We start from the raw sequence: 61,192 nt of genomic DNA, 5'->3' as shown, positions 1-61,192 counted from the left end.
ATTTGATCCATTAAAATTCCAAAATCTGTAGTTAGATGATACTTCTTACTGGGACCAACCAAAACGACACAAACTATTGCAAGCTTTCAAGTTCTCCAGAACTCATCAGGTAAGAGTTTCTAAAAGGTAGGAACTGGAGGGAAGTGCAAAACCTAGGCTGTTTGTTGTAGCCATACAGCCAGCATTTACCGGTAGATTGCCCCATTTTCAAAAAGAGGGTGCAGCTATTGCTTCTTTATCCTTGCTTTGTAACCTTATGTGTGTAACACCTAGCACAAACTTACTCAGTCTGCAACTTCCACCTTGGAATGAAGTCTAAAAACCAACCTTATTTGCGTAACATCTTTCCTGATTAAAGTGTTCTGGATGGCTGAAGCATTTGCATATTTTGGTTGCTCAACAATGGATTTTGGAGTTCCTGTATAGATAGAAATCAGTTCACATTAAGATCCGATCACTAGGCAGTCAGCAAGCCCCTAGCTGTTGACAGGATAAGGTACAAGTGTAAGCCCTTCTGCAAACGAAAGGAGAAGCACAGTCTGGCAAGTCTTCATGTGAGAGAATTGGTCTCAGGCATTCCAGAGGGGCACCTAGCTAAGGCCTTTGCCATTTGAAAGGTTAAGGCAGAAACCATGCACAACCACCAGAATATAGCTTATTGAACATTGTGCTACCTACTTCAGAATAATCACCTACCTAATAGCTGACATAAGATTTAGCTTCCCACCTCACAAAAGGAGAGAGGGGAAATGTTATTAGGAAGTAGCATCTGCTACAGGGCCGGCCCACCCATCGCCTCAGGCAGCAGGATCCACAGGGCCAGCAGATCCTGATCTTCCCTTGTTCTTGACGTAGATTTTCACTCACCCCTCAATACCAGGAAAGATTCTAGAGCAGATCATTAAGCAAACGGCCTGTGAGCACCTAGAAAGGAACGCTGTGATCACTAAAAGTCAGCATGGGTTTCTGAAAAATAAGTCATGTCAGACCAATCTGATCTCATTTTTTGACAGAATTACAAGCCTGGTAGATGAAGGGAATGCTGTGGATGTAGCCTATCTTGATTTCAGCAAGGCCTTTGACAAAGTGCCCCATGATATTCTTGTAAAGAAGCTGGTAAAATGCGGGCTAGACAATGTTACCATTCAGTGGATTTGTAACTGGCTGACTGACCGAACCCAAAGGGTGCTCATGAATGGCTCCTCTTCATCCTGGAGAGAAGAGACTAGTGGGGTGCCACAGGGTTCTGTCTTGGGCCCAGTCTTATTCAACATCTTTATCAATGACTTGGATGATGGGCTTGTGGTCTCTTCTAACTCTATGATTCTTCTCTGGTGTGGGAGGCACCATTTCGCAGTTTGCTTCAGGTGCCAAAATGTCTTGGGCTGGCCTTGTTCTGCCATTATTGCGTAAATATAAACAAGGTCAGGGTGAAAAAATCAAATCGGGGTGGCTGCAATCTTTTCCATCTGGAAAAGAAGTGGCAAAGACTCAACAGTGTGCATGGACACCCAAGAGAGAAAGGAGCACTGGCGTCCGTTCTGAACTAGCTGCTCCCAGTCTCTATTCAGCCGAACTCCAATAGGACCGAATTTCCATATAAATTCTGACCCAGCAGCTTGACATGTCATGCTCTGCCTGCCCACGAGAGCTATCTCCACAATAAATGTGCTAGTTTCTAAGGTATCTTGGGATTCCTTGTTGCTTCTGCTGCAGCAGAATAATGACTGGAATGTGTTTGCTTTAAAACTGCTCCAGAACCAACATGGCTATAACCGAAAAACATTAAGTGCCCTTCATTCACTGCGTCACCAATTAATTTAAAGCTATCGTTGATGGATCTAATGCTTAAAGTAGCAGCAGCTTTATTGTCTGTAGCGACTTTAGCAACCACAATTTATTTTAAAGTCAACAGATGCCCTGCCTCCACTCATGTGCATATGGTATCTGCAAGAGATGGGAAACCACTAGCTCCAAGGGAGCAGGGCCTGCTGGCTAGTCCCAACAATGAATACTGAGCACCTGTCTTTGAAAACAACAAAATAAACCTAAGTGAAACATTTTGCTTCTGAGCCAAAGAGAAATAATATGTTTGTGCATATATGCTTGTTTCTGTTTTAACGGGGCTTGGCCTGGGCGTCCTATGGAATGTTTTCTGGTGCTGTATACTTCCCCTCATGCTGCAAGTTTAGCCCTGAAACATCTTCTCTTATGAGACCTGCTGGATCAGGCCAATGGCCCATCTAGTCCAGCATCCTGTTTTCACAGTGGCCAACCAGATGCCTGTGGGAAACCCTTCTCTCTCACTGTAGTTTCCAGCAACTGGTATTCAGAAGCATTGCTGCCTCCAACCACGGAAGTATAGAATCATAGAGTTGGAAGGGACCCCAAGGGTCATCTATTCCAACCCCCTGCAATGCAGGAATATGCAGCTGTCCCGTACAGGGATAGAACCTGCAACCTTGGCGTTATCAGCACCACACTCTAACCAACTGAGCGGGATAGCCCTCTCCTCCATGGATTGTGAAATTTTGTTTCTGTCCTTAACCTTATACTGTACCCCATATACACTTTGCACACACCAGAGGAATGATCAGTTTATTACACAAAATTGAATTTATATATTGCCTTTCCTGCTAGGAGATCAACAGAATACTGTGCAGGGCGGTCTTGTTTCAGTTTGTTATTATGGCCTGCATTTTTTGTATTGCAAACTGCCCTGTGATCTTCGGTTGAAAGGTGGGGCAGAAATTCAATAAAGAGGAACAGCAAATTTGTCCAATGTCCAAGTCGGTGGCGGTCCCTGCCTTCTGCGGGAGGGAGTTCCAGTTAATCCTGAATCTTCCAATATTCAGCCTCGCTGGATGTCCATGACGTCCAGTTTTATGGAAGAGAAGCTTCTTTTTTTCAACTTCTCTGCATGCTGTGCACGCCATGTGCATAAAAAATATTGAAAAGCATTGGAAGTACTCAATTGAGGTTTTGTCGTCCCCCCATGTCCTGTTTTTGGTGGTGGGTGTGTAAATATACATATACACAGCCATGATCCCCCCCAAAAGCTCAACATCTTTGGCTGCCTCCCCCCCTCCAAACGATGTTATGCATTTCTATCATGGCAATATTTTAATGCCTGTTTTCTACTTCTATGTGGCGCGCTTAGGAGCCCTTAAAGCGGTCCGGGTACCACCTCCCTCGGGGCAAAATAAATCAATAACCCACCAATACGCGGCCTTCCCCTGGCGGCCCTCCCCCTGCGAAGAAGCCTCTCCTTGAGGCGCGGCTGCCCCTGGACGTGGAGGCTCCATTCTGCTGATACTCTCCCCGATATTCCCCGAAGGGGAGCCCAGAGGACGAGGCGAGGGGCGCTGCTGCGGTGGGGACGGAGCCGAGGCCGGCGTCCGCGTGAGGCGGGGCGCTCGAGAGGCGGCGGCGAGGCCCGGCGGCCGAGGAGGGGAGGAGCCGCCGCCGCCGCCACAGGAGGCGCTGAGGCGGAGGAGGAGGCGGGCGGCGGAGGCGGGAGTTTGCGCGGTGAGGCGGCGGCTGAGGGGACCCGGCCGGGAGGCGCGGAGAGCGCGAGGCCTGCGTGGCCCGCCCAAGCCGCCTCCCCCCCTCCGGCTTCTTGAGAGGCCGCCGCGGCCGGCGGGACGGTGGGCTTGGGCTACTACTAGGCCGCGCCTGGCTTTGCTCCAGGGGTCCCGGCGAGGAGGAGTGGCGGCGGCGGCCATGGCGGCGGCGGAGACCAAGATCATCTACCACCTGGACGACCAGGAGACGCCGTACCTGGTGAAGCTGCCCATCCCGGCCGAGCGGGTGACGCTGGGCGACTTCAAGGCGCTGCTCAACCGGCCCAACTACAAGTTCTACTTCAAGTCTATGGACGATGATTTCGGGTGAGACGGAGGCCCCGCTCCCCTCCTCTCCCTCCCTCCTTCCTTTATCTTCTCTCCCCCCTTTCAAAACCATCGCCTCGCCGCGGACACGTCTGCAGCAGCAGCAGCGGCGGCCAAAGCCCTCGGGATCCTGCCGCAATGAATAGCCCCCTTGGCCCGTCCTGTGTTGCTGACCTCCTCTCCCTCTCCTCCTCCTCGCGAGTAGTGCGGGGCGAGCACAGCCCCCTGCCCTGGCTCGTCTCTAGTGGGACCCCTAACCAACAGGCAGGCGAGAGCTTCTCCTTTCATAGGAAGGGACCTCATCCCCAGCGCCCCAGGGTCATGTACTCCAACCCCCTGCAATGCAGGAATCTCAACTCAAGCACCCACGGCAGATGGCCACCCGTGTTTTGCTTAAAAACCTCCAAGGAAGGGGGAGCCCCCCACCTCCCGAGGTTGTCCCCTTCCCTTCCCAAGCTGATAGATTCTCAAGCCATTGCAGAATAGCGGAGGGAAGGGGAAAGAAGGGGCTTGGGGAGACATAAACCCACCTGAGCAAAGCCCCTTTCACCCCAAAGAGGTTAAATGTGGAGTTAAATGCTCTTCTCTGCTATGAGGATCTTGGGAAGGCCAGCCAAGTGCCATAATCGAGGTCTGTCACTTTCTGGCTGCCTCTCACACACAATTCTACCCAGCGCTCCAGGAGAATCCCCATGTCATGTTGGGGGTTCTTTGCATTGGGGACGGAGGACTCCAGATGTTGTTGGAAACGCCTCCATCACACCCAGCTAACGTAGCCAGGGAGGCTGGGAGCTGGGTTCCAGCGTTGCCTGATTCCCCGAACCTCCCTTGCAGGCACTCTTCCCTCAAATGCATTAGAGCAAGGCACTTCGTAAGTTCCCACTCCTCATAAATTTCATTCTTCCTTGTGGGAACGGAGAGGTCTTCCAGAACCTGCGGACACACAGCCCCAAGCAAGGAGAGATTAGGGCCACTGGTGACTTAAAGTGCGGTTGTAAGAGATGTGCCCCAAAAATCCCTTGCCAGGTCAAGAGGATGGGTTCAGTAGTTGCCCTTTCTTTCTCCAGCATCCTCTGCAGTGCACTTCTTAGCTTGTGCGGTGCAGACCCCTGAAAGGCCTTTTGTATGCAGTTACTATCTAAAACTGTCCAGAAGAAGCAGCTACTGTAGAGTCCTGCTCCTTCATCCTGCAGCGCTCCCCAACACCCAAATCCTCGGTGTGTTGGGGACACTGACACCCCAAGGGAAATTAACCATGATCTCTCTCCTGTCACTGTGCCCCCCCTCCCTATTTTGATGCTTCCTTTTGCAGGACAAGGTGGTGTCTCTGAGTATAATGCAGGAGAGGTTGTTTTCTTTTGGGCTGGTTTAGCTTCCCAAAACCTATTCCTTGTAAAACCCTGCCCTCTGCTCTGATTGTGTTCTGCTCTGGTTTGTGAGCCTCTCCCACAATCCTCTGAAGGCCGTGTAATTTTCCAGACTCTGATTGTATGTCCTAAGACACAAAGAAATTCCTCTTTAAGGAACTGGCTATGTATAACTGCTGCTCCTTCCCCCCCCTCCTTATATTTCTGTGACATTCTCTTTCCTTCTTCCTAGGATCTTTCTGTCTCTTGCAAATACATGCATACACACTTCACACCTTGCTGTCTTTAACATCCTCTGTGAATCTTTCCTGGTTTCCTGCTGCTCCTAGGGCTCCAGTAGCATTCACAAGATTGAAGTGTTCCTTTGGTGTTTGCATGTGAGAACTGGGCAGCAAGTTTTGTTAGAGCCTTGTACAGGAGTCCTACAAAGGCATTCTGCTTGTGGCCACCTACCCTGGGGTTGTATCCTGCTCAGAGCTCTTGCTATAAAAGCTGATCTACAAGTGCAGCACAAGTACATGGACCAGCCTTTTTTGGTACTGTAGCAACTCACAGTAGAAATCGGTATTTGTGTGCATGCTCCCCCATACACAAAACATTTCAGCAAGAAAGCTAAGGTAGAATCTCTCTTTCCATGGGTAGGAAGCATTTAATGTGTGGCACATTTGATTCTGTGACTTTCCCCAACTGCATTCTGATATGGTACAGTCCTATAACTGCCCACCCCTGTCCTCCTGAATTTGCAGATGACTGCAAAGGCTGGTTTTGACCTAACAATGCATGTTTGGCTCAGAAGCCTGCACAGAGCTTGTGGAAAATGTAGGGAGTAAATCAGTAGGAGGCATTTCCCCCCATATAAAGCACAGGCCATGATTTGCTGGTTTTCCTGGCATATGAAAAGTTCCAGGGATGTTGAGTTTTTTTGGCTCACATATTTGCTGGCGCTGTGTTTGTCATTCTTGATTTCAGTATATTGTATCTTGGTCCCTAAGCCCTAATATTTTAGCTGAGTCTGCTGTGTGTTGCTAAACAGCTGTTGCCTCCCAGGCAGAGAGGGCCTGCCCTTTCCTTGGTGGAGGAAATGCTATGGATATAATGTTTATAAACCAGCACATTAGGACCTTTGAAATCTTACACTGGAAAATAATTGGTGCAGCTCTGTTGCAATCTTGCCATATGGGCTGAAAATGTATAGTGGTAAATGAAACATATGGGAAAAGTCAGGCTATTCATATCCAGCACTATGGTAGGATAGTGACTAGTGGATCAGAACTTGACCATGGAGACTTGGGTATGTAGCTTTGCTTGGCCAGTATCAATATCTCAGTTTAAACTGCTTTGTAGGGTTTTTGTGAGGATAAAAAAGAGTACTCCGCACCCCCTCTCTAAGTTGTCAGAGGATTGGTGGGATAAAAAATGTGACACACAATGATAAAATAATTTATTGGGTGACAAAGATTCAAATTATTCATGCAGAAGAAACTCTTTAAATAAATAGGGTGAACACCACAGTGCCTGCCCACCAGTCAAATGCACATCACTGGCAAAATAGATTCTGCCTGCATCCCACTTGATTTTCCCCCCCAGAGGGTTGAAAGTGGCAGGGAGGAGACATCAGATGGGAAGGTCATCTCTCACAAGCATTGTTAGAAACTAAGATATGAAAGCTAGGAACTAAATGGCGCCTTAAACCTAGGTTATAGGTGCCACAACAGAGTGTCTAGGCGCTTTTTATATCAAGAATACAAAGCTGAAAATGAATGAACTGCAGCTACAATCTTATGTTAATTTTTTACATGGTCTAGTTTTCATCTTGGTATGAGCTTTCGTGTGCATGTACACTTCTTCAGATAAGATATCTGAAGAAGTGTGCATGCACACAAAAGCTCATACCAAGAACAAACTTACTGGTAGTTGGTCTCTAAGGTGCTACTGGACAATTTTAGTATTATTATTTACATATTTCTACTGCGTCAGACCAACACGGCTACCTACCTGAATCTAATTTTCATCTGAAGACTGAAAACAAACAAACAAACAAACAAACAAACAAACACATACTTCCCCTGCTCTCCCTTCATAATATTCTTATGAGGGCTCCTTCTCCAGTCTTCAGAGAGTGGCTGGAAGTGGGGAGGCAGAAAAAGGTCTTCCTTTCTTTCCAGCAGTGGCAATTTTAATCTGAAATTTTAGGCACCATACTGCACCCAGAGCTCAGAAACTGCTCGCATTAATGAAATTCCCTGTCACAAATTGTGCCTAGAACAATGGGAGTTTTGAACACTGGTTTTCGGCAAGAGTATGTAAAGGTTTATATCAGCTCAGTTTGCGTACGTGGTTGTGAGAGATTTGCACATTTGCAAAATGTCTTTTTTTTGTTTTGTTTTGTTTATAGATAAACAGTGTGGATAACAGAGAGCCAGCATTTTGGGCCAGACCTTAAATATGCATTTAAGTACTACCTTTGCAAGGATACGTTGTGAGTAAAAGAGGAAAAAGGGACTTCTAGCAAAATATTACTCAGTGGCCTGGTTTGCATGTTACACTAAAGTTTAAACATTGTTGTTGTTCAGTCGTTCAGTCGTGTCCGACTCTTCGTGACCCCATGGACCAGAGTACGCCAGGCACGCCTATCCTTCACTGCCTCTCGCAGTTTGGCCAAACTCATGTTAGTAGCTTCAAGAACACTGTCCAACCATCTCATCCTCTGTCGTCCCCTTCTCCTTGTGCCCTCCATCTTTCCCAACATCAGGGTCTTTTCTAGGGATTCTTCTCTTCTCATGAGGTGGCCAAAGTACTGGAGCCTCAACTTCAGGATCTGTCCTTCTAGTGAGTACTCAGGGCTGATTTCTTTGAGAATGGATAGGTTTGATCTTCTTGCAGTCCACGGGACTCTCAAGAGTCTCCTCCAGCACCATAATTCAAAAGCATCAATTCTACGGCGATCAGCCTTCTTTATGGTCCAGCTCTCACTTCCGTACATTACTACTGGGAAAACCATAGCTTTAACTATACGGACTTTTGTCGGCAAGGTGATGTCTTTGCTTTTTAAGATGCTGTCTAGGTTTGTCATTGCTTTTCTCCCAAGAAGCAGGCGTCTTCTGATTTCGTGACTGCTGTCACCATCTGCAGTGATCATGGAACCCAAGAAAGTGAAATCTCTCACTGCCTCCATTTCTTCCCCTTCTATTTGCCAGGAGGTGATGGGACCAGTGGCCATGATCTTAGTTTTTTTGATGTTGAGCTTCAGACCATATTTTGCGCTCTCTTCTTTCACCCTCATTAAAAGGTTCTTCAATTCTTCCTCACTTTCTGCCATCAAGGTAGTATCATCAGCATATCTGAGGTTGTTGATATTTTTTCCGGCAATCTTAATTCCAGTTGGGGATTCATCCAGTCCAGCCTTTCGCATGATGTATTCTGCATATAAGTTAAATAAGCAGGGAGACAATATACAGCCTTGTCGTACTCCTTTCCCAATTTTGAACCAATCAGTTGTTCCATATCCAGTTCTAACTGTAGCTTCTTGTCCCACATAGAGATTTCTCAGGAGGCAAATGAGGTGATCCGGCACTCCCATTTCTTTAAGAACTTGCCATAGTTTGCTGTGGTCGACACAGTCAAATGCTTTTGCATAATCAATGAAGCAGAAGTAGATGTTTTTCTGGAACTCTCTGGCTTTCTCCATAATCCAGCGCATGTTTGCAATTTGGTCTCTGGTTCCTCTGCCTCTTCGAAATCCAGCTTGCACTTCTGGGAGTTCTCGGTCCACATACTGCTTAAGCCTGCCTTGTAGAATTTTAAGCATAACCTTGCTAGCGTGTGAAATGAGTGCAATTGTGCGGTAGTTGGAGCATTCTTTGGCACTGCCCTTCTTTGGGATTGGGATGTAGACTGATCTTCTCCAATCCTCTGGCCACTGCTGAGTTTTCCAAACTTGCTGGCATATTGAGTGCAGCACCTTAACAGCATCCTCTTTTAAAATTTTAAATAGTTCAGCTGGAATATCATCACTTCCACTGGCCTTGTTGTTAGCAAGGCTTTCTAAGGCCCATTTGACTTCACTCTCCAGGATGTCTGGCTCAAGGTCAGCAACCACATTTCCTGGGGTGTATGAGACCTCCATATCTTTCTGGTATAATTCCTCTGTGTATTCTTGCCACCTCTTCTTGATGTCTTCTGCTTCTGTTAGGTCCTTTCCACTTTTGTCCTTGATTGTGGTAATCTTTGTATGAAATGTTCCTTTCATATCTCCAATTTTCTTGAATAAATCTCTGGTTTTTCCCATTCTGTTATTTTCCTCTATTTCTTTGCATTGCTCGTTTAGAAAGGCCCTCTTGTCTCTCCTTGCTATTCTTTGGAAATCTGCATTCAATTTCCTGTATCTTTCACGATCTCCTTCGCATTTTGCTTGTCTTCTCTCCCCCGCTATTTGTAAGGCCTCATTGGTCAGCCACTTTGCTTTCTTGCATTTCTTTTTCATTGGGATAGTTTTCGTTGCTGTCTCCTGTATAATGTTACGAGCCTCCATCCACAGTTTTTCAGGTACTCTATCCACCAAATCTAAATCCTTGAACCTGTTCTTCACTTCAACTGTGTATTCATAAGGAATTTGATTTAGATTGAATCTTACTGGCCCAGTGGTTTTTCCTACTTTCTTCAGTTTAAGCTGGAATTTTGCTATAAGAAGCTGATGATCTGAGCCACAGTCAGCTCCAGGTCTTGTTTTTGCTGAGTGTATAGAGCTTCTCCATCTTTGGCTGCAGAGAATATAATCAATCTGATTTCGATGTTGCCCATCTGGTGATGTCCAAGTTTAAACATACTATGGTTAAATGTGACCATGCTGCTCAAAAGTTCCTAAGGTGCTCCTTTCCTGTTCCTGCTGTTGCCATGCCAGAGACAAGAAAGCTGGAGTCTGGCTTGTCACGTTATCTGAACCCGGGCTCCTTAAAACAAACCGCAATCAGGAACCAGGGTTTACTCTTGGCTTAGTGCTAGAGAGCCAACCATGGGCCTGAGTTGGACAAAACACAGTGGAGACTCTGGCTTTTGTCATCTGTAGCATGGCAAAAGCAGGAGTTGGGGAAGTGCTCTGTGGGAAAATCTTGAGCAGTGTTTATGGACACACTGCTCAATCACATTAAATCATAGCTTGCTTTAAGCTATGGGTTAATGCAGGGGTGGGACACCTCTGGACCTCCACCCTTGGTTAACAGGATGTGTGGGCAGGGCCAGTTTTCTTTAATATGCAAAAAGGAGATAGGATGTTCAAGAGTAAATGAAAACAGGACTAGGAGATAAATAAGGACATTTATATCTATATAGCAATGGAACAAAAGATTCCTCAAAATAACTTCAGAAGAGCATTCCTATATATGCGTAGTTAGAATTACATCCTCTTTAGTTCAATGGGCCTTCCTAGTTAAATGGCCCAGGATTGCAACCGTAAGTGGATTACACAGGTCCCAAATCCTTTGCCAGTAAACAAATATATCATTCAATAAATAAAACAGTTGAATGTTGGATATCATTTCCATTAATTTTGTTACTTTACTTGAAAGACTTCCATAGGAGACCATTATAGAAACCATTATTGTATCAACAACTGCTGGAATAGGTATGACAAAGAATTGTGTCACTAAGCTGTGAAGGCTCTAGAAAACAGTGAGGTTAACTTAGTAGACTTAGTTAGTCAGCATGTGGGAACAGAGATGACATCTGAATAGCTTCATTAAGAAGAAGAAGAGTAGAAGAAGAGTTTGGATTTGATATCCCGCTTTATCACTACCCGAAGGAGTCTCAAAGCGCCTAACATTCTCCTTTCCCTTCCCCCCCACAACAAACACTGTGTGAGGTGAGTGGGGCTGAGAGACTTCAGAGAAGTGTGACTAGCCCAAGGTCACCCAGCAGCTGCATGTGGAGGAGCGGAGACACAAACCCGGTTCACCAGATTACGAGTCTACCGCTCTTAACCACTACACCACACTGGTAAAAACATGTACTGTAATTTGTGAAGTACTTCATGCCTTTTTTACCTTTTACTTTTGAAAACTGCTGTGAGGTAAGCCTGTATTGTTCCCAGTTTTACAGACTGAGGAGCTGAAGTGGAGAGGAGATGACTTGCTCAAGGCCTTGCCAGGAATCTGTGACAGATCTGGCTTTGGAGCCCAGTTCCCCCAGTTCCAAGGCCAACTCACTTTCACAGGTTCTTGTTACACCTAACAAAGTGGGCTTGAGTCCACAAAAGCTCATGCTGTAATACATTTGTTAGCCTTTAAGGTGCCACAAGACTCTTTGCTGTTCTTGCCACAGATGTTTTTCTTTTAACGATGGGAATATTGAGTTACATCAGTAAGCAAATCAAGTTGTTTTTGCGAATTTCCATATGTTTTGCTGTTCAGGTATCACTAATGTTATTTAAGCAAAGGTTCTAAGGTTCAAATGGAAAAAGGTCCTATGTAAATGGTAGACAGTAGTGAATTTGGGAGAGTGGTTTGTGTTCGGAGCAGTTGCCTTGGTTTCATAAATGGTTCCACAGAGAGAGAAGGGCAGGGTTTAATATTGCAGGTCACAAATGGGATGTCTTTTAGGCTGAAAGAACAAATGTGGAATGCTCAGGAATGGGCAGTAAACCTTGACTCACTTGGGCCCCAAAGCAGCTAAAACAGCTGTGGAGGAAATTCATCCTACACCATCATCCTCTTGAGAACTGGGTTGCTTGCAAAGCAATGCAAATTTTACAAGATGTCAACTTAATAAAAGCCAGTGTGTGTGTAATAATGGGCAGTTATGTAATGTGGCCCAGTCTGCCTGGGCCTGGGCCCCACTCCTATTCAGAAGAGAATCTCTTTCTCTGCAAGACAATAGGAACACCAGGCCTGGAATGTTGTTGTGCTCAGCCCTGGGCTTCTCAAACAAGAGGAATGAAGAACTGCTAATTTGGAGAAGAGCTTACTGATGTGTCTACTTGAGATTAGCATAAAAACAGAGGCCAGTTTGGCTTGGGGGAAGCTGCAACTCTGTAAATGCATTGAATTTCTCCAAAAGCTCAGGGGTGGGCAGCGTTTTCCCTTCCCTCTTTGATAGTTGCATTAATCCTGTGAGTCAACAATATTCCTGTTTTACAAATGAAGGCTCCTAGTCTTTGCAAGAGTTATTTGCTCCTGTCACCAGAAGTGGAATGTGATGGCGGCGAGAGGCTAGAGCAGGGGTGGTTTGCCTGTGGTGCTCCGGATATTTTTGGACTCCAACTCGCACTCGCCCCAGCCAGCATGGCCGGCAGTCAGGGAAGATGGGAATTGTAGTCCAGCAACATCTGGAGGGCCGCAGGTCAGTCACCTCTAACATATAGAATCCCAAGTTCCACAAGGGAAGGGTGTGACACTGATGTGATGGATGAATGCAGAGATGGCAAGGAAGCCCCTTGGTGGAGAGAATAAAAAACAAACTACCGACTCCAAGGAAAAGCTACAGTTGGAAGCATGCATGCCAGGCTGTGGGCAAGAGTGAACCATTTTGTATTGGATCCCTGAGTGATCTTATGTTATGAGTTTTCCACCTGCTGTTTGTTCTAAGGTCCTGTTTGTTCAGCTACATGCATTTCATAGTGAGCTGAAGTAGGATACTGTGTATAACTGCCTTCTCACCGTTCCAGACAATTTGCCTTTTGCTTCAGGTTGTGCGGTGTCTTGTAACTGCTGTGTGCTTGGATTAAAGTGAATGGCAGTCACTTTTTGAATGTTTTTTTAAAGCCCTTCCCACTACATTACTCACACAGGGACATGAATGGCATGTTGGCATCTTGTTATCTTGTTATGATGACAAAGGTCCGTATAGTTAAAGCTATGGTTTTCCCAGTAGTGATGTATGGAATTGAGAGCTGGACCATAAAGAAGGCTAATCGCCGAAGAATTGATGCTTTTGAATTATGGTGCTGGAGGAAACTCTTGAGAGTCCCATGGACTGCAAGAAGATCAAACCTATCCATTCTTGAGGAAATCAGCCCTGAGTGCTCACTGGAAGGAGCCACCTCATGAGAAGAGAAGACTCCCTGGAAAAGACCCTGATGTTAGGAAAGATGGAGGGCACAAGGAGAAGGGGACGACAGAGGATGAGATGGTTGGACAGTGTTCTCCAAGCTACCAACACGTGTCTGACCAAACTGCAGGAGGCAGTGGAAGACAGGAGTGCCTGGCGTGCTCTGGTCCATGGGGTCACGAAGAGTTGGACATGACTAAACGACTAAACAACAACACTACTAACCCACTGCTGAACTTGAGGCACAACCCCGCCCCCACTAGCCAATCACCCTAGAGCTGTGATACGTTAACATGCTTCTTGAACTTCTGGATAGCTCAGTCGGTAGAGCATGAGACTCTTAATCTCAGGGTTGTGGGTTCAAGCCCCGTGTTGGGCAAGAGATTCCTGCACTGCAGGGGGTTGGAACAGATGACCCTCGTGGTCCCTTCCAACTATACAGTTCTATGATTCTATGAAAACTGCCACAATTTCCTAGTAATGAAGAGGGAGTGTCATACTAGCCCCAAATGTATATGGTAAAACGCTGTATGCTTGGCACAGGCAACCAGAGTGCCAAACACAGAAATGTTATGTAGGAAAGACCAGAAGGATCAGCCTCTGTTGGTAATCATGCTCTTCATTGATGGCCACAACAGAAACATCTGTTTGATGCAGAGTGAGAATGCTAACCTGACCAGAGAGATTGAGATCAAATCAGCAACACACTGGGAGACTGTCACAGTATGAATCGGCAGACCGGTAAAATATGTATTAGAGTATATTATTTGTAGAGGTTTGCCTAGTACTGTTGTATTTTCTGCACCAGGGGAAGGCTCACTGCCCAGGCATTTAGTATGTTTTACCTTTACTGATAGTTTTATCTGGCTTTTATGAAAAGTGTCAGGGTGCCCATCCCAAACACTGCAACAGAGGCTGTTATGTGCAGTTAGGAAGAAAGCACTTAGGAAGACACCTGCTGGACTTCTTACTCCTAGCAACAGTGCTGTGCAAAACAGGACAGAACCACAAGAACAAGCAGAGTAATAATAGTGTTGTTGTTTAGTCATGTCTGACTCTTCGTGACCCCATGGACCAGAGCACGCCAGGCACTCCTGTCTTCCACTGCCTCCCGCAGTTTGGTCACACACATGTTGGTAGCTTGGAGAACAGTGTCCAACCATCTCGTCCTGTGTCTCCTCCAGCACCATAATTCAAAAGCATCAATTCTTTGGCGATCAGCCTTCTTTATGGTCCAGCTCTCCCTTCCATACATCATTACTGGGAAAACCATAGCTTTAACTATATGGACCTTTGTCAGCAAAGTGATGTCTCTGCTTTTTAAGATGCTGTCCAGGTTTGTCATTGCTTTCCTTCCAAGAAGCAGGCGTCTTTTAATTTCGTGACTGCTGTCACCATCTGCAGTGGTCATGGAACCCAAAAAAGTAAAATCTCTCATTGCCTCCATTTCTTCCCCTTCTATTTGCCAGGAGGGACTAGTGGCCATGATCTTAGTTTTTTTGATGTTGAGCTTCAGACCATATTTTGCGCTCTCCTCTTTCACCCTCATTAAAAGGTTCTTCATGGATCACTGCCTTGTTGTGGTGAAGGGGCTTGAATAACTGAGAGAAGCTATGAGCTATGCCGTGCAAGGCCACCCAAGATGGACAGGTCATAGTGGAGAATTTTGACTAAACGTGATCCATCTGGAGCAGGAACTGGCAAGCCACTCCAGTATCCCTGGACTCCATGGACAAAGACAACAGTGTTAGTAGTAGTGCTGTGCCAAAACGGTTCCTCCAATTTCTCACAAAGTTTTCCCTCTAGGGTGAGAGAGGCTTTATCATTTCAGTTAGTGCAGGGTTGAGCTTAACTTGCCCTTGAGAGATGGCCAAGCGTGGTGTCAATTGGAAGGTATGTTGAGGTCCTGTAGGGTTAAAATATATAACTTTGCATCACAAGGGTGTGAAGACCTGCTTAAAACCTATCAATTTGGTGATTGGAGCAGAAAGTATGTGTTAATAGACAGATAGTGACACTCCCTTAAGCTGTTGAAGGTCTCCAGGCAGGGGAACGTGTTCATTATCATGACAGCTGGCAGGCGGTGCAAGGTTGGGACAGCTGTAGGCTCGTGCTCAGCTGCTGCTAAGCAGGGGTTCTAGCATTGCCCTATCCTGTGAAAGCAAAAGGGTTTTTTCTTCCTAGGTGTTGGACTGCTTCCCCCAAGCCATCAGATTCCTGAATACCAAGTTTGCAATATCTTGCTCTGCTGACAATTGGTTGCATCTATAGTTAAATGCTTCACAGCCACACCAGAATTATGAATTTTGATTGCTTTTGGCCATTTTCCTGGATAAATTTTGGAGTCTGTGGCAAGTGATGGGTGGAGAGTGGACAGATACTTTTGTGTGCAGTGGTGAGGAGACTACAAATGCGAGAGATAGCTATCAGGATAATAAAGGTAGCCATTCAGATACCATCTTGGGTAGGTCAACTCACAGGCAGATTTGGATTCCTTGCTTATCCTGCCTTCTAGCTATGGCAGCCTGACTTGTTGCTGGAAAATATTTTTGATGGGAAGCACATAGCTAGAAGTTAGAATTTCACCACTCCAATGTATGCCACTTCATTTATTTCTTGAATTTATTTACGGTATTAAAATTTATGCAGTATACCACTTGATTGCAAGTAAACACCTCAAAGTGGTTATAAATATAACCTGCCCCTCACTGCGTGGTCCCAGAGAGGGTTACATAAGCAGTCACATTTTAAAACAATGTTCAGTTCATTGAAACCATACATTAAAACCACAATGCTAAAGAAAATCACAGCAACAGAAAAACAGGAGTTGCTTGTTATTATATTATGTACGTTTGTGGTTTTACACTGTAAACCACCCCGTGATCCTCGGATGAAGGGTTGTACAATAAATAACAAATCACCAGCCCAAAGTCTTCCTGTTGACTTACTTGATGTGCTGTTGCACATTCATCTAACCTGGAGAGATCATCTTGGAATTCCAGTTCTCCAGGTAGCTGTGTGTGCTGAATGTGACCCTCACTGATGAACACATTGCCTTGGGGTGCCAGGTAAGGCATTGGGATGGAGACTATTTGCCTTCTCCATGAAAGTAAATGGTGTAGGATTCTTTCCATCCACTTGTATGAGGCGCCATATAGTTGATACCCACTTCACTCAAGACTTGGTTGTTCAGAGTGCATCTCCCTTACTGCCCAGCAGTAGTACTCCATTGGGACCCCACCTCAGTCACCCTTTCTCTCTCTGTCTGTGCTCTACTCACATCATGATGCCCAGATCAAAAGAGATGAGGACTCTGGAGTTTGAAGAGGAACCTTGTGAATTAAGGATAGGAGTAGAGTGAGTTGTAACAGCTAGAGTATGAAATTTCAACCAGGAAGGCTTGGGTTTGTCTCCATTGAGCCCTGAGGCTTGCTGAACTCATTAGGGACCATCACTGTCTCTACCGTAAAATGAGAAAAAAATGTGGGAGCAGAGGGAACAATATGTAGAGGAAGGATGGGAAAAACAAAAGAACAACATTGCACCAATGCTATTTTATAAAATAAACATCAGGCCTGGCAGCTTGCAGGCAGTCTGAAGCCTCTGGGTCACTAGGCCTGGTATAAATGCCAGGACGGAGCCTGGCCTTCTTGCCCATACCTGTTCAACAAAGCAGCACCTTCTAACTGCTGCACACCTGGCTCCAGTTTCAGCAAAGGACAACAGGAACCCTGTGTTGTAAGCTCACCATCTCAGGTCTAAAACAGGTATGGTCCTAACTGCCCCCCCACCCCTATTTGAGGATGCCTGGCTAGGGATTTACTTGCAAAGTAAACACTCCACTACTGGCTGCAACCCTTCCCCAAACAGAGAAGCAAGCGGTCTTTCTGTTAGTGTGACACAGCGATGAGATAGCTGCTTTCCCCTCCTGATTCTTGCATCTCTTTTTGCAGCTGGTGTTTCCAATTTTAAGTTCCGAGAGATTCCCTGGTCTCAGCTGGTGAGTGAAAATTAGTATCCCAAGTAATTGCCGGTCGGTCTGATGACTAAGCCAGGGCTGCTTAATTATCACCCATCTTTCACGGGATGGGTTCAAGGCTGAGCTTTGCGGGACTTCTCAGAGGAGAGAACAAAGGAAGCGCTGCTGGAATTCCCAGTGTGTCAGCCAGACGCTGCTGGTATTTGGCAGCCTCCCCTCGCACACATGTGCATGGGGGAAATGTGTTGACGTGGGCAGAGCAGCAAATTGATTTATTTTTATTGCATGTCCTGTTTGAAATCAGTGCCAGGAACCCCTGTCCTCCTAGCAGAGACATTTTCCAAATAGAGGATGGATCTCCTAATAAATTGCAGTCCTCAAATGATGTTCCACCTTCCCCTGCCTTGTGGCCTGCTAGCCATTCGTATCCCAAGTTGACATTTCTTTCTGTTGTTGACAGTTTGCAGGAGCCCCTTGGCTGTGTAATGCCGCTGGCTGATGATGGCTGCCTCTGTCACTTGAAGTGGGTTTTGTGGAGGGCCAGGAGAGAATGTGAGGACACTATTTGCAAGCTTTGGATGTGCTGTGTGGCTTGTTTGCTTTATTAATTTCCATTGTTGCTCACCTGGTTGAGTGGCAGGGCTGCCTTGCTTCTGAGCTCCAGGCACTGACTTGCTGGCTCCACCCAGATATTGTCGTCTGGCTTCTTAAAAGAGCCGGGAATGTTCTGCCCTTGAATTACCTTGGTTTGTCTATTGTCTACTGAGGCGCATTTTGCCTGTTCTTTTGGTGCAGAACGATGTGATAACATGTTTTTTTTCTCTCTCCTTTCAAAATATTCCAAAAACTCCACTTTCTCCCTAAAACCATTTTGCCCTACAACTGAATTTAAGCCTGAGTATGTGCACATTTGTCCATTGTTACCCTTGCCTCTCCCCTCTGTTGTCTCAACCCCCGCCCCCAACAAAAATAGCGTGTAGCTTCCTTGGAGCAAGGACCTGCTGTTTTGCTTATGAAATGGGGTGGACTTTGGCACTGTGTAAATAACTACTGATCCCCACCCCCGCCCTGTGGGACTTGATGGCAAGTAATACCTGAAAGAATTCACCCACCTTTACTTGGGGGAAAGGAAGCCTATAGTTTTATTTGGGAAATTTGTGCAGCCATTCCAAATAAAAAAAGACACTCCCCAAGTTTCCCTGGACCATTTTGTAGTACACTTCCTAGAGTTCCACTCGTTCTTCTTTTCATACCTATTTCAGCACCATAGGCTTATAACACACCTCTTGTGGTGTAGTGGTTAAGAGTGGTAGTCTCGTAATCTGGTGAACCGGGTTCGCGTCTCCGCTCCTCCACATGCAGCTGCTGGGTGACCTTGGGCTAGTCACACTTCTCTGAAGTCTCTCAGCCCCACTCACCTCACAGAGTGTTTGTTGTGGGGGAGGAAGGGAAAGGAGAATGTTAGCTGCTTTGAGACTCCTTCGGGTAGTGATAAAGCGGGATATCAAATCCAAACTTCTTCTTCTTCTTCTTCCTCTTCTTCTTCTTCTTCTTCTTCTTCTTCTTCTTCTTCTTCTTCTTCTTCTTCTTCTTCTTCTTCTTTAGATAGGTTTATGTAAACTGGTAGATAGTTGGTTGCCATTACTGCTTTTATTATTATTTAAATGCATGGACTGTGCAACACTTGTAAAGCTCTTATGGAAGAGCGTAGTGGAAGGTTGTTTTAATGTTTTTTTTAATGCTGTTTCAGTGCAACACTTAACACCAGGTTAAAAAACGAGTGAGCTGCAAAGTCGCTTAGAGGTCTCTGTGATGCAATGTAATGGCTGTTCCCTGAATAACGGACATTCACATTTAACTTGAGGAGCACAGTGCTTCACTGTGTTTTACTGATGCAGGGCATTTTCCGTTTCTGAAAAGAATGGCCTCAGATTCTGTACATTTTGGTGGTTTTTGAGGGAACCATCTAGACCAGATCTGCACAGTTGGCAGCATCTTAACCTATGAAGAACTGCCAGAAGACCCCGTGCCAGGTCAGGTCTTGTTAAAACAGTGAGTCATCCTCCCCCTCTGGCTACTTGGAGAAGAGGACTTGCGTGGTTTTCTGGTTTAGCCCGAACTCGCCTGTCTTAGGCTAACAATGAAGCTATAGCAGTAATTTGTTTGATCTGCTGATGTATCTTTTAAGATTTATTTCTTAGGACTTTGTTCAGATCTGGTTGCCATTTAGGATGCGAACACCTGCTGCAAATGTAGAGTAAATTTCAGCTTCCCAGAAGGACACATCCGGCACCTCTTTGAGGGCCTCTGTTGTTCACTGCTGAGAGGGCTTCTCTGTCAGCATCGTTCTGTCAAAGAGCTTTATTGAAGTATAATACACAAGGCTTGGAATTTTCTCATAATAAGGCTCTGTTGAAACAGTTGAGTTTAACAGCCATTTGGAAAGGTGTCTCAGTTGATAAGCCTTGCGATTGGCCAACAAACCGAAACTAGGAAGCATGGTTTAAAGTCTTCCTGTAAACTATGGGTTGGTGTGATGTCTGAGTTGACAAACAGTAGTTAGGGCAATTGCCTTGAGTGCTGAACTGATGGAGAAAGAAAGCATGCAAGCATCTCTGACCTATTGGATGTTCAAACCATGGTTTGGGTTGTGAATCCATCCTTTTGAGTTTTCTAATCAAACTTGTACATGGATGTACTCCTTTCTGGCAAGTCTTTCCTCTGCCACCTCTCTTCCTCAACATATCTTACCAAAGGTTTCCTTTTCCTTAAAACTATTACAGTACTCCAGCTTTTTCCTCAGAATATTTCCGGTGCCTGGGCGATTGCTGACCAAAGACTAAAGTCCTGCAGCTGTGCAGCATCAAACTGTTCTCTCCTCAGCCAACAATATGTCTGCTGTGTCTTCCGCACAATGGACCCTGTGATTCAAGGCAGCTTCTGAGCTGCCCCATTTCTGTTCACGGCCTAATTCCCTCGTAATTAAGGAAATAGCTGACAATGCGCAAAATGATGCAGCGCACGGTGCTTCCTTTGTGCTGGGTGAGATCATCAGTTGGACTGGGGTGGGGGCAGAAAAAGCATGTTGAATTGAGTGTTTGTCATTGTGTGTCAACTGACTCATCCTGCCTGTTGCTTACCTCTGATAGCAGCATCTTCTCCCACAAGCAAGGGAAATGCTTGCCTAGGCTAGGTGACACCCCTTAGATTCCAACCCTTAACTCCCACAGTCTTCCATGTCTGACTTTCCATGGCCCTCGGATCTTGCTAGCTGCTTGCAAGTCCTGTGTACCAGATCATCTAGTTGTGAGAAGCATGGTCTGGCTACTTGGCCTCTGGCTCTGTTTGCAAATTGTCTTTTAGGGTAAGCATGCAGAGTGACCCCATATGCACAGAGCACTGTCTGCATGCTAAAGCATTCCCACATTTACCAGTTTCTGCCAACTTCCACTCACTTCTGTTGCTTGGGATGATGCTACTCCAGGTAGTGCTATTTGCCCATCTCTAAAGCGTTCAATGGAGCCTGGACTTGCCTTCATTTTTAGGTATCTGTAGGACGGAGCACTTTACTCTCTACCATGTCAATTTCTGGCCAAATGTTCTTTTCAGATTTGTTTTCCTGAATTTACTCATCTGCTTCCTTCAAAACCCTGTAGTTGGCATATCATATGTTCTCTTTAAACCCCCACAGTCATTACTCACTCCTGCAATTAAGAGTGAATTGGGGGGGTCCCTCACTTGGTGCCCCTGTTGTTGTGCCCCCTGGCAGCTCTACTGCCACACTGTCCACATGATGGCAGCACGCCTGCAGTGCCCCAAATGTGTGTAGGCTCAGTACCAACTGCTGAACAAAAGGGAGGCATTGTAATTAATTAACAAGCAGAAGGCAAGTTTCTCTTGATGTGTGTGAAATTTTAGTTTTTTCATAGATCATGGTTCTACAAGTCCATATACATAAGAGCCTAGATATTAACTTCCATTACTTCATGTATACAGGAGATAGGATGAGTGCATTGCCCTTTTGACAACGATCTGTACAAGCCTTAGCAGAGAAGCAACATGTTGGCCTTGCATTAAGCCACAGCTTTCCCCCTTAAATTGAGTCCAGATGTGTGATGGAGCTGTAGCAACATATGGAAAAACCCCACTGGCTGCTTGTGAGCAGCAAGTCACTTTGGCAATTGCAAGAGCTTGGCTTGAGGTCTTAAGACTAATTGCCAGTTGTCTTAAGCCACACGCCCCAGCCCAGGGAGCTAAGTGGCTGGGCAGGGGAGGGGTGTGCGATGATAACTAGCTTCTCAGAATTTACTTCTGACATTTTATCCTAGCCTTTGCTGCTGTAGGTCCCCTTTGAGCAGTGTAGATGGGGCTCGACATCAAAAGTAAGTGGGTCTGCCTAAAAATTAAATATTCTGTGTAGCTCTGGTGGGTCCTACCCACTTCATAGGCAAGCTTCATCCCCACTGCACTCGGCAATGAAATTTGAATGTCATGTGTGGGGCCTATATTTGGAGTGGCAAAGCCCCAAGCAATGTAGCACACCGGGGCACGCACATTTGGCAAAAGAGTTTTCACTCATAACTTGTCAGTTTTTACTCTCGAGCTGCAGTTACTATTTTGAGACGCCTGCAAATTCATTTCACATTCTTGATCTGGCACTATGCTGTCCTGTGAGGTTGGGAGCCTCCAAACTAGCTGCTGCTTATTGACTTTGTAAGAAGCACCTACCCTTTTGAAAGCTGAAATGTGGCCAACTTCTTGTCCAAAAAAATACTTAGAGGGAAGGAAGAGTCCAAGCGAAAGCTGTGTATGCTATGCTTTTGTCAGCTTGCATTTCTATCATTCGGGGTTGATTTCAGCTTCTAGCCAGTTCAATATTTTGGAGAGGAAGAAGGGCAACACCCTATTTCTTGAGGGTGTGTGTGTGTGTGTGTGTCAGAACAAGAGCTGGGAGTCTCTGACTGTGAAGTTGGATGAGATGTAGTATGGAGCGAGATAATGACGCTGTGTGTGTACTCAGTCCTCAGAGCCCTGTTCAGGAGCAGAAGGGAATGGCCGTATGCAACATGACCCTCTGTTATTAGCAGGCAGGATAAAGCATTCAGATTGGGCCAGAATGCTAGGATCCTTCTGTCCTGGTCTGGTCAACAGAGCAGCACCTTCTGCCAGTTGCACTTCAGGCTTCAGTGAAGCCCCAGTTCAAGTAGAGAGGTAGCCCCTAAGAAAAGGAGAAAATTTAATATATGTTATGTGGAATTTCAGGGCAATTTTTAGCCTGTAGCTGTTGTCACTTTTCTAGTTGTAGCAGGGAGAGGGCTTATGTGGTCCTTGCAGGCTTTGGGATGAGCTTGATGGGCCACAGTGCCACGCAATAAAAATCCCGTTGCAGAAGGAGGGTAGCTGCCAGAAGGCCATATTGCCTGTGCCGGGAAACTTCTCTGTCCTATTTTAGCTTGCCTTTGTTTCTTTGCTGAAACATACCTTGTTCTTCAGAGGAGGATTTCATTGACTCATAGAATCGTAGAGTTGGAAGAGACCCTGAGGGTCATCTAGTGCAGCCCCCTGCAATGCAGGAATCTCAACTAGATCTTACTTGACAAATGACCATCCATCTGTCCAATGAGCTTCTTTGCCTCATTGGCTCCTCCTACCTGTTGCTTCTTTTTGTTGCTTGATAGTTGGCTTAGAAGATCCATTTAGAAGTGGATACTAGCGGTTCTGTACAGGGGCATGCCTGTGTCATTGATTGCTTGCCCTGTCCTGAAAGAATTGAGATTTAGTAGGTGCCTAACAACTTGAGAGATGAGGTTTGATACAGAAGATGTCACGTTCAGTTGATGGAACCTTTCACCTTCAGGTTTGATAACCATGTGCCTGTGAGTAGCAACACCACAGCAGTCTCTCAAGTGCCATTGGTTGGCAACTGGCTAGAATACTTTTAACCAGCTGCCTTGTATTAAAAATCATCAGTTATAAAATCAATTATATTTGCATAGGTTAGCATAATAGCAGAGCTGTTTAAATTCATTTGAAGTAATAATATACATTTCAGCATAACAGCCCTGCATTAGCTTGAATTGTGCTTTATATTGCATATGGTGGTTGGCCTAGGTAGGAACATGCATCTCTTTGAATGGATCAGGGACACCCATCAAGCCAGATGTGTAGTACAGTGTACATTTCCATGCATATCCTCATAGGCTGCAAAGGGAGATCTCCCTTGAAGGGTTGGGACAAATGTCTCTGTGAGTTACATATACAGTATATGGACCTGATTTTTCTGTTTTGTCATTCTGTTGGCACCCTGTAACCAAGATGACCAGTGCACAAGCTTTTGATGTTCTGTGGCCTGGTCCCGTGACAGGAGTGTGATGGGAGCTAAAGGGGAGTGGGGAATAGTTCAAGGATCACATGATGTGGCACACAGCTCTAGCAGCTTTCTGGGGGAAACTGGTGTGGATGTCATTGCAGTTTGTTGTTTCTGTTGATGGAGGCAAGGATGGTGCAGTCTGCCACAGCTGTTACTCATTGACCAGTGAAATAAATGACTTTGTAAGACAAAGAGGAAACAAAGCTGTAGCTGAATGGTCAAGAGGGATCTGGAGTGGAATTCTTAGGCTGGAGCTGAAAACTCTTGATGTCGCTTCACAAGAACACTTGGCAAGATCCAGGAATGTGGCTTTGAAGCTGGTCGCAGCGGATAGCCAAGGCCAGCCTACATCTTAGTGGCAAGTTGATACCTGCTAGAATCATAGAATTGTAGAGTTGGAAGGGACCACAATGGTCACCCATCTAGTCCAACCCCCTGTAATGCAGGAACCTTATCTCCAATGTGGGGCTCAAACCCATGACCCTGAGATTAAGAGTCTCATGCTCTACCATTGGTTTTGTTTTATTTGTTAAATTCATATCCTACCATTCCTCCTAAATCTGTGATAGAAGATTACCATTGAAAATACTGTAAAATCATGTTTGGAACATTTAAATACAATAAACATAGCAAAACAAATGTTAAAAGAGACATGACTAAATCATGTGTCTGGATATGCCCACTGAATCGGAAAAGTTTCAGCAGGCGTCACAGTGTTTTGAAGTCGTCTGCCTGGTGCTAGTGGATAGGGAATTCCAGGACGCAGGGGCTGCCACATTAAAGGAATTATTGTCTGTGCCATTTTGCATGAAGAAAGTGAGTTTTGCGCTCTGAAGGAACAATGGAAATAAGCAAGCTTTTTGAGATAATTCTTCTAGGTGTGGGGTTGAAGAAGCTCAACTCTGTTCTTTTCTCTTTTCTCTCTCCTCCCTTGGCCCTTCCTGCCCTCCTGCTGAGTTGAGGCTTTTCCAGGAATGAGCAGTTTTGCTCACAAAGCACATTCCACAGCCTCAGTTCCTTTTTGGCAAGAGCATTTGCCTGCTGTTAAACCAGAGCCAGGCCCAACTTGTCAACCCTTTTTCTAAGGCTGGGGCTAAAGGGGCGCAAAGCAAATAGAGGGGTGCAGGGGTGCTCTATTTAGCTGCCTACTTGAGGGTTGGTTCTGCCTTGATACCTGCTAAGCCCTCGGAGCACGGCTACTACCCTCTCCTCTCCACCCCCCCCCCCCGCATTCTGGCCAGACAAACTTGCATGTGACAGTCTGAAATCCCTTTTACTACACCATCTCCTGGGAATTAACTGAACTTTGTTGGCATACGTCTGTCTCAAGAGACAATGGAGTACACCTCCAGTGGTGAAATCAAACCTGTGTTAGCCGCACTGAAGTGACTTACCCAGGGTGCAGGCCTGGGCAGTGTGTATGTAAATCCTGGGCTGCCCAGATGACAAGACCCCTCTCTCGGCCTCGCTGGTGTGATCCAAAGGAAAGCAGACCAATACCTTAGGCACCAGCTTGGCTGCAGGCGTCCACAGAAGGAGGCGTACAAGGCGCCACCCCACCGTCTTAGGGACTCTGGTTTTGTGTAGGGGTTTACACTTTCGACTTTTCTTCTCCCGAAGTGATCCTGCAAGGCAGCAGAGGTTTAGGATCAAAGTTTTCCTTCTCCTAGGTACACAAGCCCCATCTGCCCCTCATATCCCTCTAGACCACGTGTAGAAACCCCCTTCTTGACCGTTAGACCCACTACTGGTCTCATCTGTTCAATCCATCAGAGCCTGTCTTTGCATGCAGGGGAAGTCCCTAATTCACTGAGGGTTTCCCCTCATCTGGTTTAGCCGGCCAGTCAGAGCTATTCTAGAATCTGTCAGCATTTACATGGAAGGAAACTGAGTGTGTTCAGGGCTTAGTTAAACCACCAACACCCACCCACAGATTTGTTGCATTCCTGCATTGCCCTTTTTCCCTTTATGGATCTCAGTGTAAAAGTGGTGAACTCCCGTTCTCCCACTCTGATATTGGCCAGTTTCAGATCTGCTTAGCATCTGTGATGGAACGAGAGCAATCACCTTCAGGCCATTTTCTGGGGCTGGATTTGAACAAGAGTTCACTTTGCAGCCATGTTTGTGGGGTAAGATAGAGAGGGTGGCAAAGGGCTTATTGCAGCCACAATATAATCATGTCTAGTCACAACATTTTAACTATCTTAATTACTACATACAGAAGTAGAAAACATGTCACTAATGTGTTCCCTAATGGTCATTGTAGCCTCTTATTATCCTCAGAGCAATTTCAGTTTTCGGTGTGGGTTTGGCAGGCTTGTAAGTAGCTGCTCACCCGCTTGCCTGGAGTGAGTAAAACACACTTCTAGGCAGTCAAGCTTTACAAAAGGTTGTTCTCCCCATTATTTGTTTTTTCTTACAGGCTACAAGTAATTAATATAGTTAGGTGTGTGTGCAGACAAGTAAGAATATTTGAAGGTTAGCCATTTCTGTGGACTTGCTGCCAAGCTAGGATACAGCAAACAAAATAACAGACTTTTGTAGTTGACAGCTCAGCAGCAAGTGACTTGCATTGACAGTGATCTAGATAGTGTTATATGAACAGAGGACATATTGCTAGATTCAGTCAAAGTAGCAAATTCATCTTGTGCAATTTGCCGTTCCCGTGAAATTTTACCGTTGCACATTGGGATGGCGTTCCTAGTGAGAAACCGCTTATGACAAACACAGGTTTGGTAATCCTGGTGTGTGTTAAGTTGCCTGTCTTACTATGGGCACTGCTCTTGAAATATAATCAGTAATAATTTCTAATAGCTAACAACATTCAGGGTGGGATGGACACAGCTTTTGGTTCAACAAGCGCCTGGAGTCCCTTCTAGTATGCTGCCTAGGCAAGGTTTGTGCGCACTGCAGCCTGTGTGTCCTAGGTGTCAGAAGTGGAGTGGATGCCAGCCTTGGCATCAGATTTACTCCCAGCTCCCTCCATTAAAGGGGGGGGGGCTCCTGTGTAACAAGATGGTTCCTTGACTGGAGAAGTTGAGAGAGGCATATCTGGAAGGCAGGTGATGGGAAGTACTTCTCAGAATTTTCCTGAACCTACTTTGGGGGATGGGTCTCCACCCTCCCCAACCTCCTGGGACCCTCCCTGGGATCAGACATCTTTTGGGGGGTCAGAATCTGTTACCCTGACCCCCCTGGGACTCTCCTCCAGGTCTAACTCCCACTTTTCCTTGGGGTTTGACCACTCTTCCAGGGGACTCATGACAGATGGGAAGGGCTTCCAGCATTGAGACATCTCTCTTGAAAAATGTAAAGCCATATGTATACTTAACCTTCAAGTAGATCCCATTGAACACAGTGAGGGTGATCTGAGTCTGGGTGCATGTGATCCAAGTGTGTGGGAGAAAGAAACGAAAAAACCTGAGCACCTGCATTGCTTCCATGAATTGCAGTTAATGTAGAAGCAACATGTTCAGCATAATGGAACTAAAAATTAAGCAGTTAATTCACTGCAGTTCGATGGATACAACCCACATGTTTTTATTCCATTTTCCCTCATCCATGAGGACTAGATCCCCCTGCAAATGAAAATGACAATCCTTGGATTGCCAGCTTCTTCAACAGGTTCTGTTCTGACTCTGTTAACACAGTGCCTGCCACCAAAATGTATATTGAGTTAGACTGTTGATCTGTCTCATTCAGTATTAACTTTACTGACTGGCAGCAGCCCTCCAGGGGTGTCAGGCAGGGAGTCATCCCAGCCCTACCTGGGGATGCTGGCGATTGCACCTGAGATGTTCTGCATGCATAGCAGGTGCTGTACCACTGAGCTATGGCCCTTTGACCTTGAACCCACAAAAGGGCCTGCATACAGGTGATAAAGGTTATGCATAGATTTAAAAAACCTAGGCATCCATAAGCCTCTTTCACCTAGAGTTATGATCCTGTGTCACAGTGGTCCCTTGGTGCTCTGCAGATTGCACTCCTGGTTTTGTGAGTAAGGGGTTGCCCACTGTCTTGCAGTTCAGTTTCTTGGCACAGAGCCTTCTGAAGCTCTTTGAATCTCTTCTGCCTGCATCTCTGTAAGACACAGCTAGCTGATTGGTTGGTGCAGAAGATGTGGGAAATGGTGTCACTTTAAAAGACTCCATTCAGATTAAATGAGTGCATCTGAGCCTTCAGGGCCTCAAGGAGCAGGTTTCTTTGATGTATAAAGTAGGGACAGAAGGCGTCGTCTGGGTGGGGCAGAGTTAATTAGGATGGAAAACCCTATTTGCCTCCTGCAATTTTCTGTCCATGTTTTGAAATGAGCAGAAAAATCCTGCCTGCAGAGGAGTTCCACAACTGGAAGAAGTACCAGGAGTTCCTGACTTCATCTTATTATCCCAGTTCCTAAGTGCATACAGGAGGCATGCAAGAGGAGTGCAGCTCCAAAGTTAACCATAAAATGAGAAAACATACTTAACATGCCTGCCGAAACAAACATGTCTTCACCAAGTGCCTGAAAGGGGCCTGTCTGATCTCAGCTGGGACTGAGTGACACTGAATTGAGCCCACAATATTGAACACTCCTGGTGGATCTGAGTCATGTAAGACTACTCACAGTAACTCCTCTCAAGAGCTCTGTGATTGGGCAGGGATATAAGGCACCCATCAGTCCCTAAGGTATCCTTGAACCCAAGTTGTTAATTAATACAAGAACCTTGAATTTGGCTCAGTAGGAACCAGTTGTTGTTGGCACCTGTCTACCTCGAGATACAGTGGAGTGTGCTTCTGGGGGTGAAGCCAAACCGCTGCGCTGGGAGCACCGAAGTGACCTCCCTGGGATGCAAGCCTGGGCAGAGTGTAGCCTGGGCTGCCGAAACGGCAACACACACACACACACACACACGGCCTCGCTGATTTGGTCCAAAGGAAAGGAAAGCAATATGTTTGGCACCAGCTTGGCTGCAGGTGTTACTGGAAAGAGACAGTCTACTAGGCACCATTCAACCATCTTAGGGGCTCCACTTTGGATTTGTGTAGGGTTTACTCCTTGGCTTCATCTTCTTGCTTTTAAACACTATAGTTATATGGTGGTAATAGCCTGTCCAGACTTACTCTGTGTCCCCACGTAATTTCTAACGCTCCTTCCCTCCAGTGCTGTAGACTGACAGGCCTTTAAAACTCAGCTTGTACATTTTCCAAACCCATTTTGATGTATGGATCCTTGGAGCACTGGGAAAGTTGAAGATGAATGAGAGGTTCTCCATATAGATGGCCATTTTTCAAATAATCTGTGTGCTGTACAGATTATCTTCATCTTGTGCATGAAGTTACTTGAGTCCGGTTTTTTTTTTTTAACAGAACTCAAGGTCGGGCCAGAAAGCCAAGGATTCTTGTGTGAACAGAATAGCCAGTGGATTTATGAAGGGTGGGACTAGTTACCACCCCAACTAGTAGAAGCCACATTGTGCCTCAGTCAAGTTTCTCAGCCTTTTAGGCAACCATGAAGACTACCAACATTCAGAAAGCTGAGCTTCTGAGGATTTTGTTGGAGTGAATACGTTTATCTCAGCAGAAGTGGGCTTGGTTGATCATGTCACATTCAGAGGTATTTTGCCTGAAGAACATAGGATTTCCAAATATGAAAGTAATTGACTCCCCTTTTTAAAAAGATGGGGCCTCTCCTAACAGTAACACAGCGTCTGAGCTGAACCCTTTGGACTGCCTTCTTTTCATCCTCCACCCCGCCAAGGCGTTGACCCAAATGATTGTACTTTCTTGCATGGTTCCATCTGGTGAAGACTTCAAAGTCTTGTCTCATTTTGGCAGGAACGTATGGCCTTCCATAAGTCAGGAGGGTTTTGCAGTGGGGATATCTCAGCCTCTGTTCAGCCCACATGCACAATTGCTTTCATTTATGGAGCTTAGACTCTGTGTAAATTGAGGAGAAAAGGCCATATTTGTGTCTTGTCTTATGCCCCAGGATGCTCAAACATGTTGCTACATGTTCTTTGCTGGGATGGAAATAAAGCGATTTAAATAAGAGTCAGCTAAAGATTTTAATCTGAAGCTTTTAAAGGCCTTTTGTCAAATAACTCTTGTTTTGCTGTGTGCCAGGGGAAGGTTGAGCCCATATGCCTTTAAATCGTCTTCACCAGCCAAGGATGCCTGAGGCCAGTTGCTGGAGGACTAAAGGAGGGCAAGGGGGGCTGCAATCAGACAGCTCCGCTCTGTTGGCCAGGCAACAGCAGACGGTCAGGCTCCTTGTCTGTAAGTTATGCCTGTCCAGTCCAAAGACCTTTTGCTGCCTGCCAAATTCAAAGCCAGATGTTGCTAACACCTGTTCCCTTCTGTCCTCAAAGGGGCCTCTGAGAGCTGAGTGCCCCAGAATCCCTGCCACTCTGATCTGGAGGCATTGATACATTTGCGGAACAGAAGACAACAGTCCCTTCTTGTTCACAAATGTTGCTGCATTTAGCATCTATAGCATGGCTCGGCAAACTAAGGCCTGTGGACCGGATCAGGCCCAATTGCCTTCTGGACCCGGCCTGTGGATGGTCCGGGAATTGCCGTGTGGATCGCCAGCAAGCGTGCGTTCTTTCTCTCTCCCTCACACGCCTCCTTCCTCCTGGCTTCTCCCTGCCCTGCCTAGAGGAGGAAGGAGGCTGGGCTTTGTTGGTGCCAGCAGCAGCAGCGCTCGAGCTGCCCCCATTTTAAGCAGCCCCTCTCTGCAGCCCTTTTGCGCGCTGCTCATTGTCCCTCCGCTGCCGCCGCCAGCCCCTGCCGCTTGCAAGACGCAGGTAAGCAGCCACCGGGGCTTGTGGCGCTCTTGCATCACCCTCCCCCCCCCAAAAAAATATAGTCCGGCCCCCCACAAGGTCTGAGAGATAGTGGACCGGCCCCCTACTGAAAAGCTTTGATGACCCCTGATCTATAGGTTCACTCCATTTAGCCAGCAACTACAGATTTTCCTTCTTATCATTTGCTCCAAGTAGGCTTGCATTCTAAGGATTCTCTGTTATTATTATTTTTTAAGGAAACATTAGTCTTGGCAATGCAATAGGCACCCCATAGTTTATGCAGGTTACAGAGCCCAGTTTTCCTTTGTACAGGGTTGGGGCCATCGCACCATATCCCCTTTGACTTCTGTCTTCCGGATATGTTACGTTATACACTGCCTTTCATACCTTAAAATACCCTTGTGGTAAGATGTGTGTAGTCTAGGAGCCAGCAATAGAACGGGGATCAGTTCTCTCCCTCAGAATAAAACATCGATTGAAATATTGAGACCTGACAGGATAATGTGGCTTACTTTGATTTATCATTTTAAAGTGAACAATGTTTTCGCCTGTCATTGTGCAAAAGAGCCTTGTTCTCCCCCCGTCTTTCTTTTAAGAAGGATTCCCATGCAGATTCTTGCTTAGTCATGTAGTTTTCCGGGCAGCCTAGACACGTCTCTACATCTCAATCCTGCTTCACTTGACAGGGCTCTCTAAGGGACAAATGAACTGTAAAACACACACACACACACACACTTCCTTTTATAGAAATCATAAATAAGAAGCAGAAATTGGAGAGAGCTTAGCTGCAAGTTGACAGATCCACAAATATGACCTGCGAAATAAGCAGATTAGGAAGTACAGATGTTTCTGGTTTGATTTGAGCTGTGTTGGTTGGGTAGGTAGGGCTTAGGATGTGGAACTGAGATGCATTCACATATCATGCCCAATCTCTGCCTCTTAAGAAACATCCTCAGGTTTTGTTATCGTGGCAGTCCAAGTTCATCTGAGGTTTTTTGCCCTAGAATCAGGCTGCCAGCTCTGTTATTTTTTGACCTCATGTGCTGGCCTGTACTTTGACATCTGTCTCTCTCTTTTCTTTTTGCAGCGTTGTGAAGGAAGAAATCTCAGACGACAATGCAAAGCTTCCCTGTTTCAACGGCCGCGTGGTGTCTTGGGTAAGATGGATTCTTGACTGGGTTTCTCTTTCCAGGCAGCCGCTTTAAGCAGCCGCTTCAAGTGACATATTGGAGTCCAATTAGCCTAAGTGCCCCTCCTTACAGGGCTTGTAACTGCAGTGCCTAATTCTCAGGTTTACTGTGCCTTTGTGGCCTCATCATCCTTGGTTCTCTGGCCTCTACCCACCCAGCACCTTCTCCTCTTCCATTTAAAACTGAGCATGCTATATTCCACCTTGCCCAACTGGCCACAAAGGAGCAGCAGCAGTAGCCTTGCCTTGCCTAGGAAAAAGAAGGGCAAACACAGCTTGTCTATTTGACGGTCAGCTGGCAGGCTGGTCTGCCAGTTTGAGCACTTCATACCACATTGGGCTAGGAGCTCAGCTCAGCCATTGGAGAGGAAGGCCATTGGAGAGGAAGCCTTAAAACTTGGAAGGTGAAAGAATGTGAGAGTTAGCAGGTGTGTGCATGTGCAAGTCTTCCCAGTAATCCTAAACTGAAGCAATTCCCTTTTTCTGTCTCCACTTGCCCTGCTTATACTTTGGTGTGAGAGGAGCCAGGGCTTTTTATCTCTCTCCCCACCCCCACTTTATCCCTTAAAAGGTTTTTGCTAGGTACACCCTTCCAGTGAATGCCTTAATTTTGCACATGTTCAGTTGAAACCAGGTGGACCACCTCAGAGTAAGGAGGGTTGGGGATCACATTCTAGGCTCTGGAGCACACAATCCATAAAACCCATTTTTGGATTCCTTTGGACTCTTAACCCAGTGGATAAGAACCTAGCAGTGTAAAACTTACTTAAGTATATCTACTCAAAGGTAAGTCCCCTTCCGTTCAGTGGAACATAAACTGAAGCAAGGGCGCATGAGATGGCAGCCTTGGCATGAAAGAGGAAGGAAGCAGGGAGAGACTCATTGGCAAGTGACAACCTCTTCTTTTCCTTCCATGGCTGGATATCGGATAAACACCAGTGCATCCTCATGAACTAACTGATTGTTGCTGGAAGTAGATGGATCTTTGGTATTTAGTCATCGAAACAATTCAGTTTTATGCCACTGATAGAAAAGCAGGGCAAATTACTGTGTTTGGGGACAAGCTTCAATCAATTTGAATTAAAATTAATCAAGACCTTGGTAATATGTAAGTGTAGCATAGTTCAGACCAGTGTTTCCCAAACTTGGGTTTGCAGCTGTTGTTGGACTACAACTCCCATCATCCCTAGCTAGCAGGACTAGTGCTTAGGGATGATGGGAACTGTAGTCCAAAAACGACTGCAGATCCAAGTTTGGGAAACCTTGGTTCAGACAATCATTCCTCATTTTATAAACCATTAGAAGAAAGGATCCTGGCTAATTTTCCTGGTTCGTTAACCAACACTAACGTAGATTAAAATGCTGAAACTAGGCCAGTTCACGTTTTCATAATGGGAAAGATCTCATGCCACTGCTAAGCTCCCAGCTCCTTCAAATTCTCTTTCAGTGTTTGCCAGTGGAATGTAAACTTCTACCCTAGTTAGGTCTGATGCTAAACTAGCAATCTGCTAAACAAATCAAGACATTTTAAATTAAAACCTGTAAAGTCACAGGCTGCTTAGCAGGTTTGATAGGAGTGAATGTGCAAAACTGATTTCTGACTGTTGGATACGCTGTAGAACAGCTGCTGTGGAATGAAGCAGTGTCTTTAGCAGCCTCTTTTTGTATTTATTTTCAGACACATTCAGATATCTTATGTGAGCTTGCTTTTACAGCAGCCATAGAATGGGCTGGGCTGGGCTGCCATAGTGTGTTTTGCTTCAGGAAGCAAATGTCTTAGCCCAGTACTGGCTGTGCAAGCCAGATGTCGTCTTCTAATATCACAGGTCCCAGTGGAGTGTTAGCTCTGTGAGCTTAGAGGCTCTGATTTAGGTTGCCGCTTATGCTGGATTTGGATTCTGAATGCTTTACCGTCAGTTGCCCCTTTTATGACATGAATAATATCAAGACCTATGATTTTAAGGAAATCCTGCACAAGTTGTGCCCTACCAGGTTGAGTAGACCTCATGTTTTGGGTGCCTGCCCGAGGCTGGAAAAACCAAGGGGTTGTTCACCACTGAAAGCCCGCAACACATGACTGGTGCAATGTGTTGGTTTTATGGGTAACACATTGGGCTGGCCTGTTCTAGGGTGCAACAGTTTGCACGGTTGCCTTACTGTGGGAAAAGTCCTCCTTAGCTTCTCTCTCTGGGCAGTCAGTCACAGAACTGCTGCCGCCGTATTAATATTGCCAGTTGCTCCAAAAATTCCTGCGCTGGCTGGTGGTGATGGGAATTGTATTCCAAAACATCTGGAAGGCACCAGTTGGGAAAGGCTATTGTAAATGGTTGGACTAAAGCAAGGCCTTATTTGGGGCTCAGTCCTATTCCTGTAATGCAGGGACAGTTATAATAATGTATGTGTTCATACATCATGCGTAGCCACTGCTTCCACCTTCCGTTGCACTGTGTCACCCACTTCTGGAAGGTGGCCACCCACCCACACGCAGGAGGAATCCAGAGGATGGAAGAGTAGGAGATATGTATACACTATGAGCAGACATCTGTCCTCCTTGCTGCCCCCCCCATCCCTACTCCACCCTCCATTACAGATTTTGGCCCGTCTTCTCTTTCTCATAGAAGCCAGTAGTCCTCATTGACCTGTAACAAGAAATGAATGAGGCTGCAGTAGGAAGACATTTGATGGGGAGGACAACCTGTCTTGCTTATCTGACACTGGTATCAGGTATCACTTATCTGGGATTTGGGAGGGGGTGGAGAGAGACCATATTTCCACAGCATCAGCTGTGTTTCTGTTTGGATAAAAGTTGAGGGGCAGTCAGAAACAGAAACTAAGGTAGGGGAGAATCAAGTCTCATAGATAAAATCGGACCAAAAGTTAGTTGCAGCTGACACTACAGCCCCTTTCCCCTCCCCTCTGATAGATGTCAGTGGCTGCTGTCTATTGCCATGGGAGACATTGACAGAGCAGCAGCTGGGAAGGTTGGGGCAGCGGAGAGGTGAGAGGCAAAACCTGCCCCCTTTTAGAAATAGATGACCTCAGAAACAGCTATTAGCTGTAGAACAGGGGTGTCCAACCAGTAGATCGTGATTTACCGGTAGATCCCCAGCTGATCCTGGCAAATCGCGGGATCCTTACTGTGTACAAAAAGTTATGGGGGGAAAGCTAAGAAACTCTGTGCAATCCTTCCCCCCAAAAGCTCAACTCCTCTGGGCACTTCCCTCCTAAAAAAGCTCAACAACTCTGGGTAATCCACCCACCCCACGCATGCTACTCCTATCTCCAATGACAATGGGTAGATCACTGCTGCTTTTTTATACTGGGAGTAGATCACAGTCTCTTGGGAACTGGACATGCCTGCTGTAGAATATCCTGCTGAATTATATAGATTACCAATGCTTAGTAGCACTCAGTCCCAGAATAGTCATTATTATTCCACAAATATGGCTTCTAGCACACAATCCTGAAAACTTCATTTTGAAGAATAAATGAAGCTTCTAGCTCATTTACCTGCAAATTGGGAAACACTCTAAACCTATTACTTTGTTAACAATCAGTGCTAGAAAGAGTGTTGTAGGACTTTTGAATAGCCAGGTGTGAGATCTCTGCATTTATTCACCTGTCTCTTGGCAAGGTCCTGGCACGCCACCCCCCACTATCCTTTCCTTCCAGGGATCATTGCAAAAGATCCCACATTCTGCAACCCCTGAATATTATCCAATTAGAATAATCAGATTTCCTAACTGGCAGAGTTTATTCTGGGCACAGAATTTCGAGATTTCTAGGCACAGCCTTTTGGCTTTGTATGCCATCTGTTTCCTAGCAGGACAGCTGGGCCCTTTGAGCGAAGAGTGGCCTCTTCCTTTGTGCATTGTGCCTGTCGCCTCCTGCTCTCATATCCCCCATGACTTAGGGGTGGGGTGAGGGTGTGTGTGTGTTGCTGGGTCCAGACACTGAGGAGCTATTTCAGGAGTGTGACTCTAATTTTAGGAAGATGGGGTGGGGGAGTTCAGCCAGAGTCCGTCCAGACAGCTCAAGAGGCCAGGGATTAGGCAGGATTGTTCATCCAAGGAATCCTGTCTTCAGGCATGTTGGTAGACGGATTCCCAGCCTGTCACTCCTGGGAGAAAGAATCCACCTACTTCCTGTAGCTGCCAAGTTGGCTCTCAAGGCTCTTCGCTACATAGGTTTCTTTAAACATATGCATTCATTTTTGCAGAAGGGAGTCACTATTAAGTGATGCTTTAGTACTTTTAGGAAGTACTTGATGCAGGGAAAACGGTTGCAGCAGCACCAGCAACAGTTAAAGAACATCAAATATTCAGTGGGCTATCCTTGCATCTCTGTATTAATGTCAGTAAACTGTTAGGGACCTGGGTGGTGCTGCGGTCTAAACCACTAAGCCTCTTGGGCTTGCCGATCGGAAGGTCGGCGGTTCAAATCCCCATGACGGGGTGAGCTCCCGTTGCTCTGTCCCAGCTCCTGCCAACCTAGCAATTCGAAAGCACGCCAGTGCAAGTAGATAAATAGGTACCACTCTGGTGGGAAGGTAAATGGCATTTCTGTGCACTCTGGCTTCTGTCATGGTGTCCCTTTGCTCCAGAAGCAGTTTAGTCATGCTAACCGCATGACCCGGAAACCTGTCTGTGGATAAATGCCGGCTCCCTCGGCCTGAAAGTAAGATGAGTGCTGCAACCCCATAGTCGCCTTTGACTGGACTTAATTATCCAGGGGTGCTTTACTTTTTTACCTTGGGGTGTCCCCCCATCTTTTGTAGCTTTGTTTGATAGTATTATTATTTTTAGCCTGCAAAGCTGATTTTTAGTTTTCCTCTGAAGCCACTTTTTGCAGGTGCCTCTGTAAGTGCTGTGTTCTGTGCTTTTGTCCCTGCAGTTAGAAGTTAGATCTTGGCTCCCATCTCAGCTGCACAACTTCAGAGTGACATCCTTATTTCTTATAGTGTCACTAAACAGATGTACAGTGGTACCTCTGGTTGTATAATAATAATAATAATAATAATAATAATAATAATAATTATTTATACCCCGCCCATCTGGCCGGGTCTCCCCAGCCACTCTGGGCGGTTATGAACGGGATCCATTTCGGAGCCCCGTTCGTAACCTGAAAGGTCTGCATCCTGAAATGCCGCATCTGCGCATGTGCGTGACGCAATTTGGTGCTTCTGCGTATGCATGTGACATCATTTTGCACGTCTGCGCATGCGCAAACCGCCGAACCCGGAAGTAACCCGTTCCGGTACTTCTGGGTTTGGCGCATTCATAACTCGTGATGAACGCAACATGCAGCGTTTGTAACACAAGGTATGACTGTATGTAACTAGACCAACAGGCTGCTTCGTTATATTGCAGGGGTCCCCAAACTAAGGCCTGGGGGCTGGATGCGGCCCAATCGCCTTCTAAATACGGCCCGTGGATGGTCCGGGAATCAGCGTGTTTTTACATGAGTAGAATGTGTCCTTTTATTTAAAATGCATCTCTGGGTTATTTGTGGGGCATAGGAATTCGTTCATATTTTTTTTTTTCAAAATATAGTCCGCCCCCCCCCCAAGGTCTGAGGGACAGTGGACCGGCCCCCTGCTGAAAAAGTTGCTGACCCCTGTTATATTGCAATACTTTGAACCTACCCTTCAAAATGGAAGAATATTTTTATCTGCCTAGGCTGGCTTACCTTCAGCTTGTTTTCTCCTTTCAGCTGGTGTCTGCTGAGGGGTCTCATTCGGACGCTGGGTCTGTCTGCGCTGACAATCAGCCGGAGCTGCCGCCCTCCATTGAGCGTACTGGAGGGATAGGAGACTCCAGGCCTCCTTCTTTTCAGTAAGTTGTGTGTCTGTGTCTGTGTATAAGGAGCAGCCTTACCTTGAGCAGGGAGAAAGTTGAGCAGTTTCGCTGCAGGAAGTGCATTAAAGATTCCATTCTCTTCTGGCGAAAGGGAAGCTTAGTCTCTGCCTGTTTCAAGTGGCAGGGATAAAAGTTAACACTAGAGAGACCCAGTTCCTGAGCATGGTGGCCTAATGACCAGCCTTGTGACTGAAGTGCTCTCAGCACGGGATCCGCAAAGGAAACAGAGACCACTGTTGAAATTACTGGGCTTCTTTCCTTTTTTAACACTTAAACTTGACACAGTGGAAACAACTTTGCTGCCACATAAACCCGGACAACACCATTACTGGCCCCAACAACAACAAACATACCATCTCAGGACTATTTAATTGCTCATCTTCCAACATTGTGTATGCAATCAAATGCCAACAGTGCCCTTCAGCTCTCTATATTGGACAAACAGGCCAAACCCTACGCCAAAGGATAAATGGACATAAATCTGATATCAGGAATCACAAGACAGAGAAACCAGTAGGAGAACACTTCAATCTCCAAGGACATTCTATAAAAGATCTCAAAGTAGCTGTCTTAATACAAAGGAATTTCAGAAATAGACTGGAAAGAGAAGTGGCTGAATTGCAACTAATCACCAAACTTAAAACCATGGAGAAACCTGGTCTGAACAAAGACATTGGATTCTTATCTCATTATACATGACAAAGCTATCTTTAGCCCCTTTCCCTGTAAGACCAAATTGCAGCCGAGTGGTCAACAGGTTTTCCACACCTATCAGCTGTTCACCCATTCCCACCACCCTTCTGAGTAATACCCCTCCCCACTCCCTCACTATATTTAAGGGTCTGGTGACTTCCGTTTCAGTGTATCTGAAGAAGTGTGCATGCACACGAAAGCTCATACCAAGAACAAACTTAGTTGGTCTCTAAGGTGCTACTGGAAGGAATTTTTTATTTTATTTTGTTTTGACTATGGGAGACCAACACGGCTACCTACCTGTAATTGACACAGTGGCTTATGGACACTGTGCTCTGGCACCCACCCCTGCCCTATGTAGCAGTGTCCATAGCTCAGTGTTAATCCCCAGTAGCTCCAGTTGAAAAGGATCACAGATTGCTGGGAAATACCCTGACCTTGGAAAGTTGCACCTGCTCAGAGTAAAAAGTAGTAGGCCAGATGAATCGATGGTTGGCCTTGGGGTAAGGTGCCTTCATACATTGCTGTTGCTGTACATGGCTACCTTCATGTTGAAAAAACCTCAGACCTACCCTAGAGGAAGAGAGGCGCATTTGGGGTTGCCACTCACGGCACTCATACTCCCAGAAAACAATTGTATTATTGATAAGAGTATGTGAGGTTGGTGCAGCTGGGAAGTGTTTCTTTCTTGTGTCCTTGTTGAAGCGTTCTGCTGGTCTGACAGGTAACTTTTATTTTAAAAATTCAGAAACCTCGATCCCCACATGGGCAGGTTATTTAACAGCATTTTAACAGGGGCAATGGTCCCAGGATCCTGGAAAGAGTCTAGAATAGTGGTAATAGTGAAACCAGGTAAAGATTTAGAGGCTCCAGAATCATATAGACCCATTTCACTCATTGGGCAGGGTGCTAAAATATTAACTGGTATTTTAGCTAATAGATTGGCAAATATGTTGCCTAGTACTGTATTATCCATGCAGATCAAATAGGTTTTTTTAAACATAGATATATTGCAGATCCCGTATGTAAGATGCTGAAAGCAGTATATATTATGGAAAACTGTTGAGGAATCTGTGTGCATTTGCTTCATTAGATGCCCATAAAGCTGTTGATAAAATAGCTGTTGAAGTATTCTGGGGTGTGGGGAGCAAGTGGGATTCTTGGCAGCACGATGTAAAGTCTGTAGGTGCAGCCTGAGGACACTGGGAGCGTTGGCACTCTAGATAACTGCTGGCTTCCGCCCCTGACCAGAAAAAGTATCTAGTGCAGCCTTTTCTGGAACCATGTGTTTAGATGTTTTCCTGGCACATGTGAAACTAGCAGGAAGAAGAAGCCTGATAACATTTCTCTCTGATATGCTAGGATTTTTTACATATAGAAAGAAGAGTGTGCATTTGATTTTTTTAAAAAGAAAATACAAGGAATGCCAAATATTGAGGCCCCCATCCTGCCGTCTGACATGGTACAGTCCAGAATGGATTGCACAGCACACCTTTTGCCTATTTTAAGTTCTTCCCTCGGCCTTTTCTTTTAAGCCCCACACTTCTTTGAGCAAATTTGGAGGAGGTACTTCTGCGCAGTTTTCTACTATGTGTGTTTATGTTGTTTTTTTGTTTTTTTTAAAACTGCAGCCCCAATACTGGAGGAAGTCGAGAGAACCTGGATAATGAGACGGAGACTGACTCAGTGGTATCGATACAGAGGGAAAGGCCGCGCAGGAAAGATGGACCTGAACATGGTGAAGTTTATTTCCTAGAGTTCAACTGGCTATGGTAGTAGTCCCCACCCCACCTCTAAGTCTGCTCTGCAGGCTGTGCCTTTGACTCTGCTGCTGTGTGCCTGGGTCAGGTTCGTCCCCATCCTTGGGCCTTGGGAGGTCCACCTTCTCTGTTGCCATCCCAAGCCAACAATTTTTGAAATTTCCTTGCAATTCAGGGTCCCAGCAGCACTGTACCCACTCAGGGCCTGGCTCCTCCATGGACCCAGCTGCTCATCTGACCAAATGGGCAGACTTACTTCCCCTTTTAAAACAGAGAAGGAAAAAATGATCTGACAAGTTGTGGGGAGAGGGAGCCTGCTTAAAGATTGCTTGGGACTCAGGAAGGCCTTCCCCTTCCAATCCTGCTCCTTCTCACAAAGTGAAAACTGGGTTCAGATTTTTAGTTTTCTGCCAATGCAAAGAGTTTGCAAATGAGGGCTGCTATGTTGATATAACCATCTCCCACTCAACCCTGCCAACCTCTTTCAGGGTAATTGTTCTGTAGGATTGTCTAGTTTGCACAGTGTGTATTTAAGACACCATTATTTGTAGGTCCCTTATATTTTTGCTTACCTATTGCTAGAAAGGCAACTGGCGATCCTTTCCCAGGTGGGATATATATCTGTTTGACTCTTTGAAGGCCTTCTCTTCTGAATAGCTCCCCTTGGCCGTTGACCCTCTCCTCCTTTTACTCCAGCCCCCAGGGTGAACGGGACAGCCAAGGCGGAACGGCGGCGGGAACTAGGGGGCTATGAAAGCTCCTCCACCCTCATGAGCAGTGAACTCGAAACTACCAGCTTCTTTGACTCAGATGAAGATGATTCTACAAGCAGGTAAAGGAATATTCATGGCTTGGGAGAAAGTGACCTGCTATGACTGGAGTCTGGTGAAAGATCCCAAATAGAAACACCTCAGTTCCTCTTTCCCATCTAATGCTTCTCCCTTGACTCGCCCCAGTCATTTCTTCCTCCAGATTCTAGTCTCCCTGGAACAGTTGCGGAAGCAAAGAACTGATTTGAGTTCCAGAGATTTGGCCTTTCTTCACATTGTGGCAGTCAGCCAGGGCTTGCAAAAGTGTGTGGACTTGCCAGGGACCTGACTCTGACTCTCTTGACTGTACATGTAGGAGACACTTTGTTCAACTGTGCTTGTCTTATTTGCACGCACTGCAGTATTTACCTGTGCATTGTTTTTCTTCTAAAGAAAAACCATAGCATCGGTATTAGCCTGGAGTTTGGTAGACTGAGTGCAGGGTAGCTTTCATCTTCCAATTGCTCACATTGCCAAGCTGGTTTAGGAAATTGTCCCTTTGTCCTGAACATTGTTCTGCCACAGTTAGGAACAGCTGCAACTAGAAAGAGACTGTTGAGTGATGTGGACCCCACCCCCCCGAATTGCTCTGTAGGTATGTTTTGTTCACCATCGGCTTTTGTTAGAAAGTCACCCACCAAACATGTTCAAAGGAGGACAGTGTGTATTCCAGATCCTCCCCAAAACAAAATCAAAAATTCTTTCCAGTAGCACCTTAGAGACCAACTGAGTTTGTTCCTGGTATGAGCTTTCGTGTGCATGCACACGAAAGCTCATACCAGGAACAAACTCAGTTGGTCTCTAAGGTGCTACTGGAAAGAATTTTTGATTTTGTTTTGACTATGGCAGACCAACACGGCTACCCACCTGTAACTAGATCCTCCCCAGTTCCTTTAACACCAGGAATGGGATACCTATGCTCCAGATGTTGTTGGGACTCCCAACTCCCGTCTGTCCCAGCCAGTGGTCAGGGAAGATGGGAGTTGTAGTCCAACAACAACTGAAGGACCACAGGTTCCCCCTCCCTGCTTTATGTAAGAAGCAATATATGGAACTTTTGGGTTGTTCGCCAGGTTCCCCATGGAGTCATATTGCTCCCACAGTGTAAATCAGCCTTTGCCAAACTGGTGGCCCCCAGATGTTTTGAACAACAATTTCCATCAGGCGCAGTTGAACAGCTGTGGTTGCGGAAGCTGATGGGAGTTGTGGTCCAAATCTGAAGGGCAACATGTTGGCAAAGCCTGGTACAGAGTGCCTCCGCAGCATGTGGTCTAGCCTGTTCTAATCTCTTGGAACTCATTTTTGTGATGTCTCTGATCATTTGCTGCTTTGTTTTTGTGTGTGCTTGGGGACAAGAAACGGATGGAAGAGGAGGTCCTCTCTTGTGCAAGAGATTGGCCAAGGTGGCTCCCTGACCTCTTCTAACTACGTTCCTAGTTACCCAGAGGCTTGGTTTCTTTTGCCTCCTCGCTACCTTTTTCTGCGCTTTTCCTGGTGGCCAGCTTGCGAGCCTTGCTTTTGCCTCCATACTGTAGGTTCAGCAGCTCAACAGAGCAGAGTAGCGCCTCCCGGCTGATGAGAAGGCACAAGCGACGCCGGCGGAAGCAGAAAGTACCACGCATTGAACGGGTGAGATGCCTGGGGAAGGTGTCTGGGAGTAGGGGAAGTGCTGCAAGTGACTGAGTGGTTGGGCACGATTTGAAAATTAAGGAAAAAAGGGGGAGAACCTCTGAGGGCATTGTTACCCCACCCTCTCCACAGGTCTTGCAAGTGGCCTGTAGGTTACGTTTTGGGTCTCACCCTCTTCCTTTCTGTTGTAGTCCTCCTCCTTCAGCAGCATCACAGATTCTACCATGTCGTTGAACATTATCACCGTTACCCTCAACATGGGTGAGTAGTACAGGTAGTTGCTTGAAGCCATTTGGCCCACATAACCCAGATTGGGATGGTGGGAAGGAAATGGGCAAACGGATATTTTGCATAAAGCTGGAGGTCAGGAAGGAAGGGTCTTTAGAGGTTTTACAATCCAACAATCAGGTGAATCATGCGTCAAAATATTCAAAGCAAGATTTCTTTACTTTCTGAGTGTTGCTCACTGATCCCCATCACTCTCCAGATGGGATTCCACAAATTCCCAGTGCGCCTTCTTCTGTGACAAAGTGGTTCACATGATCAGGGACGCGTGTACATTTCTTTTTCTAAAAAATCCCTGTTTATCGTAATCTTACGTGTATTACATTAGTGTTATCACTTCCCAACATAGGAACGTTATTTTATCATTATTAAATAAAAACAGATATATGCTGTTGCAATTAGTTGTCCCCACCTTTTATATAAAAAAGAGAGAAGTATCAGAGTAATCCATGCAATAGAAAAAAAAATATAATTTAGAATAAATACTGTCACTGTGGCGCAGTTCACGCACTGCTCCAAACCGTAGTTAAAAACAAACCATAGCTTAATGTGAACATGCAGTGTGCTGGTGTATGCTGCTGAAGTGTTCTTACTCCACCCCTCCAAGAACAGCGGTCGGCAAGGTTTACCTCGGCTGGGCCGGTTCACTCCAGCAGAGATCCCTCTGTTGGCTGGATTGCGGGCATGCGTGAGCGCGCGGTCGCCTGCAATTTTCGGCCTGTCGCGATTTTCTGCGTCTGTGGCACTACAGAAGCGAGTCCCCACACCGTGCTGCGCTGCTTTAGCGCAGCGCGTGTGGACTCACCGAGCAGGTGGCTCAGTTTGGGGGTGGTGTGTGGGCCAGTTAAACGACACCCGTGGTCCACTTGTGGCCCATGGGCCTTAGGTTGCGGACCCCTGTCCTAGAACCTTTTATTTGTCTTTTCAGAGTGTAGTGTTGTGACACACACACCCCATTTGAGAGCTGGGGCAATTATCATGCTCACCCCCCTCCCAAAGGGTCCAATTCTCTCTACTGAATACAATGCAGGTCGTGTTAGTCCTCCTCAAAATATTGTGCCTCAGGCCACACATACCTATCTCAGGCCTGATTGCTGAAGAGCAAACTACAGTTTGGATCCCAAAAACCTTGCAAGTCGAATGTTTTAGCTCCTGAATGCCACAAACCCGGAAGTGAGTGTTCCAGTTTGCAAACGTTCTTAAGAACCTGTACATCCGAAGTGGCTTCCAATTGGCCGCAGGAGCTTCCTGTAGCCAATTAGAAGCTGTGCCTTGGTTTCTGAACGTTTTGGAAGTCAAATAGACTTCCAGAACGGATTTAATTTGACTTCCGAGGTACCACTGTACTGGATTTCTTCTACCATAGACAAAATGTTATTTCATAATGTAATGTTAAATGGCCTGTGCTATTTATTTATTTTTTGCTAAGTGCTACATGTTTATATCGTTTACCATTTGTCCACAGTCTCTAGTATGTGCTACCACACAGGTAATGCCTATCTCTGTGTGTCCCCCCCCCCCACTTAAAAAAAAGCAGTTTCCTTTTTTGCTTACCAATAAAACAAGATGATTTAGATTTGGTCATCCAATCCCCCCCCCCCAAAAAACATTTTCAGCCTGTCTCCATTTTCTGTTGTCTAAAAATACCTAACAGGCATTCCTTGTAGCTAGTTAATGGCCCGACTGGATTAATGAAATGCTGGCCATTGGCTGCGTGCTGTTCTAACTGCACAGACACCTCCCCTTCGGGTCCCTTCCAACTCTTATGATTCTGTGATTGTACAGAGAAGTACAACTTCCTGGGCATCTCCATCGTCGGGCAGAGCAACGAGCGTGGTGACGGCGGCATCTACATTGGCTCCATCATGAAGGGAGGAGCTGTGGCAGCCGATGGAAGAATTGAACCCGGAGACATGCTGCTGCAGGTGCTTTTTAATTTTTTTGAAACTTTTGAGAGCCAGATGTCCAAGAGGCCTATACTCACAATACGCTAAGCTCAGTGTGATGCGACGGCGCAAAGGACTGGGGAGGAGCAAAGCAGCTGCAGGTTTCTGTCCAGGAGCCCACACAGTTGCACAGTGAGCCTAGGGTTTGGCTGAGCATGACGTGAGAACCAGGCCCCTTTCTATAGAATCTGTTATCCTGTGATCACGACTGGGATTTCACTTATGGCTCAGTTGGTAGAGCACGAGACTCTTAATCTCAGGGTTGTGGGTTCAAGTCACACGTTGGGCAAAAGGGGGTTGGGCTTAGATGATCCTCGTGGTCCCTTCCAACTCTACAATTCTGTGATTATATACGAGAGAGCGTACTTGCTATCTGTGGAAGGTGGAGTTCACATCTCCGTAGACAAGCACAGCGACCCAAGACAGAGAGAAAATCAGGATGGCTGATTTGAAACGTCTTGTTTGTGTAAATGATGTGGTTCTTATCTCAAGGGAACCCTGGGGCCATGATAAACCCTCTGGGCTGTGTACGTAAGGCTTTGAAAGCTTAAAACCTGCCTGTTACTAGGCAAGGGCCATCAGATCTAGGAAAGAGGCTGTAGGTGGGGGGGGGGGGCAGAGCACACACTTTGCATGTACAAGCCCAAAGCTCAGTCCATAGCATTTGTTTAAAACATCTTTATTCAGCCCTTCACTGACAAGGAATCCCAGGGCAGAGAACAACAAAGCAATTAGTATTCCACAGTACAAACACTAAAGCTGATAATGTATCAACGCAACCATACACCACAAATGCTTGGGTGAAAAATAGGTCTTCAGGTGGCGGCAGAAACTGCTAGGTGATTTCTGTTTCAGATAGAGAGTTTTCTAGCTCAGAGGGATTGGCACCAGGGGACCACCACTGAGATAACTGCATAGCAGATCTCAAATGCCTGCAGCACAGTCGGGGAAGTCTGTCCTGCTAATCTTAATGCAGAGGCAGTTTCATATATATGAGCAGATTTTTCAAGTATTTAGGCCCCATGTTCTATAGGGCTTCATAAATCACCCCTAGCCCCTTGAATTTGGCCCAAACAGCATATTCTGAGCAAATGCAAATCTTTCAGGGTAGGCGTTCCATGCCCTCAATGGGTTACGCTACTTAGAAGCCTAGCTGTCACATTCTGCACTCGCTGCAGCTTCTGGTGTAGTGCCCCCTCAGAGCACATTATATTAGTCCAGCTGGGAAGTCACCACTTCATTGGTCACTGTAATCAGGCACTCCCTGTCCAGGAACTGCTTCAACTGATGAACTAGCCATAGCAGACAGAAGGTGTCCATGTTAGCCATCTCATTGTCCAAGGAAAGGCCAACCCCACTTGGAACAGGCCAGCTATCTACTTCCTGGATCTGATAGCTGCCCATGCACAGCTCCTCTGTCTTGTTTGGTTTCAGCTTCAGTTTCGTGACCCTCCTCCAGTCCACCACTGTATTCAGGCATTGTTCCAAGACTTGTACAGCCTCACCTGATTCAGATGGGAAGGAGAAACATGGCTGAGTACCGCCTAGCTCCATGATGCTAAATAGCACGAGGGACACGATGGAGCCTTGCAAATCCCCGCAGCACAAATTGCGCCACAAGGCTGAGCAATAGCTCCCTTCTGAAACTGGCCCTGTAGGTAGCAGTGGAACCGCCAGATCACTGTTGGCTTCCTAACCCACAGAGCTGGTCCAGGAAGATGCCTTGGTCAATGGCATCTAAAGCCACCAAGAGATCAGGAGAAGCAACAGTCACACTCCTGATGTCGCGCTCCTGATACAGGTCATCAGTCAGGGCAGCCAAGGCTGTTTCAGCCTCAAGCACAGGACTGAACCCAGACTGGAAAGGGTTAGGGCAATCAGTTTCTTAGAAGACTATCTGTTGCAGAGCAGCCACTGCCCTCTCCAGCACATCTCTACCTTGAAAAGGCTGGGAAATACTTCTGCCCGATGGCGACCAGATTGTTTATCCCAATACTGGTATTGGGCATCTCCACATGTTCATTTAAGACCCATACACTTTTGTGGGGCTCGTACATTTTCATCTTTCTCTGCAGGTGAATGATATCAATTTTGAAAACATGAGCAACGACGACGCTGTGCGAGTGCTGAGGGAGATTGTGCACAAGCCAGGGTAGGTAGTCTTTTCTCCCCCTGCAGCTCCAAGGCAGATCACTCTCCAAACCTGCAACTGTTCTTGGGAGTGTGGGCTTGGTGGCGTCTGGTAATGCAGGGCTGGTGCTCAGTTTCTAGCAGTGCCCCCTGGTGCCCTCCAGAAGATTAATAGCCATCTCGGACAGCTAACTGTTCCAAGTGGGCCTAGAGGACAGTTAAGTCCTGCAGATCAGTAAAAATAAAGATTTTCAAGGAAAGATAGCACAAGGCTTACAGGTTCATTGTGTGTGAGCAAAAGACAAAGATAGTGCACCAGCCTTCATCTATTCTAGTTGCTGCATTTGGGTTTTGTGCCAGTGGAATTCTGTTTAGGCAGAAGGACAGCCTCTCTGTTCCCCGACACTTTGTTTCCCCCCTTTTGTTATATTACGATATTTACTTTGATATAGCAGAAAGGGGAAAACAAAGTGTCAGGAGGCCAGTCGTCAAGGTGTTCCCAAGCGTTGCTCATGAGTAACGACAGAGCCTTCAGTTGCTAAGACTATTGATTGTGCATTACTATTTTACAGTGTAGAGCTAGTTCAAAACATGACCGCTCAGTCACTTGCAGAATCCGGAAGTGCCCCTCTCCGGTTTCCCGCCCAACACCAAAGTCTCGGCACCCTAAAACGATGTCTGCGGTGCCTCCTTGATCCCCCGATGCTGTGCTGGCGCCGGAAGCGGCAGTTCTCCCTCAGATCCTCTCTGGCTGGCGGTGCTGGGTCTTTGCCCAGAGTCTCCAAGCTTCTGCAGCTCCTCCTCCCTTGGAGAGAGCTCAGGCGAAAGGCTAGAGGAGGAGGAGGAGTCCGTCAACAGAAGCGGCTGGGGTTCCCTGTAACGTAGAGAGCCCTCTCGCGAAGAGCTGCTCTCCCAGTCCTCCTCCCGAGGAGGACTTCTTTCCCTGCCCTCCTCCTGAGCAGGACCTCCAACCAGCCCTTCCTCTCGAGTAGTCCTCCTGTCCCCCTCCTCCTTGAGAGGAGGATCTCTCTCCCCTTGCTCCTCACAAGGAATACCTTTGCCCCGGCTCTCCTCCCGAGTAGGACCTCCCCTCGCCCTCTCCTCGCGAGGAGCCGGGCAATCCCTGACACCAGTGTTCAAAGCAAGCGAGAGCTTCTCACATATTTCCCTGTCTTGTTCCATCATAATACCCCAGTACTGAGCTTTAGGGATGTAAAACTCACCCACTCTGTTTGTGGGGGAAGATTTATTCTTGCTTCTTCTGCATGTCTGGACGTGCGTATGTGGGTGGCTTTTCTGCGAACTGAGCTGACCAGATCTGGTAGCATTGACAGCCATTGTGTTTCTCTTCCAGGCCCATCACTCTGACTGTTGCCAAGTGCTGGGATCCCAGCCCCAGAGGCTGCTTCTCGCTACCCAGGAGTAAGTGGTTTTTGCTTCATTTCTTGGTTTGCTCAGTAGTGTGCTTGAGGACTGGTGTTCTATAGAACCAACAGTTAATAACGTGTCCCCCACCCAACATTGCCTTGTTGCAGGATGCAAGTGGCCAAGGGAGTTGAATGCTCTGTTACTGGGATGGAGTGGGGGCTCCTTGTACCCAGAAAAATAGTGTATGGGACAGAAAGCTAGGCCTAATCCCTTCACCCTGCTGGTTTTACAATATACAGGGAGATTTTACATACATGAGACTCAGTGTGGTGTAGTGGTTAGAGTGTTGGACTGGGATTTGGGGGGCCAGGGTTCAAATCCCCACTCAGCCATGAAGCACCCTGGGAGACGTGGGGTGCCAGTCACACTGTCTCTCAGCCTAACTTACAGCACATGGTTGTTGGGAGGGCAAAACGGAGAGGGGGAGAAGCATGTTTGCCGCCTTGAGTTCCTTGGAGAAAGGTGGCATAAAAATGTAACAACAAATAAATATTTTGTAGGCGTGATCCCTCACCTGCATTAATAATAATAATAATAATAATAATAATAATAATAATAATAATGTATTACTTATACCCCACCCATCTGGCTGTCGTGGAAACACCTGACTGCTTCTTTCTGTTGAATGTATAAATGGGCTCTAAGGGTGCGGCGGAGGTTTCGAACCCATTTTTTCTGGCCCTCTGTGCTGCTCTCTCTCTCTCTCTATCAGCTTCTCTCCTGCCCCTTTCTGTCACCCCATGCCTAATCAGTCCCCTATTCCACATCACACCCAAGATAAGCTGCCAAGTTAGCAGGCCAATTCCCTGCATGCAGCCCACGCCCCACATACCCCCCCCCGTGCCCCATGCCTGCCTCCGCCTAGGGGGAGCTCCCCCCCCCGCACCCCTCGTGTTGATCCTCCCTCTCTTCTTTCTCCCCCAGTTGCTCCCCAGCGGATCTGGGCTGGGCCAGACTCTCCATGCTCCGATCCGGGTGAGTCCCGGCTGATGCTGGGGGAGGACAGGGCTTGCCCAGAGGTGGCGGGTTTGGCGAGAGGGGATGACTCTTGAGGAGGGGGCTTCCTCACGTGCCCTGTGTGTTCCCTTTAGGTGAGCCCATCAGGCCCATTGACCCAGCAGCCTGGGTTTCCCACACCGCAGCGATGACCGGCACCTACCCAGCGTACGGTATGAGCCCATCCATGAGCACAATCACTTCCACCAGCTCCTCCATCACCAGCTCCATCCCAGAAACCGAACGTAAGTCCTCGTGCCTGTGTGTCCCCCACCCCTGCTTGGCTTCTGGTCACCTGCACGCCGTAACCTGATAGGAGCAATACATGCACAGGGGCAAAACCCAGATTTGAGGGTTGGAAAGAGGATGGTTTCCCTCAATAGATCTTCAGCTGCATGGAAAGAGGTGTTCACTCCATCTTTTGCTAAAGCAACAGGGATGCTTTTAGAAGCAAAATATTTTAAACCAAAGATTGGAGGATGAGCAGGATGAGGGACCTGTGTGAGGCTAGGCGAAACAGAAGGCCACAGATTTCTTCACTTAGTTGCTTCTTCTAGGATAATGAGCATTTCTTGTTAGTTTGTGTGGTCAGTGGGAGAATCAAGAAGGTTCCAAAAAAGGAGGAAAACCCTGACAACTTTGCAGGGGCCATCTATTTTTATTTATTATATGTATTAGTAAGATTTTTAGATCCGTGCCTCAAAGCGACTTACATGTTGAAAATAAAAAATAACAAAAGACAGCACATAAACAAGTAGCAGTGTGCAGTGATTTTTCCTGGTGGAGCAATATCCTTCTCAGTGAAGCACCGTTGACTGAATTGCTTGAGATAAAGGGCTATGTTTGGGGCTGAAACACTGCAGAGTCCCTTGTAAATGGGTTGAAGTTGAGCAGTCGCTGGCTGGCTGAAAACCCTGAACGGTCCCAGCATAACTTGAGGGAGCACGGGTTATTCAGGTGGATGCAGTGCTGGCTTCCTGTTAGGCAAATGGTGAGGAAGTTGGAAGATGTGATGCTAAGCACAGGAGAACTTACCCTCTCTTCCAAAAGGGAGCTCAAGAGAGGAAAGGTGGACGTGTTAGGAATTGTGCAGCAAAGAGGTGCGTGTGGCACAGCGGCCTCATAGCGCTGTCCTCTGAGTGGGTTTTGGCCAGAGGCTATGAAGTTGGCCCGTTGAGAAGACTGGCAAGGCCTGGTGCTGCAGCGTTAACTGAAACTAAGCAGATGTGTACCTGATCAGGTGTTTAAGCTGCTCTGAGCTTTCTAAAAAAAGAGATGTTGTTGAAGGATAAAACGGTCTGGGTAGTAATGGAGGTTGCGTGCCAGGGACTGGCAGGGCTCCGCAGAGCAGGTGGAAGACGTAGCGGGCCAGAAGCTGATCGGGGGAAGAGGGTAGCGATTTATGGGCATTTGTGCCTCCTGCCAGGCAGCAGCCAGAGACTGAGGATGGGGAGCGGTCTGAGCAGCCAGAGATGGGGGAGGAAGGACAGGATGTGTTAGGAGAGGAGAGAGAGGCGGTGCCTGAAGGAGGGAGGCTGGCAGAATCCCCTCCCCACTGTCCCCCAGGACCAGGAGCAGCTTGAAGAGGCAGGCACAGCTACAGCTTCCTTGTTGAAGGAGTCACAGGCTGTCAGATGAGCGTACTTAAGTTTGGGGCGGCCACCCATTGCGCCAGCAGTCCAGCTTGGAGCATAAGCCCGGGGAGGGGCGCGGGCTGCCTAGTCACCAGAAGTGTGTGTGTGTGTTTAGTGCACCTCTGGGGCAACTGGAAGTTTGTGTTTTGTCAGTAGAGGATTAAACCACCGGCTGTTTGCCCTGCTTGGGCTGGGTGTGCTCAGGGTGTTGTGGTTAGACTGCAGTTGACTGTTTCTAGGAAAAAGGCAAAGAGCAGCCCAGTATGAGGCCCGCTGCTCTCCTTTTTTGCACCTTCAGTGGTTGCTAGGGGGAATCCTGCCCCAAGAAGGACTGCAGAATCTTAGGGTGTGCCTGTGGTGTATTGTTCCCTTGCCCCCACCCTCCTGTGTGTGGCACCTTCATGTGCTCCTCTGCCTTTCCATCCCCTCTCATCTCTGCCTCCCTTCCCTCCGTCCGACCCGCAGGTCTCGATGACTTTCACCTGTCCATCCACAGCGACATGGCCACGATTGTCAAAGCCATGGCTTCGCCAGAGTCGGGCTTGGAGGTGCGCGACCGCATGTGGCTGAAGATCACCATCCCCAATGCCTTCATTGGTAAGACGCAGGCCCTCTGCAGGGCAAATGGGTGAAGGGCCACGGGAGAACCACTTGCTGTTTGCCTCTCCCAAGCAGATAACTGTCTCAAGCCCCTATTTGAGATAAGCGACGGTAACTTCATAAGGAGGACAGGTTAGATGTCTTATCAGAGGGGAAACATACAAACCTGTTTGCAAGAGAAGTGTCTCTAAAAATAGGATTATACATGGCATCTGCTGCAGAATTGGATTCCTTAGAGTCTCAGCTTTCACTCTCTAGCCCTCAAGAGCACCAAAATGAAGAGGATTTACGCAGTGCACTTAAGTGTTTTATGTGTCCTGTAAGATGGGCCTTACTATGCCTGTCTCACAAGTGGGGCTGGGGTGTCCTTGAGGCTGAGAGCATAACGGTTTGCCTGAAATGAGTTCAGGGGTGAGAACAGATTTGGGTCAGAAACTTCTGGTTCGTTCTAAGTCACTGTGTTGCACCAGGTCGAGCACAGAGGTTGGCAAGAGGTTATTGAGCATGTCAGGAGGAGCTTCTAGGTACATTGTGACTGTGTCATGACTTCTGAACATTATCTTCTTTATAGCCCAGTAAGCTGGACTAAGGCAGCAAAAGAAGGCTGGAGCCAGCTTCCCTCCAAGCACCTTCCTCTCCTCAGAGCAGAACAGGTGCTGTCCGCTTCCATCCTTGCTGAGTCCCTCTTTGCTGCTGTCTCTTGGCAGGATCCGATGTGGTAGATTGGCTCTACCACCATGTAGAAGGTTTCACAGACAGGCGAGAATCCCGCAAGTATGCCAGCAACCTCCTGAAGGCTGGTTACATCCGACACACTGTCAACAAGATCACGTTCTCGGAGCAGTGCTACTACATCTTCGGCGACCTCTGCGGCAGTAAGACTCCTCCTTTGCACTTTGCAGGGGATGGGGGGTGGGGAGCAAAAACGGGTAGTGGGTGGTTCTGGCAGGCTCTCAACGTGGCCATCTGTTTCCTGGGAGAGCAGAAGTAGGAGAGCCCTCAAAGCAAGCCCATGTGGCTTTACAGAATCATAGAATTGTAGAGATGGGTGGGAACCCGAGCTCATCTAGTCCGGCCCCCTACAATGCAGGAATCACAGCTGAAGAATCCACGACAGATGGCCACCCAAACTCTGCTTAAAAATCTGCAAGGAAAGAGACTCCACCACCTCCCGAGGGAGTCTGCTCCACTGTCAAAACAGCTCTTATCATCAGAAAGCTCTTCCTAAAGTTCAGTCGGAGTCTCCTTTCTTGCTGAACCTGACATCATCCTTCCCCTTTTGTCCTGTATTTTGGAGTCAGACTAGTCACCTCCTCTGCGGGGATCTTTAGCTTTCAATCAAAAACTCCCCACCACGAGATAAGCATCGTCCCATGCCGCCCACTCCCTCTTTGCACCACAACCTGAATTTCATAGGTAAGAAATGAGGATAAGCTCACTTATGCCCTTGCTCCTGGTGTAACCTTTGCCCTTTCTCTGTCCCTGTTTCACAGACATGGCCAGCCTGTCCTTGCATGACCATGACGGGTCCAGCGGCGCCTCCGATCAGGACACCTTGGCTCCTTTGCCTCACCCAGGAGCTGCCCCATGGCCCATGGCCTTCCCCTACCAGTACCCGCCACCCCATCCATATAACCCCCACCCTGGATTCCCTGACCCAGGCTACAGCTATGGAGGCGGAAGCGCGGGCAGCCAGCACAGCGAAGGTAAATGTGAGCCGTGTGGGACATGAGCGGAATTTCTCCCATGCCATAAAGATGGTATCATATGCAAGCACTGGGCGTGGCTTGTTAAGTCTCAACAGCTGGGCTTCCTCTTGAGGAGCAACCTCGCTTCTGCCCAGAGATAAATGGGCCAAGTGGGTTTTGTGGGGGGGAATTTGTTCATTTGGATTGCAGGTGTTTGTTAGGGTCAAGTTCTTGTGAGTGTGCCAGAGCCTGCATTTGCTCAGTTGTGAACCTCTTTTGGCATCTCTTTATCAAAGTCAGGAGGTTTAGTGGCTGATCCCAAGGTCGTGAGATCTGCTTAAAGTCCCCGTGTTTAGCAACATGGGGCACAAGCCCGATTGGGGGGGGGATTTGATTTTTAAGGGGGGAATTCGAGAATGAGTTATTAACAGTGAATGGCCTTTTAGGCTTCCTCCACGTGAATAGGAGTTCACTTTTTGAATAATAAGAATTATATGTCATGGCGGGGGGGGGGGGAATCAGGGTTTTAGAGATGTTTAGGTGGGGCATGGCCCAAAAAAGGTTGGGAACTACTGGCTTAGACCTTTGGGGGGGATTTCATTTAGGGCAGAGAGATCTGCTGAAAGTATTAAGAGCCTTCTCTGTAGCAGCACCCAAATGATACCCAAAGACCCTTCTCGGTAGTGGCGCCAGCACTTTGGAACGCTCTCCCATCAGATGTCAAGGAAATAAACAACTATCTGACTTTTAGAAGACATCTGAAGGCAGCCCTGTTTAGGGAAGTTTTTAATATTTGATGTTTTATCGCTTTATTATTATTATTATTATTATTATTATTATTATTATTATTATTATTATTATTCACTCTGTTGGGAGCTGCCCAGAGTGGCTGGGGAAATCAAGACAGATTGGCAGAGTATAAATAATAACATATTATTAATTAATTAATTAATCCCAGGAGATTTGTTTGGCTCTTGCACTGGCTGTGTTTTAATGCTGCCTGATGGGCTTTCTTTATTTCTGAAGGCAGCTGTGTATAGGGAAGTTTTGTAATGTTTGATGTCCTACTGTGTTTTAATTTACTGGGAAGATGCCCAGAGCCTTTTGTTATATGATTGCCACTTTCCTTCTACTGGAGATCATACAACAAACAACAACAACAACAACAGTATAACATTCCTGCCGCTTTGCTTCCTGCTCCCCCCATTTGCCTGGCTTCCCACTTTTGTGCTGCACTTCCATGGACTTAGGGTCCTATCCAGCAAAGTGACAGTTGAAGGCTCCTGTGAGGTTATTCCTACCTATTCTGATGGGCCTGACCCAAATATTCTCTTGTCCTTCTCTCCCCCCCCCCCATTTCTTCTGCAGGAAGCAGGAGCAGCGGCTCCAACCGCAGCGGCAGCGAGAGGAGGAAGGAGCGAGAGCCCAAGGCCGGGGAGTCCAAGTCGGGCGGCAGCGGCAGCGAGTCGGACCACACCAGCCGCAGCAGCATGCGGAGGGAGCGAGCGGCCAGCGAGCGCTCGGTGCCGGCCAGCCAGCGCAGCCACCACTCGATGGCTCACAGCATCCGCAGCCACCACAGCCAGCAGTCCTACGGGCCTCCCGGCCTGCCGCCTCTCTACAGCCCTCCCATGCTGCTGATGCCTCCGCCGCCTTCCGCCCTGGGACCCCCGGGGGCTCCCCCTGGCCGAGACCTGGCCTCTGTGCCCCCTGAACTGACGGCCAGTAGACAGTCATTCCGAATGGCCATGGGCAACCCCAGTGAGTTCTTTGTGGATGTAATGTGAAACGCCGCCCCTCCCTCCGCCTGCCTGCCGCCCCCGTTGGTTTTGTCTCCTAGGAACAGCCCGGCCTGCGGGGGATTCCTTTTCTTTTCTTTTTTTTTTGGTCTTGGCAATTATGAAAAGGGAAAAAACCCAAAAATAAACTGAACTAAATGTTTTTGATTCTAATCCCTGCCTGCAAGAGGGCCCAGCAGCCTCGCCTGAACCACCCCTGGACTTGATTGCAGAGGCGCGTCCCGTTCCCAGCCCCCCCCCGCTTGTGCCAACCCTTCCCCCCATAACCCCTTCTCTAACCCATTAATCCGCATCCGCCTGGGGACTCTGCTGCTCGCCTGTGTTTTCCCTGCGGCTCACTTCTCCTGCCCTAAACACATGCCCTCTTTCTTCTCGCCCCTTTTTGTGTCCCTCTCTGTCGAGCAGCCAAGAATTACGGGGTGTTTGACTTCCTCTGAGCTGGCCGCCCGTGCTGGGGAGAGCCGCAGCGTGCTGTGGTGGTTTGGCTCCCCCACAACCGAGGAAGATGCAGAGCCCTGCAGGCAGGCAGGCTCTTGGCCATGTGGGGGCTGAAGATGGCTTCTTTCCATACTGGTAGAAGGTGCCCCACCTTATCCATAACCCCAGGAAGGGAGCAGGGCTCAGATCCAGCTGTGCCTTCAGTCTTCCATCTGATAAGATGTAGCAGCTTGGTGGCCATTGGCATGAGGTTGAGAGGAGAGCTCTTGCCTTGCAAGGCAGGTGAGAGTTCCCCTTGAGAGCTTCTCAGATGGTGATAAGAGCCGGAAGCCGCCGAGGAGGCTCACACTCTTCCTTGATTCTTTGCCTCCCATGTCTCGATTAGCGCCAATAGCGAGAGTGCCAACCCCCGGTATCCATAGTTCACGTTCCTGAAGATACTATAGGTACAAGTGCCCCCCCCCCCTTTCTAATATGCTTTCTTTCTCTACCCGAGCACTCATGGTGAGGCATCTTCTTGATGTATCTCTGACGTCTGGTGGCCTGTTTAGTAGAGCCTTTTTTACTGCCACCTTTTCACACCCAGGTCTCTCTTGTGCCCATCAGTCCCTTGTCTCTTAAGCTGAGCTGTTTTTAGATGCTCTCTGTCCCCCTCAGCCCGTTCCACTGTTTCGTTTAAATGCCGTGCATCCACACTACTTAACCCTGGCAGCAGTATGCCTTGGTATTTCCTTTGCCTACCTCCTCCTCTTCTTTGTCTCCTACCTCTCTTTCATCCTTCCTTTTCTTTTTAACAATCCCCAAAACTGAAAAAGTGATGGGGGGCAGGGGAGGAAGAGATTGGGGGGGGGGAGGAAATAGACAAATATCATCAAAAAGATAATTTCATTAGCACAAATAGTATGAAATAAGTTCTGTGGTATACAGGTTTTTAAGTAGAGGTTGGAAGGCCATCTGTCATGTATGATCTACTTGCGATTCCTGCATTGCAGGGGCTTGGACTAGATGAGCTTCCAACTCTACAATTCGATGAGGATTTTAACAAAGCAACTTTTGGGGTCGCCATGGTTGTGAACATGGGTGGATCTCCAAAATCAGAAGAGTTGCTGCACTAGGCTTATGTCCCAGGGGCCAGATGAGTTGCCCCAAGTGGACCCCTGCACCATGATTGCCAGCAGCAAAATAAACAATAAACTTATGCGGTGCTCCTGTTCACTGTTCCTGTCACTCAGCATTGTCCTCTGCCATGATGCTGCAGTCCGTTTCATTCATCTTTCCTTGGCCATTGAGAATACACTGAAATTTTTATTGGGTTGTTTTTAGGGTCTCCCCCCCCCCCCCAGATTTTATGTACTCCAGCAAATATCAGATTGCTGAGACTTCTCCCTCTTGGATGCAGAAGTTCAATAAATATTTTAACTGTATTTTTAACCATAACTATTCTCAACCATAGCTGCTACTAGAGGTGTGCTTAATTTACCCAAGTGCCAAATTGTTTTGCTGCAGCTCCATCATCCGGGCCAAGGATCTGGGGGAAGTGGCTGTCTGTCCTCTGCCACTTTTTAAAGACTGCTGTGGTGATCTGTAATCATGAACTCTTCCCTTTGATAGCTGAGGGACAAGTAGTAATTTTAGCAATTGATTATGACGATGTTTATTCTGAACGTGCCCAAGGTTAGCTGAAGCCTCACCCTTAACTTAGACCAGCACATTTTATGCCAGCCGTCATGCCACTATCCATCCCAAACTGATGCTGAGCCATGCTTGGAAACGAGGCCAGAGGGGGCTTTAAAAATGTGCTCTCTTCAAGCCGAGTGCTTGCTTCTGCTGTCCCCACCCTCTGAACGAGCACCAGCACACCAGTGAAAAGCAGGTGAGCAGGGCATGTGCAGAAAATAAGGGCTCACTCTTGTCTCCCTTGCCATCCTTTCCATAGCAGCTGTTAGGCCTTTCTGGTTTCTTTTCTTTTCTTCTTGGACACAAGTGCAGCAAGGTTTGGGCTTGAAGGCAGGGGGCAAGATTCCCACAACCAAGCCCAGACTGCTCTGTGGGCACACTGTGCATTTCTTGTGTGTCTGGGATATAAGCAGGGCCTCTGGCTTATCTGCATTGCTTGCAGCTGTGCTGCAACATAGATACTCCAGAATCGCACATGGGATATCAGTTTCCAAAACATTCCTAGCCCTCACACTTGCACAGGGAGCACAGTGGCCATGTTTGCTAAATCATAGAAAATACAAATGGTTGAAGAAGGGATTTAGGAAGTCCAGAGACATCTTCACCCAGTATAGCGCTGTGTCGTTCATTGTGGCTTCTGTTTAATTGCCCTGCCTTTTCTATACTTGCCCTCTACACTCTCAGTGAATCCTAGCCCATCCTTCTTAGCCACCCATGTGCAGAATTTCTTAAATCTGCAGGCAGGGGAGGCTTGCAGTAGAGGAGTTATACTAAACTGCAAAGCACACCCGACAGATACAGTCATGCGTGACTTTACACAATTTTCACGCAGTTTCCCGTACAGAAGTTCTTGTAGGGAACTCATCACACGTGAAGCAATATTTAACTCTGCTTGCTATGGCAGGGATTTGTTCGGTGGAGAATTCCAGAGCCCTCGACTATCCCACGCCGATGCAAAAAAATTGTACGATTTATCACAGCCCACCTTTAGCTAAACTGCTTATGTGCTCTTGCCAAGGACCTGGTTGGGAGAAGCACCCACTATTAGACGGTACATTCTAGTCCCCTTGCGGCCCATAGCCACCTTTGGCCTTCCTGCCATGCGACAGTTGTCTTCTGCACCAAATATCAACTGTTTTTGGAATGTCTTGTGGGGTTTGTTGTTTTTAAGATTGAAGTGTCCCTTCCCTCCTGCTTTCCCCTCCAGTCCAGCATTGGCTCCCCCCTTTTTGCTAGTCCCCTAAGCCCACCACCGTGATGCCAGTTCTTCTACACCTCTGCCACTGCTCTGCTCATTTGGTCTTTTGAACCAATTGCCCCCTTTCTGCCCACCATTAGTCTCTCTTTCAGGGCATTGCCCATGATCTCAAGTGTCATGTTGCCAGTCCTCCCTCTCCTCCTCCTCCTCCTCCTCCTCCTCCTGGTGCTATATTGCCATTCTGTCTTCCCTCCTCCTCCTCCTCCTCCTCCTCCTCTAGTTCCTTCCATCACCTGGTACTACATCGTCATCTTGCTCTCTTTTCAACTCCTTTCCCCCCACTTTGGTGCTATTTTCTCTCGTCACACATATTGCCCCTTCCCTCACACACCCCTCGGTTTTATATAAATTGAAATCACCCTACTTGTTTTTATTTATAAAATAGTTTTATTGGACTCCACCTTGCCTGTGTGTGGCTCATTTTTGTCAGTGTCCAAAAGATTTAGCCTGCCCCTTGTACACATGACGTCGTCATAATCATATACAGTCATACCTTGGATTCCGAACGCCTTGGTCCTCGGACATTTTGGCTCCCGAACACAGCAAACTTGAAAGTGAGTGCTGCGGTTTGTGAATGTTCTTCAGAACCCGAACGTTCAACGGGGCTTCTGATTGGCTGCAGGAAGTTCCTGCAGCCAATCAGAGGCCGCACTTTGGGTTCTGAACGTTTTGGAAGTCGAACGGGCTCCCAGAACGGATTCTGTTCGACTTCCAAGGTACGACTGTATTTTTTATTATTAATTATTATTATTTATGTACTTCCCATCTGACTGGGTTGCCCCAGCCACTTTGGGCGGCTCCCGGAAAAAAATAGTAAAAACACAATACTACAACACACACTAAAAAATTCCCTGAACAGAGCTGCCTTCAGATGTCTTTTGAAAAGCACCTAACAGTTTTATCAGTTAGGCATCTGCTGGGAGGGCATTCCACAGGGTAGGCATGACTGTCCAAAAGCACCTCTGCCGGGTTCCCTCTAACCTCACCTCTTGCAATGAGGGAACCACCAGAAGACTCTTGGCGCTGGATCTCAGCGTCTGGGCTGCGTGAGATGCTCAGGCCCCATTCACATTTTCAGTTTTCATTTCGCTCTAATATCTACACATTCACATACTTTAATGCTTATGGAAATGCCCCTTTTGGCTTCCTCCTGCTTCTGGAGTAGAGCTCAAGCACTGAATGAGGTTGTGGCGCAGTGTCTTGGGAAATTGTGGCTCAAATGTAAGCCTGGTTTCCAGGGAAGTCCATTGTACAAAAAGGAGAGCAACGGGACAGATAGGAAGCAGGGGAAAGAGGACAATGGCAGAGGTGAGAATGCAAAAGAAGAAAGCTGAGATGTTAAAAACAAAAGGGGAATGGAATAGAGAATAAAATGCCGAGTGGACGACAGAAGAATGGAAGAAAGGGATGTGTAAAATGTAAGGAAAAGGTTGTGGAGAAAACAAGCAATGGTAAAATGGGGGGGGGGGTGGCTCTTCTGAAAAGGCAGGTAAATGTGAAGGAGGAGGTGGAGCAACACCCTGTACAAAACGGCAGCAGCACACAGAAGCCACTTTTCTGCTGTTCACACCCAACACCCGTGTCAGCTCCCCGTCCCAGTGGTTGTCAGTAGTGTCTACAATTTTCCATCCCTTAGCAGAAGAGTACCAGAAAGTAGAGGATTAGTTGAATTATGTAACCTCACAATGTATTTTGACAGCTTGGGAAATTGAGAATTTTCAGGCAATTATCTGTGCAAACGGGACATAAAGGTAACAAGGCAATGGTGCACTTCAAGTCAATGGGAGTAAAAGCACCAACCTATTCTGCCTTGGTTGGACAGTGTTCTCGAAGCTACTAACATGAGTTTGGCCAAACTGCGAGAAGCAGTGAAGGATAGGCGTGCCTGGCGTGCTCTGGTCCATGGGGTCACGAAGAGTCGGACACGACTGAATGACTGAACAACAACAAATTCTGCCTTGGTCAGACCGCACCTGGAATACTGTGTCCAGTTCAGGGTGCTACCATTTAAGAAGGCTGTTGACAAGCTGGAACATGGTTAGACAAAGGTAAGCAAGATGATCAGCGGTCTGAAAACCAAGCCTTATGAGGAATGGTTGAAGGAGCTGGGTATATTTAGCCTAGGAATAAGGAGACTGAAAGAAAACCTAGCCAGTGTTGGTTTTTTTCTGTGGGAACTCAAGCATACTCAGTACTGGCACCTCCACCTTTAAATATCTAAAGGTATGCCACATGAAAGATGGAGCGAGCTTGTTTTCTCCTCTGGGTGGTAGGACCCATACTAACAGATTCAAGTCACAAGAAAGGGTGTATATATAGGTGTGGGGGTGTCGTATTCAACTAACTCAAGTAGATCCACTGAAATTAATGGACTTTAATTTCATTAAATTCAGCTAGTGTACTTGGAATAATACCACCTGCCGATTACACACAAACAAATGTTGATGAAAAACATGTAGTACATGCTTCTGGAACTATATGGACCACTTCAGAATGCAGGCAGGGGAGATTTTTCTTCAGCCTTTCAGTTTATCTGCTATGTCGTCATTCTGTTGGCAAAAATAAGTCTTGTAGCTCCTTAAACTTCATAATACTGCTACCCCCTCTGTTAGCTTTTTTCAAATGTACAAGTCTTGTTGAAGTGTAGGTGTCTATTTCTAAAAATAAAATGGACAGGACAAGCCTTTGTTTTGTGGGGGGGGGAGGGACTCAAAAATGATCAGTGTTCTTTGGCTGCCTGTAATTCCCTTTGTTTAAGTTCAATTTCCTTGAGTTGCTTGGTGCTATTTGCAGCCAGACATGACAGTATGGCATGGATATAAAATAATACATGTGATAAATGCCCTTTAGATTATGTTTGTTAGCTGTCTGTGGGGTATAAATCTTAACGAATTACAGTGGCCAGGTTAAAAGAGAACAGGTTATTTAATGGGCATATAGAAGA

At 47.0% G+C, this 61,192-nt stretch overlaps 1 protein-coding gene across 2 annotated transcripts; it reads left to right on the top strand.

The window, feature by feature from the left end:
- Nucleotides 1-3,553: 3,553 nt before the first annotated feature.
- On the top strand, nt 3,554-55,672 carry DVL3 (dishevelled segment polarity protein 3). 2 transcript variants are annotated; one of them, XM_033150835.1, is made up of 17 exons: nt 3,554-3,890; nt 31,519-31,588; nt 37,333-37,454; nt 39,803-39,909; nt 40,628-40,763; nt 42,276-42,369; nt 42,561-42,630; nt 44,440-44,579; nt 46,676-46,752; nt 48,085-48,152; nt 49,083-49,133; nt 49,250-49,399; nt 51,254-51,385; nt 52,096-52,263; nt 52,882-53,094; nt 54,445-54,837; nt 55,281-55,672. In XM_033150835.1, exons 1-17 carry the CDS (start codon nt 3,724-3,726, stop codon nt 55,310-55,312), a joined length of 2,190 nt encoding a protein of 729 aa, XP_033006726.1. In that variant the 5' UTR covers nt 3,554-3,723; the 3' UTR covers nt 55,313-55,672. The 2 variants fall into 2 exon arrangements, with proteins under 2 accessions (XP_033006726.1, XP_033006727.1); XM_033150836.1 differs by lacking the exon at nt 55,281-55,672 and having other exon boundaries at nt 3,555-3,890; nt 54,445-55,117.
- Nucleotides 55,673-61,192: the final 5,520 nt, after the last annotated feature.

Source organism: Lacerta agilis, chromosome 5, assembly GCF_009819535.1.
Source record: "Lacerta agilis isolate rLacAgi1 chromosome 5, rLacAgi1.pri, whole genome shotgun sequence".
In the NCBI taxonomy this organism is placed as follows: Eukaryota; Metazoa; Chordata; class Lepidosauria; order Squamata; family Lacertidae; genus Lacerta; species Lacerta agilis.
This window is presented reverse-complemented; position numbering and strand designations above follow the sequence as displayed.

Coding starts and splice junctions, on each gene's coding strand:
- DVL3 (XM_033150835.1), top strand. CDS start 3,724: ATGGCGGCGGCGGAGACCAAGATCATCTACCACCTGGACGACCAGGAG. Junction 31,589..37,332: donor ACGGCCGCGTGGTGTCTTGG/GTAAGATGGATT, acceptor TTCTCCTTTCAG/CTGGTGTCTGCTGAGGGGTC. Junction 39,910..40,627: donor GAAAGATGGACCTGAACATG/GTGAAGTTTATT, acceptor CTTTTACTCCAG/CCCCCAGGGTGAACGGGACA.